Below are 69,365 nucleotides of genomic sequence, written 5' to 3'. Positions count from 1 at the left end.
CCGAAAAGTCTAATTCACTTTTTAATTTAATGTACAAAGATTAATTTATCATTTTTTTGAATAAATGAGACAAAATACAATCTAACTTCTAATACTTTTATCATAGAATTTATAACAGAAAACTCAATTTACTCTTTATTTAATGTACGATTTTACTCCTCTTAGTAATTTTTTATCGTTAACCATGGCCACTTTCTAGTTCATGCCAAGAGTAAGAGTAGAACAAAAAGCAATGAAAACATACTCTAACGTGGACTTTAAAATCCCCAATCAGAGGTTGACAATCCATTGTACAAAGGAAGTTTAGTAATAAATTACAACGAAAATTTCTCCATCTTAAAAAGAGTTAATAACAAGCTTTTGCTACTAAGGCCAGAAAGAACTTACTTTTGTGTCATTTAATCAAAAATCCAATGTGGGAAAATTGTTGCCAAAGAGCATATCAATCAATCACCAAATAAATCATCTTCACTATCATCATATGAGGCAGACTTAGTTCCAGGTTTACCACTTGAGGCACCACCAACAACATCATCTCCTGTAGGAGCACTATCACAAGTGTATGCCCACGAAGAAGAACCCACTTTTTCGGATAAAGATTCTCCGTAAAGATCGTCATAAATCCCACCTTTTGGTGTATTTTTTACCTTATTCAACAATTCTTGCAGTTTATCAGTCACACCTTTCTGAGAAACACCATCTTCTTTTACAGACGATACATCCTTACCTTTAGGAATTACTGTTGTTTGTACAAGAGATCCGTATTTTCCAACAAGACTTCCTTCTTTTACACCTATGGGTCCCGTTTCGGTTTCTACATCTGCACCATCTGAAATTCCAACAACTTCGACCAGCTCTCCCCCAGCCTGATCCCTGAAGGTAACTTTTAGTTTCCTCATTCTTTTAGTGGCTCTCTCTGGCAGTGTGCTGTCTTCACTTTCAGCTAATGAGATGGATTTGGGCAGCAAGTCAGATTTGCTCAGACCGTAACGATTTATAAGTGTATTGTAAGCTACGACAGCTTCTTCATCAGAAGGATCAGGCCGTGGGGGTAGATTTATCTCGGTGGGGGGTGGAGGACGAGGAAATAGAGCTGCATTGTTCTTCCTTAAGATATAAGTTCTCGTTGATGCCGCAAAACGTAAAGATTGACCTACTTCAAGCTCAACAGGTGTATCTTTTGTCAGACGCTCGTTTGCAACAAAGGTTCCATGCGCTGATCCCAAATCAATGACATATATGCTGTTGAGATTATAAGAGCTGGTGAATAACACATTATTACAAGAGGTTCTAAAATAAGTTGGGAGCTTTAGATGGTAAAAATACCATGGAGGCCTTGTATTAGGAATCGGGTTGTATTTTGCCCCCTCTATTGGCCAATTAATCCGTATAATAAGAGCAAATTGGTCCTGTCAAAAATTTTAACCATTTTTACTACTAAAAACTGGTCCCTGTACATGAGCATGATGTTCATGCGGTTGTCTGGTTATTGCATTAACCACGCCAATCTTCAATAGTAGAAATGGATAAAAAATTTAATAAAAAGAACTTGTTTACTCTTTGATCTAACATATAGGGACTAATTTACCCATCTTTTAAGTAAAAGGAGCAAAATACAATCTGACTCCTAGTATAGAGACCTCCATGGTATTTTTACCAGCTTCAGACATAAATACTATATACGTACATATATAAATGCAAGAGTGAAGATAAATATTTCATGTAATGAGGAATAGACTATGTTGTCTACCAATTACTACAAATCCAAGAGAAATAACTTGAGCAGAACCAACTTTAGTTTTAAATCTTCTATTACCATAAATAAATAAAGCAATAGGAATAGAAATGACCTGCCATTCTTGTGAGGAACAATAGCAGCATGCTGACGTGAAACGGAGAGATGATTAAGCACGAAATCACAAGTATGATATTGCCTGCCAAAGATGAGTCTGCGTTTATCGATATTAATGGTTTCGAGCACTTGTCCTTCCTTGACAACTTGAAGATAGTAGACACCAGGGCGAGGCTCAATAGCCCAATCAGGAGGTTGCCAAGTGGATTGACTGGCCCCAACCTGAGTGGCTGGCTTGGATTGAACATCCTCCTCTTGCTGAGGCTGAGCAATTGCATTTTGAATATGTGAATGTTGCTCAACTTGACCAGCTTTGGGTGCGGTTTTGGGGGAAGAAGAATTCAGGGATACCGAGAAGGGTTCCAAGGATTGAGCTTTTTTGAATCTATCAAGACCACCTCTCCCATACATTTTCCTTTTTTCTTTCTTTATTAATATGATATTACTCAACAAAGTAAAATCAAAGCATGAATATTTAACAATTAGCTGCTAATATTATTATGTCACCACTCAGCAGCCAACAATTTTAGCAAGTAATCCTCCAGCTCAGGCGTAGACCGCAACAGCAACCCTTGAACAACAACAAAAGAAAAAAAACCAATATAAACATTTGAATAATGTAATAGCACCAAAAGAACACATCGGAACAAACAAAAATTTTGTAAAATTGATAGGAAACCATAAAACCAATCATATTAGATTCAATGTACTATATGTATGATTGTAGATTTAGTCCATATTCTCCAATTGAATTATTGCAAGTCCCTATTGTTTTGAATTTTGAAATTTCAATCTTGTCGTAAATGCCATAGTTAACCCATTAACTGGATTTTTAATACGTGGAAATAACAAGTTAACACGATATTAGAGATAGGATAATATGTTCACCGCCGCATATTTTGAAAATAGCATATTTTGAAAATAGCAAAACTTAATTTATGAAATTTTAAATTTTAAAAAAGACTATTAAATCTACAACTTTAAATTACAGAGATTAATACAGAATTTAAGGTTTGTAAAATTAGGTCTTTCCAGAAAATCGATAGGAAACCAAAAAAAACCAATAACATATGAGATTCACATGCCCAGAAAGTGTTGCACAAGAATTGATTCAATAATCTACTAAAGTTAAACAATAGTAGAGACTAATTGACTGACCTTGGTTAGTAATTAGGGTTCATAAGCCATAAGGCAGGAAACGCTGAGGGAGTGAAGGCAGGCAGGGAACAAAAAAACATTCCATCGCAATCAATTCAACACTGTATCTGTCACCATCCATCATGAAACCCCAAACCAAAAGGCCTAATCAACCGCAAACAACAACAAGAAGCTTCACACTCTTTCCGTCTTTCGATCCCTCTGTGCAGATTATGCTATGCCATTCACCGTCTTTCTTTCTATCAAGCTTTGGGTCACCAACACTGGAACTGAATGACCCAAAAACTTGGTATTATTTGCACTACTTGGTGTTAATGTGTTAAGAGATGCCACTACAATAATATGTCTTTTGCCACAGTAATGACGTTGGGCTCAGCCCATTTTGCATCCCCCAATTTGCCAACCTTGGCCTCATTTACAAACTATTGAGTTAATTATTAAGGCATAATCTTATCATTTACATTTTTATCGATTTGAATCATATTTTTTTAATAAAAATATTGACTAAAATTTTAGATATTTGAACATAGTGTTTGTATGATAATTTACAATTTTACATGTATTTCATGCTAATTTTTTTAAAAAATTTCATGAACTTTTTATATTTTAAAATTTTTTAAATTTACATAATAGCAAACATTCATTGATCTTCCATTGGAGGGTAACAAGCACAGGCAAGTCCTGATTTGTTATTACCGTATCAAGCATGATCTTGTAGACTTCAGAAAATAACTAGCAGCAGTTTCAATCCCTATTCACAAACTTGCTTCCTTGTAATCCCTCAAGTCTAAGAATCATCATAGCGGAGCATTTCCAGCGGGCTAAATTCCTCAAGTTGATAAATTAAAGCACAAGCCACCTTACCACAAACAGATTCAATGCTATTGAAAGAAGTGCAATGGTATGAACCAAAATTCCAAGCAATGATAAAATGAAGAAGCAGAAACCAAACAATTAGCCATACTTATCTCTAAGCTCACACTTTTTATGAGTGTTAATAGCTAGCTTCAACGATCATTAAACAAAGATCAAGTAACAGTGGAATTTAAAGACAGAGCAGATAAGGAAATGATCAAAGTAGAATTCTGAGACTCAAAACCATTGTATTTATTGGCACTCCATTGAAACAAATAAAAAGCTTAAGTCTCCTAAATGGCAACAGCATTCCTTTGGAACCAGAGTAAACCGCCATTTCAATCTCATTCCAAGGGACCTAGGACATATTAGGCTGAGCAATCTCTACGAGACGAGTGATAGACAGTGTACCATAAACGAAGTAAAAAGATCACATATCAGCAAATGATTGAAATATCTTTAAATTGCACATGGCTGCTTAAAATTAAACTCACTATGTTACAGATACATATTCTTCAATGGGAAACCTAGTAAATATCAACAATGACTCAAAATTGAACCAAAAAAAAAAGAGAAAAAGCTATCTCTTATGAACTCTTTGCAATCGCATCTCAATCAATCTAGCAGTAAATTCTCCATCGCTGATCTTTAACATCTTTGACAATGGCAATTTGAACCCATATTCCACTAAAGCTCTATGCCTCGGCTTAATTTTTTTCTCTAAACTAAACGAAAAATACTGAGGAAATCTTTTCAATTCCTCCAAGTCACCTTCCATTTCCTCCAAAAAAAACTCAGCTTTAGGCCTCATATTGTTCTCCACACTCAAAGTCAACAGCCCGGGTGATCTCACCACCATGTGGTTCACCTCCGGCTCGTCAAAACCCAGAGATTGAAGGAAGTTAATTTTGGGTTTCAACGTGTTTTCCACGTTGGAAACTAAGAGAAGGGTAGTATGGGAATTCAGGACGAGGCCGAGGGAAGTGAGGAAAAGAAGAGTTGGGCGGAGTTGGGTGGGGACGGAGGAGACTAAGAGGCGAGGGCAACGGGTGAGGGAGAGAGGGAGATGAGGGAAAGGGAGGGAGACTTCGTGGAGGAGGAAGTTAATGGGAGGGAGAGGGTCGGAGGTAAGGAGGAGGGGGCACATGTCGAGAATACGGCCGATGGAAGGGCGAGAGAGGCCGACGGAAGAGAGGGAGCGTTCGAGGGAAATGAGAGATGAAAGTGGGGTGGAACGGAGGGAAGGGTTTAAGTTGACAGCTTTGTGGGGATTGATGTTTAAGGATTGGAGGTACAGGAGCTTTTGGCGGAAAAGAAGACCGCCGTCTTTGGGTATGGGTGGGGTGGTGGTCGGATGTTTAAGCAGAGGTTGAGGATAATGGAGTTGGAATCTGCAAGCTTGCATTTTTACTTTTCCTGCTGTGAAGGATGTTGAAGGGATGGAGATTTTTGAATTTATTTATTATCGATCTTTATTCTATTAACAAAGATAATTTAGACCTCAACATATATATCTTTTATCAATTTTATTCTTACTCTATTTTTTAGCTAATTTTAACCATATTTTATTACCGAGTTAAAATGTTAACATTTTAATTAATATTTTCATTAAAATAATAATTTATCTTTTTTAAAAGATTAAGAATTAAATTTAACTATAATAAAAATAAAAATTAAATCGATAAAATATGTAAATATCAAATGCTTAGTTTATGTTAGAACAAAAATATACTAGAGCTCCATTGCACTATAGAAATACATACATGGATGTATGCTCCTCTTAAGATCCTCTAAATATCAGCATGTCAGCAGCAGCACAAGTTTTATTAAATATGTATGTTCTTTTTTGCATTTAAAGTATGATTACAGAGCAGTTTTGTCAAAGAAACAACAGTTGCTCTTCACAATTCCATCCAAAGTACAACAGAAAATACAGTTCGAAGTGTTCCTAAAAAGAGCAACAATGAATATGTTCATCCAGAAATGGGAAAGGAAAAAAAAGAGCCTCAACAGACCTCTATTTTCATAAAGTAAACCTTTGGTAGGTCTGCTTCAATGAAGGGTTACATTCACTGCTAGGTTCCAAAGCCAAGGAACCTGCCTGCCACCGGTTGTCACATTCGCTTTTGAGAAAAATTTGGGGTTGACTTGATCGAGATACTCATCCTGATTGCGGCTACTATGCAACTCTGGATAGATCTCAAACATGCAAACTTAACAAGCACTAAAGAAAATCAACATGTAAACTACAGTAAGGAGATATCGACATTCATCTGCGAATCCTGTCTATACTACAATCTAAAAAATTCCTTTAAGCGATCTTCTAGGTTTGAGAGGATGTTTTTGGCAATCCTTTTCCTATGCTTCGTGCTTTTCAACCATGCAATTCCAGTAAGCACTCGCACCGAACATCCCTTTGCTTTTAAATCCTCGATTTGGTATCTTAGGTGAAGCTGCAAAAAATTGAAAAGTTTAATACTCAAAGTAACCGATAATGCAAAGAAAATCCTTGGTTTCGATTGCATTCATACGTTAAAATAGTCCCCAAGTGGAACTCCATGGAGAGTCATTACTTCTTCGATAAGCCAACCCTTTTTATCGGGAAGTGGGGATTTCTGTTGAGTACTAGTCACTTCTCCTCTAAAACGGGACACACGCTTATCGAATCTGAAATATATTTGCCGCTCATATACATCAGCACTTTCTGAATCCCACGGACTGCAAGAATAATTAAGACAGCCAGCTCTCTCCATAGCTTTACGATCCATTTCACCGCCACCGAATATCTCTATGAAGGAACTAATCTGAATCACCAACAAAGTAATTTACCATCATCAGATGCAACACATCCATAAATGTACTACATTTAGATGTGAAGCATCCTAAAGATAAAGCTATAACGGGAAAACTTGAAGTACCTCAGACACAAGATGGGTATAAAAAGAAGGTTCTTAGCGGGATGCATACTGCAGCAAAACTAGTTCTATAGAGGGAGAGAAAGGGGAACTTACAGGAACAGAGAGAGTAGTTGAATAAATCTCAGACATGCTAACATCCTCCAGGCCTAAGAAGGATCCACTCTCTTCGGTTTGGAGGCATTTGGTTTTGGACTCTTCTTCAACTATTTGCACTTTCTGCTCTGGACTCAAGGACCTGGCTTTCCACAGTGCCATGATTGTCCTAGTGAACAAAAAATTTGCAAGTCAAAGAAATGACAACAAGGGTTTCACAACCCTTTTTTTTCTCATCGTAGATCTTTAATACATGGGACTGGGGATTTAAATAGGCTGCACATCAATGTTACAGTCGTTTAGCGGTTTCATGCTCTCCACCGCCTATATTTATTACCAGTATTCACCGCAGTTAACTTAATAGCATATGATACATCTGCAATCACAATAAACACATCATGGCCGAATATACATTGCAACTGCAGTTTAAATCCCCGTTTGGAACTAGTTTCACATTTGATTGCCTACGAACCACAGTTAATATAAGTACCTATGAGCTACACTGAAAGATACAAATGACTGGAAATTGAACTTCAGCCTGCCTTCACGATCTTGTGTCCTTGCACCATGTCTAGCATCCAGTCCTCTTCCTAGACGGAGAGTTATCACAATAATTGGACTGCCCATTGATGCCAAAGTAGGAGGAGAAACTTGAATGTCCTCAATGTCTTCCCAAAGGAAGTAGAATTTTGTCTTGTGCCCAAATATATTGGCATGAAACCCAAGTATTCTAGCTGACAGAAACAGGCGGCCCTGCATAGATGCAACTGCAGATTAACAAAAAGGGACAAATGCAATACATTAATTACTCAGAGCAAACACCACAAAATAAGGGAGCTTTACAAAAGATTACATAGCCCAACAAACAGAACCTGAAGAGGCATTTTCCGTTTCAGGTGACAGGTAAAGTCATTGATAAGAAATTCCTCAGGTGGAAGGCCAAAGAGTTTCTGAAAGGCTGAATTCGTTTGAGGAGACCTAAGATTTATCTGCAAATATATATCATTTGCTTGTAAGTGGATAACAAGAATGGACAATAACATTTCATTCATGGCCATGTGAAACTAAATAGAAGAATAGCCATCTATTTACCTTCTTCCCCACTTCTTTCTCCATCTTACTTAAGTATTCTTTAACTACATGTCCACCTCTTGTATTGTCCAAGAAAATTCTCAAGTGCAGTTTAGATTGACATGCTTGAGCCTGCTTACCTTGCAGAGGAATCCACACATCAGCTAGATCTGATATATTAGATTTTAAAAAGTTAATCTCAGCTTGTCCCAAGGATGTAGCTTCATCAAAAAGTCCATCAAAATCAAATACTTCTATATCCAGTACGGAAGGAGGCTCTTCCATTGCATCAAATTCAAATATTTCTGCAAAGATAAGAGCTCATTTAAGCAATTGATTGAAGTAAGATTTAAATAATTCTTGGACAAAATTTGAAAGGTTTTGATCTAAAGAAACTAAAAGAATCATTATTATATAGGATGCAAGTGCAAACAAGCAAACTGAATTCAAACATAGACAAAGGGCAATCTAGTTTTCACCATTCCACTGGGGACTAGATTTCTGGAACTTGATTGAGCTGGTTCTAGATTTCCCATTGCAAGTGAACACCACATATGGATCACAGTACCCACTTGAATCTACAGTTGCTAAATTACTTCCCTCAATCAAGGCAACTGTTAGTAACCATCCATTCCCTTGTGCTTTCACTCCATGATCACTTCCTATTGTTGTAGAGACAAAAGCAAAAGGAAATTAAAGACAGAAAAACAGGAAATGAAACATGGAAATCGTCCACTCTTCTTGCTTGTAGAGCAGAGTTCTAATTAGATGTGAATATTTACCCTTTTGAGCTCTGGCCTGCATGAAGCGTGAGATTATCTGCAGCAGCCTTTCACCTTGAAGAACCAGAACACCACACACAATGAATTCGCCAATTGAATCAGGCAAGTCAAGCCCAACAAACTCTAGTCCTTGAATTGTACTAGGAGCAGCTAGCCAGATATGAACTATTACAGACAAGGCCATAAAAACTGTGGAAACTACAGTAAAATTAGCAAAGTACTGGAACGCCAACTTCCAATCTGACTTGGGTTCAGCTTGCAATGATCCCAAAATCTGTTCTTTGTTTAAACCAATATCCTTTGAATCAACTGGTTTAACAGACTGAGTTAGTAAAGTAGTGAACTGCTCAAACCCTTCCTTTAGACCTTGTCGAGCTCCATTCTCTATCATACCTTTCATCATCGTGCTTTGTAAGAAGTTCATTCGCCATGAAATAACCAAATGTGCAGATTGTTCTCCAGATGGAAGCTCAGGCCCAGGAGTAATGCAGTACAGCAATTCAGTTTTGAAGGTGCTCCCATATGGAACATCGGGAGTGCTCACAACTACTAGAATGGCAAAACTCTTTGCATCAGCTCTTATATACATTTGCTCCTCGGTGACTTTCGTAGCCTTAATCATTTTGGTTGGTGCCTTGATGTAAGTATAAACTCTTTTCAAGCTGGAATCACCATCTTCAAATTTCCAAGGCCCTAGCTGTGGATCCTTTGATCCTTGCATCTCAGCTAATGACTTAGGAAAACTTGAATCAGATGAAAAAAGTAGAGAGTTTAGCTCCGCAGGCGAAACCACATATGGTTGATCCACAAGAACTCCTCCAGGTAAATTGCTTGGAATTTCACTTCCCTGATCTTTAGATTCCATTGTTTTCATTGCTTCCTCAAATGACACAGAGGATAATTGATCATCAGGCTTCTCATCAGCAACATCAGCTCTTGAATTTTCAGGCATCTCAGTCAAATCAATGCCAGCAGTAGAGCTAGCCACAGCAGTGTCAGAATTTTTGTTAAAGATTTGAGCAATACGACCTGCTAGGGATTTTTGTGATAATGATTTCTCTTTCTCTTCCTTGAATGATTTATCTTTCTCTTCCTTGGAAGACACGCTATCTTCTAGTCTCAAAGGAGAAGGGCAGTTTGATGATGATGATGCATTATCACCATTACAACTCATGTCCATGGAAGAACTCTTTTGTTGAAAATAGATATTTAAAAGCACTTCACCTGTACCCAAGGTTGAAAGAGAACAATAATTCTTGGTAATCAGTAAAGCATTAGCCCACACCAACTACTTAATTAACCTCTTTTCGAGACTCGAAAAGGGACATTGAGACCCTTAATAAACATAAAAATTCTAGCACAGAGGCAACTAAAGTTCTGTAAATGCTGAAAAATGAAGATAGGAAAAAGAAAAAACATACCCAAATCCTTGTTCTTGGACCTATTGTTCTTGGGGTGGAGGGGATACCAAACAGTGCCGAGAGATTTCTGGGGCGCATCAAAAACCTGGGAAATTGGAAGTTTAACATGCCCCACAAAATCATCATTGAAGAACTTATCCTCATCCAACACAGAGATTTGAAGCTCCCCCTTAAAATCCTCTACTTTGAAAATGAATTCCTCACCCCAACTGGGGTTCAATGTCTTCTTCACCACTTTGGTCCTATACCTCTTTTTTCCTACCTGAAGCTTCACGTATGGATCACTGAAGCCGTTTAAATGCATTGCCGGTATGTTTCTTGCTTCAATTACGCCCACCACAAGCTTCATTTTTCTTTTATTATAGGTTTTATTTCAGGGATCAATCGAAAGATGATCCAAATTTGCTATTACTCCCCCAATCCAATTCTGATCAACACTGTTTCCGTCATTGATACAAGCAAGAATACCCAAGAATGAACAATGCCGCCATTTTATTATTTCCTTCTAATCATTGTCAATTCCCCTTCTTCCATATCTGGGAGAAGGAAAGAAACAGAGGGATAAATCCCCAAAGCATTAATATTCAAATCTAACTCAAAACTGTTCAATTTTTTATTTAATTATTTATGAAGAATCAAGGCAATGCCCAGTAGCATCCCCTTAATTAATCATATAAGAAATAACAAATCCAGAAAGCTACATTGGTTGATGAAGAAGGAGAAGAAGACAAAACACAGATTCAATAACGATAAATAAATAATGGACGCACGCAAACAGAATAAATTATATTGATAAAGAATCTACAAAATGGATTAAATCTGGGAAATTTATATATTCTACAAAGATTCAAACAAAAAACGTCAAAAACAGGAAAAAGATGAGATCATCTACGAAAGCAAATCCAAAAAAGAAGGAAACTTTTACTTCATTAATTAATTAATTAATTAATTAATTTTATTTTGTTTAACAAAGAATTAAGAAAGGAGGGAGACTTTTGAACCTGTTACAAATTGCAATTTGCTATTGCTTTGCCCTTTGTGCGTTTAAGGTTTGACTTTTTTACTCCATAAATTACTCCTCATAAGTATTTCTTCCTTCAAATTCCAACATTGGTTTAATTTTTAGATAAAAATATCAATTTTGGCAAAAATGAGAACCCTTAATTTATTAACATTTGGATTAGGAATTACAATCCAACACAACCCATTTAATTTCATCAATCTTATTTCATTTCACTTCACTTTTTTTAATAATCAATTTTCGATTTTAGGATTCGAATCTATTTTTTAAATATTTATTTAGTATATATATTAAAAAGATAGGTATAACATTATAATGGGTAAAATGCAAAATCATCAAGTGATTTCAGGGCAAATTCAGAAAATTATTTTACGGAAAGTAATAAATCATAAATATTATTTTTGAAGGTTAAGATACAAATTTATCATTAAATTTATTTATAACTTTTAAAAATTTAAAAAGATTACAAGGTTTAGGGAGAGCAAGACCACCCTTGCCCCCGGTTTACTCCTTTAATCTACATAAAATTTTAACATTTGAAGCGAAGAAATGCCAAAATTTTAAAGTAAGTTGGACTACCATTCTTAATTCAGACTTGTCAGTTATAGAATTTAAATTGAGATGGTTTCAAGAAATTTACAAGTGCTGTAACATTGTAGATTTGTTCATGTGTCCCGAATGGCTCGTTTTTAAGGCTCGTACAAAAAGTAGGAAGATTTTGGTAAAAATATACGCTTGAAAAATTAGTTTGTGCAAAAAAAAGGGTTCGTTTAGAAAACAATCGGGTCTTGATAAAATTTTTTGTCTCGAGCTCGGCCCAACTCAAATTTGCAAAAAAGAAATTGTTGTTTTTTTTGCTGCTATTTTCTCACAGTTTTGCTTATTATTTTATTGTTATTATTTGGATATTATATAACTCTTGTATTATTGTTAATTTTACTACTATTTTAGAGGAATTTACTTGTTAAGTTGTATTTATCTTAGTGTTATTTAAGTATAATTTTTTTTTAAATTTATTTTCAATTGTTTGGAAAACATTTATTTTAATATTTTTAGTGTTTCTGATATATTCTATTTTTCAATTTTTTTATATATAAAAATATAATAAAAACTTAATATGAGCCGAACCGGACCCAAGTTTAGCATATATAATCCAAGTAAATTAGTATTAATTGATTATGTAATATAAGAATTAATTGATACCTTTATCCAGCTATTTATTTTATATTTTTTTTATTTTAAAAAAATTAGTATCATAGTCAAGTTCACAAGTTTCTATAGTATTAATCTAGGGCACTTTTAAGGGTATGAACTCGATTTGAAGATATTACTAAGCTAGTTTCGAGAAATACTGAGGAAGCATGTAATGATCTAACTTTTTTTTTGGTGTTATTATATTTTTAAATTGTTATTACATTCTATTAAATGATAATTTTCTCTATTTCTCATACATCTTAGTTTCTCAATAACAACATTATCGAGATTTTTAGAATTTTTATATACTATTTTTTAAATAAATAATTTTGAGTTTTTTTTATAATTTATATATAGAACCTGAATCAAATTACCAAGAAAATATAATAGTTGAGGATCCAAATTGTTATTATACCAACTAAAAAATGTCACTTAACAACCAAGTGATCAAAAAATAATTTAAAAAAAGTAGTGATCAAATTGTAACTTTTTTAATTAAGTGATCAAAACGAAAACTTACCTATAATGGTGTAGTTTATCAAAAAACTTAACAGCCTAGTAACTTAAATAAAAACTTTTGAATAGTTCAGTGACTTAAATGAAAATTTTTGAATAATTCAGTGACCATTTTGTATCTTTTTGAAGTTGAGTGACCAAAATGTAAACTTATTAATAGTTTAGTGACTTTAAGTGTAGTTTACCCTTTAAAAAACTTTCTATTAATAAATTGACCAATCTGTAAACACTGATCTTTCGAGGTAGATAGCTGACCTTTAGGCACTCACTATTGTGCTGATGAAACTATAGCATTAGCTAAAAGTAGTGTTCTTAGTTGCGTAACCTTCTTCTCTAGGAATATTTTACCATTCCTGTACATTTTTCTTATCTTTATAGGACCTACTCTTTTTTCTTTATGGGTAGGTAGGATTTCAAAAGGGTTGTAACATTAGTTGTTGATGCGTTGATGGAACAAGGATCAATCAATGGAGGCTACTAATCCGAATCCGAGTTCAATGAGCGGCGTCGCTGCTGCTTCCGCCGCCGAGCTTCTATGCTGTGCGAACGCGAGAGCACTGTTGGATTCCGTCGACGCATTTCTATTCGATTGCGATGGTTCCATTTCCACGCACTTTTCTACTCCCATTGTCTTTCATTGGATTTTGCAGTGAATAAAAGGTAACGATGCGATTGCAGGTGTTATTTGGAAAGGCGACAAGCTGATCGATGGAGTCCCACAGACGTTAGATATGCTTCGATCCAAGGTCTCTCTCTCACTCTTTCTTTGCTTTCCATTTGATTATTGAATCTATGGTTCATCCTTGTGAAATGATCGATAATATTATTATCTGATTAATAGGGGAAGAAACTGGTATTCGTGACCAACAACTCTACCAAGTCCAGAATCCAATATGCTAACAAGTTTCAGTCTCTTGGACTTTCTGTCAATCAGGTTCTTCAAATGTTACTAATTTTACAAAGAAAAGAAAAGAAACAACTCTTTTTTTTTTCCTGATTGTTCTATTGTATTTGTAGGATGAGATATTTTCGTCTTCTTTTGCTGCTGCTATGTACTTGAAGGTCAACCAGTTTCCTCCTCACAAGAAGGTTACTATTCTTGTTTTCTCTTTTTTCCCTCCTTAAACATTTTAAGGGATTTAAGTAGCGGCTATGCGTTTTCACTGGCATTATGTTTATTGTTGTTGCAAACCTAATGAATGTTACTGCAGCTAGTTGCTATAAATATCGGCTATGGAAACTAGTTGAAACTGATAAATAGTGATTCTTAACACAGTGTTGTGGTTGCTATTTGAATCTCTTTATAATTTCTTAGTGCTATTCTCTCTTGACTGTATGCTTGGCTGCTAAATCCTGCTTACCCTGTTCTTGGTACCTTCTATCCAAATGGAATATTCATGTTACTGCAGCCAGTTACTTTAAATATCGGCTATGGAAAGAGTTGAAATTGAAAAATTATGACTCTTAACACAGTGTTGTGGTTGCTATTTGAGTCTCTCTATCTTAGTGTTATTCTCTCTTGACTGTATGTTTGGCTGCTAAATCCTGCTTACCCTGTTCTTGTTACCCTCTATCCAAATGGAATATGCAATTTTTGCCTCATTTATATTTTCCTTTTCTTGCAGCATAACTTTTCTTCTAGTATATTTGTTGGCCAGAATATGCAGTTGTCCTTGAACAATACCATTTCTTTTCTAATAGAATAAAAATTCACAGTTAAATACCTAAAGTTCAATTTCATCTCAAACTGTACGGTTAAGTGTCAGACTATCAGTATATGTATATCTCCAGCTAACTATCCCCCTTCCCTGTTTCTTGCTCTGTCTTTTTTTTTACCTTTGATTGTTGAAAATGAAATTGTCAAGGTTAGGTTCCTAGTCATTGAGGCTAAGAGTCCTGCACTCTACCAACAAACCACACAAGAGTTCTGCACTGCGCTTCCCCAGCCTCTCTCCCTCTCTTCCCATTTTGTCACACAGATTTTTTGTGTTTCCAATTTTCTTTTTCTTTAAGTTCAAAAATAAAAAATTTTGTTTAGAAATAAAGATGAATATATTTTTCCAAGTGTCATAATCGAGTGTTAGTTTATGCCTCATCAATTGTTAGATTACTGATGTTAATCAAAAGGACCAAAGTACATGATGAATGAACTTTAAGTATCTAATTACCATTTTTTATTCTTTAAGTATCAGTGGTATATTTAGGGGGCAAATGAATATTTAACCTCTATTTATTTTATCTTTTGCACACTACTTATAATTTGTTTGTATTTCAGGTTTATGTCATAGGCGGGGAAGGCATAGGACAGGAGTTGCAACTTGCTGGATTTACAGCTCTTGGTGGCCCAGTACTTTTTTAGTCTTTTCAATTTTGTTTTCCAGTTCATGACCTTGGATTAGGAATACATCCTCTTCTCCATCTTTCTAACAACTGACATGCTGTTTGTGTGCTGGACTGCTATTCTTGCCTTTGCTTGTTGCCTTGCTAGAGTGTCTTTGTTTGTTTTTCATTGTAATCTTTTCCTTGATTCTACCGTGCTTGTTTTTCTTGCATCATAATCTCTTGCTTTAATGAATTTTAAGTGCTTAGAGGAAATATTGTTGCAGGAAGATGCAGAAAAAAGGGCTCAGTGGAAATCAAATTGTCTCTTTGAGCATGATAAAGATGTAATGTAACATCTTGCCTACAATTTCTCTGAGTGTGTCACTTGGTTCTTTTTCCATGATTTTCGTAACTTCTACCTTCAGGTTGGAGCAGTTGTTGTTGGATTAGATCCAGATATTAACTATTACAAACTTCAGTAAGTTAAAAATTCCATCTTCACTTGTTGATGATGTTATGAATATTTGAGATTAGGACGTCTTCTATGCTTGCTTCTCGAGTATGTTTGTGCAAGTGCACTGAGAATGTAGTGTTTGAACGACGTAGTAAGTGGATGGCTACTTGCTTTGGCTTTGGTTTTGGGGGAAAAATAGCACGTCTTCTAAACTTATGGTTGTCTCTGAAATTTGTCCCCTAAAATAACTTAGAACCAGTTTCTATTCCCCATAGATTTCGTTGCTGAGCAATTTATATTTTGTTTTGAATCACAAACACTAATAACAGTCTTATTAGATATTTCACTACCTTGATCAGTAGCACATGTTCCCAAGTTTCGTGTTATATTTACCTCTAAAAAGTATTTTGACTGTATATGCATCTACGTTATTGATCTCAGCACATTGTTAAACTTAAAATATGATTTCTTTGCTCCTAAAATATATCTGAGGGGTCATTTTTAGTTAAATACTAGTTAGCTTAGGGGCACCAAGGAAATTTTAGGTTACAATGTTTGGCTAGATGAGTAGAAAATGCTAATAATTGCCTTCTATTAAACGTATAAAGCCTAGTCTAAACAAACTATTTTCAGATCTGATGAGTTAACTTGTAAGACATGGCAGCGCTTTTTGGAGTCTTTGATCTTTCTTTAAAATATTTGCAACTGGCAGGTATGCGACCCTTTGCATCCGTGAGAACCCAGGTTGTCTTTTTATTGCTACGAACCGTGATTCAGTTGGACACATGACTGATCTGCAAGAGTGGCCTGGTAAAGAAATTAGATTACTGCTCAGTTTGGTTGAGAGTTCCACTTCATTCATTTCTTAGTTTATATTTGCAGGTGCGGGATGCATGGTTGCTGCCGTTTGTGGGTCAACGGAACAAGAGCCCATTGTAGTTGGAAAACCTTCAACCTTCATGATGGACTTTTTATTGCAGAAGTAAGTTATTTTAATGCACTAGTTCTGTATATATACCAACCAGCAATGAAAAATTGTCTAATTTGCATTTATATGGACTTAAATGTCTGGAGTTTACTTCTGAAGTGATTAGCATCAGGTAGTATTATATAGTGCATGTGAAGATTGAGAATGTCTGTTGCTCAATTATGAATGAATCTGACTGGTAGTGGTGGTAGGCTCTTAAAATTCATTTCGCTTGCACCTCACTAAAATGAAAATGGCACGTTCACAGTTTGGGAACAAACGTGGTAGAAAACCCTGCTATGTTGAGTGCTTCTGAGCGAGCTGAACCGAGATCAAGTTTTGAGAAGCTAGAGCTTGACTTGAAATTTTAGGCTCGAAACTCAGCTTGAACTTGATGAAGTTTCACTTTTAAAGCTTAACTAGATTCGGGATAAAAATCGAATTGCTTGAGCTCGCTAAATTAGGGTGTTAGTCTCGATTAAAAGCTTGTTTATATAGTAAGACATGGATTTAATTTCCATGCTCACTTCAAACTCAACTATGACACTCGAGCTTGTGTCTAAGTTCAAATTGAGATTTTCTATTACTAATTGGGAGAAACTTTTGAACTGACCTATATACTCTTCATTGTTTATTATATTACTGATTTTTGTAACTTTAAATTTATTTTTATTATTTATAAAAATTTATCACAATTATAAATAAAAGATTCGCTACTCGAGTCAAGCATTAGAATACTTGAATTTGGCTCGTTTGATAGCTCAAGTTGCTTGAGCTTGATTGAACAATGACCAAACCTGATACTGATTCTTTGGTGCATAATACTGATGAACACTTACCTTACTTATTCTGATCATCTCTTTTTTTCCCTGATGTGTTGTGCTTTGCAGATTTAATTTAACTACATCTAGAATGTGCATGGTGGGTGATAGACTAGATACTGACATTTTATTTGGACAAAATGCTGGTTGCAAAACCCTGCTTGTTCTATCAGGTTTATTGCTATCTCTTGTTCTTAAGACCATTAAACTAAGAATCTTCTTAGGTTTTTTTTATATTTTCTAATGTTTGCAATGCCTAAAATTTCAGGAGTAACAACACAGTCCACTCTTGATGACCCCTCAAACAGTATCAAACCAGATTATTACACCGACAAGGTATCTGATATTCTCAGTTTATTGGGAGAATGATCTGATTGTTTCATTTTCACCATTTTACTCCTTATTCTTGCCTGTTTGGCAGTTGTGTTTGCAAATTTATACTCAAAAGAATTATTTCCGCGATTTACTGTACCTGGAAACTGTTGAAATATTCTCGCATTATCAGGATACTGGCCAGATTGTTTCATGGCCTATCCATGTTCTGAAAACAAATGAATAAATTAAAGCTCAAAGCATATATCTATATATATAGATATATAGTTTTTAATCTTTTTGTTCTTTGAACAAAATGGACGCAAAGCACTATCTTGATTATCATATTTGTTTGCATGATATAAAAGGAGCATATATGAAGTTGCAATTTACATTTGGGATCATCTTCCCTCTCCTCAGGTAAAGTTAAATAGTTAAATTTACTCCCGTGAAATTGGGCTCGATAATTTTAAATACGATATAATTATAGCACTAAAAAATGACATGAGCACGATATAAGTATACAAATGTGTCAAAATTGGGTTAAAGTACAAATTTACCATCATACTATAAGTGATAATTGAAATTTGTTACTATGTTTTTTATTGATGTTTGTCATTATATTTTGAAAATATCAGTAAATTTGCCATTAAACTTTTATGTGATTGAATTTTACTATTAAATTTACCACTCAATATTAATTTTGATGATTTGAAAATATAATTTAAAAAGAAAAATCCTTTCAAATTTTTTATTTTATTAGTTACCAATAACTTAACTTATAAATATTAAAATCTAATTTCTATTTAATGAAATAAAAACTTGAAAAATAAAAATACATATATCATAAAAGAAAAAAAACTAAGTTTATTTTTATAAAACAACCATTTTTATTTATTTTTAATATTATATTAATTAGCTTGTTGTGAATATTAAAGTAGAACATAAAAAATATATTTTTATTAAATTTGTCTTCAAATTAATTTAAATTAAAATTGAATAACATAATTCAATAAAAATCTAACTTTAGTGGCAAAGTAAAACAACAAAGTTCAATATAAAGTTAAAGTGATAAATTTATCTTTTGTTCATAAAATAAGATAACAAATTTACATATTAACCCGTCAAAATTTAATATACGACAGGGTTTTTATGCTCTAGTGTGTATAAAGCAAGCAGGAAAATTTCATTGAAAAACAGGGCAGCCTTCAACTTGTATTCCAGGAGCAGTAGGGCAACTAGCAAGGGGGCAATGATCATCTAACTGAGCACCCCACCATTTAGGTCCATTAACATTCCACATTTGCAATGTGAAGTAACAAAGAATAGCCATAAAAGCTACACCGGCATCTAACCCAGCTGACAATATATAGTTATGACGAGCCCACCAACCTTTATATCTCCTATACACAAAAACATTGAACAACACCCCAACACTACCCCAACACCAGTAGTTCACAACCCTGGCTGCTGGCAATGCCCCCGCACCTCCGATAATCAACGGCATATGAACGAGCTTAATCCACTTTTTCTCAGGGAACATACGGGACAGTATCCACACGGGCAACGGTGCAACAATCCCGATAAGAAAGAAGTAGTTCATCTTAGAATACAACCCCAGCTGACCAAACATTCGAACTGGTCCAACTACACCCCAAATGATGGAAGCATTGTAGAATATGTCATCACCAGGACATGTCCAAGGACTTCCTTTTGTCAATTTAGACGGGTCACATATATGTTCCACTGTTGTTAAGAGCCACCAAGCTGTCCCAAAATAGACACTAGTAGCCACCACCGTTCCTACCAACTTCGACATTCCGGGTATTTTCAGACAACTATATCGATATAAAAGTATCGAATCCGTTAAGAAAATTTACCTGGACAACAAACATCGACTTTGGAGGAACTTTCATATAATGGCCTAGTTTGAAGTCTTGTAGAAACATAACCGCCTGCGCCGCGCTTATATAACCGTATGTCTTGAAAACAACATTTGCCAACGGTTTTCCCGGATAAATGTAACCGATAATCAGCTCGGCAATGATATTTAGTCCCAGTTGCTGCACATGTATATAAAGTGAATATAACAAAGTAACATATGAACAAGCTGCGTATCGAAAATATACCTGGTTTGTGGTAGCCATAATCACACCTACTGGGAGAGTAAAGAACAAGGCCAAGCCAATTGCCAAAAGGACTCCCCAGTAAGGGAGTTGAAACTGCTTGCCAAAGCCTTGAGAAATAAGCACCGCTAGTCCGATTACGATGCTCGACAGCATATAAAACCACCATTGCGGTACTGCTTCATAGTTTTTCTTCATTATTCTATAATGAACATCACTAAACTTATCCCGAAATGTCGATTTCGTTTGTTGCCATATCATGCTACAAATACGAATCAAACAACAGCCGTTATTTGTTACCCAATATGTGTCCGCTATCTTGTCGGGTAAACTACACTCAAGCTCACTATAGTATAGTATGTTTACGTTTTGATCACTCAACTTTAATTTAAATAAAGAATTTTGATTAGTTTAGTCACCATTTTATAACTTTTTAAAGTTGAATAACCAAAACATGAGTTCAGCCATTGCGTTTAGTTTACCCTAAACTAAAAGGTAAGTACCTTACCTTCCATGGAAAAACACAACATGTGACACAGTAGCAACCAATGTAGCAAAGCTAAGACCATAAGAATATGCAAAGAACACACTCAGGTTAATTTTGCTATAGCCATCATATCCTCGTTGATTGAATTCGTAGGTCGTGAAATTCAAAATTCTCGAAACATCGTATTTCTCGCCGTCGTCGGTGAACACATGCGACGAGATGATCGGAAATCTCCTCGCTTCGTAGGAGTTAGTCCAGTAAGCTATAGGGGTTAATATATAAACTACAATGACAAACCCCAACATCATGTTGATTATAGCAAATGCAGGGGTGGCTAATGGCGATTGTAAAAAGCTAGCCACAGTTGACCAATCCAGTGCAAACGATCCTACCCCGAGACCGTCTCGACCGGCTCCAATGATTTGGGCCGTCACCGAATCCTTCCATATCCAACAAATGAAGGATAAAGCCGTAATCGACGGAAAAAGATAGTTTGGAACGATATAATACGCCAAACTCGATATGAACACCATGAGGAAGAATTGCAACCTTGTCAGGCCACCTTTTGGCCTAACCTCATCATCGTGCAACGCCCTACAATTACAATTTAGGTAAACTATCACCCAACTATGTTTTTTTTTTCTTTTTCGCCACATAATTATGAAAAGTTGCAAAATCACCATTCAACTATTAATAAACTTTTTTTTGGTTACTCAACTATGAAAAGTTACAAAATGACCATTTAACTATTCAATTTTTTCATTTTTGGTAACCCAATTATCTTGGATTTTTTAGTATTTTTACATTTTTACGTTTAGCTAACTGTTGACTAAAAAAGAAAAAATTAAATAGATAGGTGACCATTTTATAACTTTTCATAGTTGAGTGACCACTATTATAGTTTACCCTACAATTTAATGAGTTGGAAATTATAAAAATATGGGCTAAATTATTAGTCACTTTAATTTGCGAAAGTTATGAATTTAATTTTTGTACTTTAATTTGGTCGTTTTTAGCTTATGCATTTTTTTTTAATTTTAAAATTCTAGGCCTGATACAAAAAAAATTATCATATTTGTAATGTCATATCATCTTATTATTTTCATATATTATTTTCACTAAAATTTCAGTTAATTAATTAACAATCATTTACGTCAATATTGAAATGTCAAAATTCGAAAAGTATAGAGAGTTAAAATAGCCCAGTTGAAGAATTTGAGCTAAATCCACAACCGTACATATAGTACATGACCATAATTGATTTTAACTAAATAGATTTAATTGTTACTGTTTGGGTTAGGACTAGAATCTCAAATTTTAAAAAGTATAAGGATTAAAGCCACAACTTTCGCAAAAATAGAAAGACTAATAGCCACAACTTTCGCAAAAATAGAAGGACTAATAGCAGAATTTAACCTAACAATATGTATAGAAAAATGGGTAAAATTAAAAAGAGACAGCACCTAAAGAGGGAGACCTGCACTAGGTTATTAGGCCACCACATATACGGTGAATCAACAAGAAACTTTCTGTAAATCCCAGCCCATCCATATCCAAGCATCTGAATATTCCAAAAAGAAACAATCAAAATTCATAATATAAATATAAGGTATTTTATGGTAAAACTACAGAGGAAGTTATTGTACTAATAGTCAGATTGCATTTTATTTCCTTTATTTAAAAAATAAGCAAATTAACCCTTGTACATTAGATAAAAAGAAAATTAGTCATTTTTGTTAAAAATTTTATCCATTTCTATAGTTAAAAATTGATGTGATTGACGGAATAATCAGACATTTATACGTGGTGTGCCACAAGTTTTTAATAGTAAAAATTGATGAAATTTTTAGCAGAAAGGACTAATTTACTATTCGATCTAACATACATGGATTAACTTGCCTAATTTTTAGTAAAAGAGAGAAAAATGCAATCCAAATATTAATATAAAATCCTGCATTATACTTTATACAATCCTCCATAGTTCTTTTACCGATATTTTTCCAATATATAATTCCCGGAAAAAAAAACTGACCTGGGTAGTATGAGCTAACAACAAAGCAGCGAAAGGGTGTATCTGACCATGATAAAATGCTTTAACTATGGTGATAATGTTGACTGCATAAACATTGGTAGAACCAGAATTTGCAAATATGGTAATAAGAACATGTTCCTTAATGTTAAAAGGGCCTGGATTCAATGAGAAGGACCATTTGGTTGAAGGAAACAACACAAGTGTTCTGTTAGGTAGATATGTTGCCATCAGGTTTCCAAGTGGAAGAACAAGGATTTGTGCTGTGAGTGAAGAAATGTGGAGTGAATTTTGACGGTAATGGAAGAACTGGTTCAAGAAAGACAAGGCAGCACACGAGGCTATCCCTAAAACCCATGTTCTAAATGTCAAGCATGGTAATGTCGGATCATCGACAATTGGAACAGTGAGTCGGACTTGTTCTACTGGAGAATCATTTACTTCATCATCTGCAAAACAGGTTAAACCTGTTACAAATGACATATGTTCCATTTCATGCAAAGAAACTGAAGAAGAAAATGAAGTTTACCAGAGGTTTCGTGGATGTCGATGTTCTTGGTCTGGTAAGACAAAGTAACCAGTTTAGAGTCTTGATGTTCCATGCCTCTGACAGACTGAATTAGCAACAGAAATGGGTACCTAACCTAAGGTTAATATTGTATATATGTATTATTGTGATGGTAACATTTCCATAATGGGCGGAGGAAACAGATTTACAAGTGCTACTCATATGTCGTATGGCTATAATTATAAATGAAGACAATTATGCATGCATGCCAAATGCAAAAGGATGGTCGCTGCCGCCTGCCTTGTACTCTCTTTGTTTTACTATCCCATCTCATAGTACATGTTATATTAATGTTTAGGGCAAATTACACCCGGTTTAAGTTTATGCTTTAGTCATTCAATTTTAAAACGTTTTAAAATAGTCACAAAAATTTTCATTTAAATCATTAAACTATTTAAAAGTTTTTAATTAAGTCAATTTGAGGGCTAATATTAAATATAAGAGAAGAAAATTATTTAGATTTTAGTTTATAAATTCGTAATGATCAAAATTATTTAATGAAAAAAATAAAACGAATGAGAATTTTCAATTTATGTGAACAATAAGAATCCGTTGGTTCACTTTCACAACTTCGACAATAATTTAATCCGAATTTATTTAAGAAAAGAAGTGGGCATCATATATTTAATAAAATGGTAGAGAGATGGGGATGTTATTCACATAATGCTTACTTATTATGGTTCATATTGCATTTGTAATGAATTCATTACCAACTTCCCTCTTATATAATAAATAAGATTTTCCTTTGGGGACCTCCAACCAATTCCACTATTCTCCCCCTCTAACTTATCTTAACATTTTTTTTTTAAGAAATATCAAACCTTACATCATTACTACCAATTTAAATTCATATATGCCATAAATCTATAATTTTAGAATTTTTTTTATTTTTTTTAGAAATCTAGTTTTTTCATTTTTCAGATCTCAAAATTCAAGTTCAACGATTAACATTGTTAAAATTATTTTGCTAAATTTAGATTCATTACGTTGCCACAAAGTGAATTTTTTTTTTATTATTTTAAAATGTCACACCAATAAATTTAATAAATTTTTTTTAACAATGTTGATAATTGCAACTGAAATTTAAAATTTGAAAAATAAATAAATTAAATTCTTGAAAATAAAAATACACGAATTAAATTTCAAATATATGAAGAACACAATGGCGTTGCCATATTTTAACTTTAATTTTATCGTTATAATTTATAAAATAAATATTTATATTAATATTTCTATTTATTATTAATTTCTTATTTTTCTTTTTCTTGTTAATTTTTTTTTAGGAAATTTCAATTTTAAAATAACGATATGATTGATAAAATTAACATAAAATTGCATAAAATATCAAAAATGGAAAACCCTTTCTTAATTTATCACTAAATCCAAGATTTAAAAAATATCTAAACCTATTAAAAAAAAATCTAAGCTACAATCCAGTATATATTGTTTTGCATCAATCAAAATCTTTGGTTTTTGTGATTCAAATCATATGCTTGGTCGCATCAATCAAACCTAAAAGGGTAAATTTCATTAGAAGTCATCCAACTATTAATATTTTTTTAGTTATTTAATTATGAAAAATTATAAAATAGCACTCAATTATTAGTATTTTTTTGTCACCCAACTATAAAAAATTACAAAATAATCAACAGACTATTTTATTTTATCACCAGTTAGCTAACAGTACTGATAACTTTTAATAGTTGGCATAATAGCAACTTTAATCCTCAACATTTATAAATTATTTCAATTTATTCTTGAATAAAAAAAATTAACCCTTAACATTTACACATAATTTTTTTTTTGCTTTTCTTTTTGATATTGAAGATTACTTTTAAAATAATGAGAAAAAATGAAAATTGTTATATTGGACTTTTTGGTGTTTCTATTTTTTTTTGTACATTTTCAATCAAATTTACCTGATAAATTTATTTTTTTAGCTTTTTACTTGAAAGGGTCACAGAGAAAAACAAAACTGTAAAAAAATTTTCAAATTATCCAATCTATAAATGTTGAGGGTTAGATTTTTCAGAATCAATACTAAATTGATACAATGTATAAATGTTGAGAGTTAAAATTATTACCAAGCTAATTTTAAAAGTTGCTACCATTACCCGACCAGTGACAAAAAAACAAAATTTAAAAATTTAGATGATGATTTTATAATTTTTTATAGTTAAGTGACCAAATTTAAATTATGTAGAGTTATCAATGAAGTTATATATGTAAATATATAATATTTATGAATTGAGTGTTGAGGATTGGTAGATATATTTAGGATGAGAAGAAAAAAAGTAATATTTTTGTACTTTTCTTCATAAATATATGGAAAACCCTACCTACCACTACCATTGCCTCTCCTAAATCAATGGATCACCTTCACTTCTAATATCTATAGCTCAATCCAAATTTAAATTACATTATAGGGACTAGCATTGAATTTTAAATTTAAAGTTTCACATTAAATTAATTTAAAATTTGTAGAGGATAAATATTCAAGTTATACATTAAGTTTGATATAATATGTAATTTAATACATAAACTTTAATTTTGTGTAATTATACACGTTAAACTTTAATTGTATATAGTTAAAGAATAAATACATCAATTTATTTTTTATAGTGGATAAATATAAGTATTTGTGTATGTAATATGTAAACATAAAATGATGTTTTATCAATAATGATGTTAGTTGTTTTATAAAAATTGAATCAAATCAAAATGGTTTGTGTAAAGTTGCACAAAATCAAAGTTTACATATAATATTATGTCACGGGCTGTGGATCAAAGCTCATGACTATTGAGCACAAAATGCTCCATAGAGGTCAACTTATTGAATGGAGCTCATTTGACCCACATGAACTAACCCAATTTGTGGAGCTTATGGAGAAACCCATCTACTTGAAACATTGGTAGCTCGGTGAAACATTTCAGTCAAACTAGAGTTACCAGGGCAAATAGGGTAAATCAATTGTAGATAGGCTCTAATCTTAACAATCGATGTAACTCAATTTGTACTGTTAATTTTGGGAGAGCTCAACTATAAATAGAGGCTTCTCCTTCATTTGTAATCATCCCATTATATCCAATTGTTATTGAGTTAAGAATATATTGAGAGCATTTACTCAAACACTTGGTGTGCATTGCTTTCTTGTGGCTTTTCAACACTGTTGCTCTTTTCATTTCGAGTTACTTCCACTATATTTTTTAGTGCCTTAGAAAATTTCCAAGAGAACTCTCAAATTCGAGGATTAAGTTGACTTAGGCAAATTTGAAGCGAAGAAATCGCCTAAGGCCGTATGAATTGCAAGACTAAAGATCCAACCCCATGACACATTCAACCAAAGTTCATGTATGGTTTTAAAATTTATCTCGTTTTTAAAAGAGATAAATATCAAAATTATACATGAACTTAATCCAATGTGCAATATCATACACAAACTTTTATTTTGTTAGATTTTACTATCAAGGTTATCGAATTAGCACAATTTTATGTTGATATATTACATACACAAACAATTATATTAATCTGATATGAAAGTAAATGTATGTAGTTATTTTCTTCAAATGTGTACAATTGAATCAAAATTAAAGTTTCATGTATATATATATAGATTAACCATAATTCAAATTTCATATTATAATCGCGCATCAAACAAAAGTTTATATCTCAAATTACACATTGGACCAAAATTCATATATAAATTTAATATTTATCTAATTTTTTAAAAAATTAAATAAAAAATCATTTTCACTCTTAATTTTCATATCTGCTTTTCTTTCATTAATTTGCATGGTTTTACTCTTAATAAAATGCCCAATTTAGGGGATCAACAACCCTCAATGTCACCATAAATATCAATTTATATTTCAAAAGGTGAGAGAGTAAATTAATCAAAATTTTCTCATTTATGCTTAATTAATTTCTTACCATATCATTAATTTATGTGTTGGTGGCTGCCAATCATATTTTGTTTATTTTTGGTCCTACATATGAAATTATTTTTTTATGTATTAAAATTTCCAAAAATCATTAAATAATACATATTTTTTCTTAATTTTTTAAAAAAAAGTTTTCAATAATTTATATTCATCATTACATGCCATGATTGAGCTTATTAATTGAAAAAGAAACATTTATATGAAGTTTGCTAAGTTTTTATTTAAAAAAATTGACGGTATGATGATACAATTTTATTTTATAGCATGAAAAAATTATATATTTAAATTAAATTTCAGTATTTTTTTTATATATCTTGATATTAATTTACTTGAATAATAATATCATTAAAAAAATATTCAACCATCTTCTCAAAATTCTTTAGCATTTTATATTTATTAGGGTAAACTACACTTAAGTTTATTAAACTATTAATAAATTTATGTTTTGATTATTCGATTTCAAAACGTTACAAAATGATCATTGAATTATTCGAAAAATTTTATTTAAGTCACTAAGCTGTTAAAATTATTGTTGTATAGGCTTCTTTGTTTGTACCGCCTGTACCAACAAAAAGCTATCATTCCTCTTATTTTCTACAATTTAGTTTTTTTTTCTTAAAACAACTTTGAATGTCATAGATCTATGAAACTAAGACTGAAACAATTTTCTGCTTCGATTTTTGGCATTGGCTTTAGATTGACTTGAACTTAAGGTATGTTTTTCTACCTATTAATGGGTACTAATTCATCATACCAATTGACAAACCATTACTTAGAACTCGCTAGTCGGACTTTCAATAAAGGGTAAACTATCTTGAATTTTTGGGTGTTTCTATTTTTACGTTAGCTAGGTAGTGACCAAAAAAATAAAATTGAATAGTTGGGGGACTATTTTGTAACTTTTTATAGTTGAGTAACAAAATATATATATAGTTGGATGAATTCTATTATAGTTTACCCTTAAAAAAAAGTTAACAACCTAATCACTTAAATAAAATTTTTTGAATAATTTAGTGGCTATTTTATAACTTTTTTAAATTATATGACCAAAACGTAAACATATTGATAGTTTGATGACCCTATAGTTTATTAATAGGTTTTTTTATCCAATGAAGGCCGGTCCATTTGGAATTTGTAAACACTCATAAAAAAACACCCTTTCTCTCACTATATATCTCAAGCTTCCATTTTCTTATGTTCTCTCTCTTTATAAAAGGCCAAACTCAACTGAGTGGTGGTGGGTGCGGCTGTAACTGTTTAAGAAGCTACCCAAACATCTCTCTGTCTTCTTCTACAGTCCTTTGCTTTCTCCTTTAACCCAAATCTCTCGTTCCCTTAACCTTCCCAATTCCACGGTCATCTCATAATTTCATTTCATTGGTACTCTCTTTCTCTCTCTCTCTCTCTCTCTCTCTCTCTTACCTGTTTTTAGCTTTAATGGCGTTTTTACTTATCTTTGCTTAATACTAGTAGTTTCTCTCCTATTATATTGGTTTTCAGTGATTGGGTTTTTCTTTTTAGCTTTGGATCTGTCTTGGGTTTTTACTTAAAACTCTTACTCTTTTCTATCATTGATGGAGATCTGGTTTCACTCAAATGTTTCACTGTTTTGGGATATCTCTTTTGGGGGGAAAGTTTGTATTTTTTTTTTGAATAAAAATTTGCATATGTAAATGAAAGAACCTTGCATGCTGTTTTATGATTGATTCTTTTGTATTTACTGGGATTTCTCCATCTAACACGCAAAAAAAAAGTGTTCTAATGGCTAATTTTCTCTCTTTAGGTGAGAAATTTGTTTCATTTTTTAAGACATTTCTAGTATTTGTAATTCAAATATGCTTCTAGGATTCTTTTCCCATTGTAGTTCAGCTAGTTGTAGGTAAACGTACATGGAGGGCCTTGTATTGCATTTTGCTTCCTTTACCCAAAAAAAATTGGACAAATTAGTCTCAAACTAGTCATTTGTGGTAAAAGTTTTATCTATTTTTAGTGCTAAAAACTAGCGTGGCGGAATGAAATTTTAAATGAAGTATCAATTTGCTCTTTATTTTAATGTACAAGGACCAATATGCCCATTTTTTTTAGTAAAAATGCAATCTCACTCCTAGTACAAGCGCCTCCATGGTACTTTTACCACTAGTTATATTATCTGACCTCAGACCTCAGTTAATCATGATGAGTTTATGATAATTTTGTCTGCTTTGTATGATTAGCTTTTGGTTGGAGTTAGAGGAAGCAGCTATGTTGAACTTCAAATGGAGATATGGTGCTGTTTGTAATGATTTTTGGACTGTGTATTTGTGAGATTTGAACCTCGCTGCTAATGGCCTCAAAGGTTTCCAAGACAAGCAAATCCGAGCTGGCTACTCTTGAATCGGTAGGGACTACATCGAAACAAGTTGTGGGAGAGGCTTCCGAAAAGAAAAGGTCACCGATTTTAGATCAAAATGGTTCTGTTGAATCTTTAACTAATAAGTTGGAATCAAGTTCATTGGTGTCATGTCTTAAAAAAGCATCGAGTGGAGTAGATTCATCCATTTACGAGGCTAGAGATTCACCTGAAATCTCTGTTGATCAAGAAAAGAAAACATCGGAATATGGAAGTGTTAAAAGCAGCTCGGTATCTGCCAAAGTTAGCGACAGGACTAGTAGTCTTGCCAAGATTAGTGACCGTCTTGATTATGTTGAGAGTGGCAAGAGCAGCATATGTAGAGGCAGTACAAGCAGTGATGTGAGCGATGAAAGCTCGTGTAGCAGCTTTAGTAGTAGTATCAATAAGCCTCATAAAGCGAACGATTTGAGATGGGAAGCTATCCAAGCTGTTAGGGCAAAAGATGGGATTCTCGGTTTAAGCCATTTTAGACTACTAAAGAGGTTAGGTTGTGGCGACATTGGGAGTGTCTATCTATCAGAGTTGAGTGGAACTAAGTGTTATTTCGCAATGAAAGTTATGGACAAAGCATCTTTAGCAAGTCGTAAAAAGCTGCTTCGAGCTCAAACAGAAAGAGAGATACTGCAATCTCTCGATCATCCGTTCCTTCCTACTCTTTACACGCATTTTGAAACGGAGAAGTTCTCGTGTTTGGTAATGGAGTTCTGTCCTGGTGGAGACTTGCACACCCTTAGGCAGAAGCAACCAGGGAAACATTTTCCGGAACAAGCAGTAAAGTATAACAAATAAACTGAAAATGCCGCAGTTTCTGATGTTCTTGAAACATGTATGCTGATATTTGAAACTCTTGTATGCTATTTTGCAGGTTTTATGTAGCAGAGGTCTTGCTAGCACTAGAATATCTTCACATGCTCGGGATTATCTATCGTGACCTTAAACCTGAAAATGTTCTTGTAAGAGAAGATGGTCATATAATGCTTTCTGATTTCGATCTTTCCCTTCGTTGTACTGTTAGTCCGACTCTTGTCAAAACGTCTTCTCTCGAATCAGAGCCGTTAAGGAAGAACCCTGTTTATTGTGTTCAGCCTGCTTGCATCGAACCTTCGTGCATTCAACCAGCTTGTGTTGTTCCAACAACATGCTTTTCTCCCCGTCTCTTTTCTAGCAAGTCCAGGAAAGACCGCAAGCTGAAAAACGAAGTTGGTAACCAAGTGAGTCCTTTACCTGAACTAATAGCAGAGCCAACCGATGCACGTTCAATGTCATTCGTCGGGACACATGAGTACTTGGCTCCAGAGATCATCAAAGGTGAAGGCCATGGAAGTGCTGTTGATTGGTGGACTTTTGGAATCTTCCTCTATGAATTCTTGTTTGGTAGAACTCCTTTCAAGGGATCCGGGAACCGAGCAACATTGTTCAATGTCGTAGGACAACCTCTTCGGTTTCCAGAATCACCCATTGTGAGTTTCGCAGCAAGGGACCTCATACGAGGTCTACTCGTAAAGGAACCACAACATAGATTGGCTTATAAGCGAGGTGCAACCGAGATTAAACAACATCCTTTCTTCGAAGGTGTGAATTGGGCATTGATTCGTTGTGCTACTCCACCCGAGATTCCAAAGCCAGTCGAGCTTGAACGAGTACCAGCTTCACCGGCATCAACAAGTGAAAAGGTTGCTGTCAATGCAGCTGCTTATAATCAGAAAGGTTCAGACAATTATCTCGAGTTTGATTTCTTTTAGCGGTTGCCAGTATTAAATCGCAGAACCGAATTTGTTTCTTTTTAACAGGAAGAATTATTATGAACATCTCAATGGTTGTCAGTAATCCGAGGCTGAAGGTTTCTTGTTGATGGAAACATTACATGGAGAAAATTGTATGTCTGTTGTTGCTACCTATTTAACAAATTTGAATCTGCATTTCGTAATTATTTCATGAATTAATATATGATTTCAAACAGAGAGCAATGTGGCACAACAGACCAGAACATTCATGTATGAACTCCAAAACGATATCTGGTAATAAGATTGTAACAATCATGAGAGAAATAATGGGACATACAGTGGAACTTGTTTAGTACCGTGTTTCATAATGCTAAAAATGAAATTCTTAGAACTTGGTGGGTCTGAAACACATGCACGCAAAAGAATCATTACGGCGATCATCATCAGCTTCCGGCAGCACCTTGAACTGGTCTTCATTGGCAGCTGGAGATTGTGAGGGCAATGGTGAGGGCAACTGCAATTCGAGCATTTGGGCAGTCGCGTCTTTTCCTTCACATATGACCGTGACCTTGCAAGTACTTGGTGCAGTCTCAAATATTTGATGAGCTATCCGAACACCTCTCCTTGACTTCACTTTCCTAAAACACCCCATCAAAACAAGACAACGATAAAGACAGAGAAACAGAACATAGAAAAGGGTTCTAAGAATATATAGATGTGTGTGTGTGTGCGCGCGCGCGTGTGATTACCTTGAAGTTGAGAAGTTGGAGTTGGAGGTGTTGCGGAAGCGACGATAATATTAATAACAATATTATCAGAAATATTTAGATAATTATTATGCCAACAATTATACTAAGAAAATTCCCAGTTAAATTGGAGGGGTCACAATGGTCCCGCTTAAAACCCAACAACTAGACAGAACTCACTTAGATATTTATAGCAATAATAACTAAATAAATATAACCAACATAAAGCTATTAAATAAAAGCAAACAAATAAGAAATAAAATACCAGAGTTTTAACGAGGTTCGGCCAATTTAGCTTACGTCCTCGGACACTACCAAATTAATATTTCCTCTAGAAATATTACAAAGGAGAAGATTTTGGGATGATACAACCAAAGGGGGAGGGGTTCTATATATAACAAACCAAACCCCCTCCCTTTCTATCTTTTCCTAATGTGGGATATTGCCAATATTCAACAAATCTCCACCTTGGCGATATTCCACATCTTCGAACATCTTCTCATAACACTAACTTCAATAGTGTCTTCAAATTTGCAACCAATCGCCTTCTTCCCTTTTGGTAGTTGTGCCAGCTTCCACGTCTTGTTTTTCTCTAGAGATTGCATTTCCTCTTCCATTGCACCTAACCATCTATTATTCTCTAAACTCTGAATGGCTTTGGTGTAAGTGGATGGAATATTATCAACAACTGGAAGTGCATAAGCTACCATGTCAGTGAAACGAGCTGGTTTCTGAATTTCTCGTCTCTGCCTTCTGACTGCAATTGGCTCTGATTGCTGTTGAGGTTCTTGGGTAGAAACCTCTTCCTCATCTGACTCTGCATCTGCCAATGAAGAATCACTAGTGGTACCTTCTGCTGGAATTACCACACTCTGCTCAAACTCCACCTGCTGCGGAGTACACTCCACCTGCTGCGAAGTACTACTCACTCCTTCTGGATTTACCTTATTCAACATGGCAGATTCATGAAAGGTAACATCCCTACTGATTATCGTCTTCTTTGCCTCTAGACACCACAAACGATATCCCTTAACACCAGCATTGAAGCCCATGAATAGAGCCTTCTTTGCTCTTGGATCTAACTTTGATTCTTTCACATGATAATATGCAATAGAACCAAAAATGCGCAAGGTGTCATAATCAGTAGCAGGTTTTCCATACCATTTCTCCAAAGGAGTCTTGCCATTTATAGCAGATGATGGCAAATGATTGATGAGATGTTGAGCGTACGTCACAGCCTCAGTCCAAAACTTTCTATCTAATCCAGCATTAGATAACATACATCGAACTTTCTCCACAAGCGTTCGATTCATACGCTCTGCCACCCCATTCTGTTGCGGTGTTCCACCTACGGTGAAGTGCCTTACTATGCCACAATCTTGGCATATCTTCAGGAAAGGATCGCTTTTATATTCTCCACCGTTGTCTGATCGGAGAACCTTAATCTTCCTTCCTGTCTGATTTTCAACTTTAGTTTTCCACTTAAGGAAAACTTCAAGCACCTCATCTTTGTTCTTCATAGGAAACACCCAAACTCGTCTGGAAAAATCATCAATAAAGGTGACAAAATAACGTCTTCCTCCAAGTGATGGAGTCTTGGACGGTCCCCATACATCAGAATGCACATAATCCAGAATACCTTTAGTATTGTGAATCCCAGTGCCAAATTTCACCCTTCGTTGTTTTCCCAGAACACAATGCTCGCAAAATTCAAGTTTGCAAGTCTTTGTACCTTTCAATAATCCTTGCTTGGCTAGAGTTTGCAAGGATTTTTCACCAGCATGGCCCAAACGCATATGCCACAGCTGTGTTGCCTCAGCGTCCTTCTTGGTACTCGTAATTGCTGCTGCTGTTGTCCCGACCACTGTACTACCTTGGTAGTAATACAGATTGTTCTTTCTTATGCCTTTCAACATCACCAATGCTCCTGAAGTTGCTTTAAGAACTCCATCTCGTATTGTCACAACTAGGCCTTTAGATTCTAACGACCCCAAAGAGATGAGATTCTTCTTCAACTTTGGGACATATCGTACATCCCGCAAAATTCTAGTAGATCCATCATGACTCCTCAGTTTAATTGAACCTATCCCGGCTATTTTACATGTGTTATCATTACCCATGTAAACAACCCCTTCATCTAGTTTTTGAAATTCAAAGAACCATTCCCGAATGGGACACATATGATAGGAACAACCAGAATCCATGATCCACTCATCTGCATATAATGTTGAAGATGTCATACTAAGAGAAAGTCTGACTCTGCTTCACTATTGCATTCTGCAACATTTGCATCTTGCGGAGTCTTCCCTTTTTTCTTCAATTTTGGACAATCTTTCTTCCAATGTCCTTTTTCTTTGCAAAAAGAACATTCATCTTTGGCAACAGCTCGACCTTTGGACTTTCTTCTCTTCCCCTTAGACTGACTTTGCTGACGACCTCTTGTTACCAATGCTTCCACTGCTGCTTCACCTGAACCTTTCAACTTATCCTTTCGGCGTAGTTCATAGCTATACAATGCAGCAGTTACTTCATTGAAAGTTACTTCCGATTTTCCATGAAGTAGAGTAGTTTCAAGGTACTCAAACTCCTCAGGAAGCGATCCCAACAACATTAACGCCAAGTCTTCGTCTTCAAAAGTCACATCCAAATTCAACAAATCAGCCACCAGCTGATTAAAATTGGTAATGTGCTCGTTCATCGTGGTACCAGGAACATAACTGAAACGAAACAGTCTTTTCTTCATATGTAACTTATTTTGACTGTTCTTCTTCAGAAATTTCTCCTCCAATGCTTTCCACAATTTACTTGCAGAAGTCTCTTTACTGAATGTATACTTCTGCTCTCTGGAAAGACATGATCGAATTGTACCACATGCCAATCGGTTGATGGTCTTCCATTCTTTATCATCAACCCCTTCTGGTTTTTCTTCCTCAATGGCAATATCTAGACCCTGTTGAAAGAGGGCATCTAGAAGCTCACTTTGCCACATGCCGAAATGACCTGTTCCATCAAAAATTTCCACTACAAATCTCGTATTTGCAGTTCCAATCCTCGGCAAAATGTACGAAGTGGAAGTTGTTGATATGGATGGTTTTTCTTCTGTCATTTTTGCCATAGCTTCTACTTAATAGCCACCAAATGCAGAATACCCACAAGCTTTAGGAAATGTTTCTGATGTGTAAGATCAGACTAAGCTGCAAACACAGAGCATACTACAAAACCTTGGCTCGGATACCAATTGTTGCGGAAGCGACGATAATATTAATAACAATATTATCAGAAATATTTAGATAATTATTATGCCAACAATTATACTAAGAAAATTCCCAGTTAAATTGGAGGGGTCACAATGGTCCCGCTTAAAACCCAACAACTAGACAGAACTCACTTAGATATTTATAGCAATAATAACTAAATAAATATAACCAACATAAAGCTATTAAATAAAAGCAAACAAATAAGAAATAAAATACCAGAGTTTTAACGAGGTTCGGCCAATTTAGCTTACGTCCTCGGACACTACCAAATTAATATTTCCTCTAGAAATATTACAAAGGAGAAGATTTTGGGATGATACAACCAAAGGGGGAGGGGTTCTATATATAACAAACCAAACCCCCTCCCTTTCTATCTTTTCCTAATGTGGGATATTGCCAATATTCAACAGGAGGTTCCAACCACTAGCTTTGTAATGTTTAGAATAGGTATTAGATCTAATATGGCTTTTGCAACCATATCACTTTCAACAAGCATCGTATCTACCTTAACCTGTTATAAATAAAACCAATTGGTCTATAATCTGTTAGGTTTTGATTAAATTCTGCTATTACTCCCTGTACTTTACAGAAATCATAGATTTAGTCTTATACTTTAATTTGATCAAATTTTGTCCCTATATTTTTCAAAATTTAAAATTCACTAAATGATAATTGTTAAATTCACTAACTTAAATTCCGCTATTTCCAAAATCTGACACCCTAAATAAATTATCATATGTATAATGTCTTGTCAGTTTATTATTTCTACATATTACTTATTACAAATTCAATTAATGGATTGATAATAGTCATTTGCATTAAGATTAAAATTTCAAAATTCGAAAAGTCTAAGAACTTTTAAATGATCCGATTGGAGAATATGGATCAAATCTACGATTGTATGCATAGAACATACTAGTAATTGAATTTAACTGCTTATGTTTGAGTTAGCATGGGTGAATCAAAAAATTCTTTTAAGGGGAACAAAATTTAATATAAATTTTTGAGAGGTCAAAATGTAATTTTATCATTTATTAATTTATAATTTCAGCATTTTTAAGGGACTAAAAAGAATTTTTTCCATTTTTGGGACAAAGTCAATTTTTACCATATATTAATTTATATTTTTATTATTTTAGAGAGGACTAAGCAGATAAATTTTCATTGGAGGGGCCAAGTTCCCTGCCGGCCTCTTAAATTCACCCTATAGGTTTGGACTAAAACTTGAAAATTCAAAAAGTAAAGGATTAAGAATTGGCACAGGGACTAAAATCGACCATTTCAAAAAGGACAGGGACTAATAGAAAATTTTAACCGTCAAATTTTCCTTCGAAAAAACCAATGCAACTAAATAGTAAATAACGTTTACGGTACCTTAGAAGCGGAGCAGATATCAATATATTTTTGGAGCAGTTGGCGTCTCTTCCCTCTTTCTTCCGCCATATAACTCTCCACTTGTGATGCCGATACTTGACTCTTCGGCAGCTTTCCTACTATCGTCAAAAACCAAAGTAATGCATTAATTGACGATCCGACTCGACCCTTCGAACCGAGTCGGATTGAAAAAAAAATTATGGTGAATGAATTTAAATTTAATTACATGGAGAAGGAATGTAGTGAATCTCGGGAAACACGTGGATGAGATAAACAGTAGTGGAAGAACCATTGATAAAATGAGAGATCGTCCATGACAGTGCATCGATACTTGATTGACTCTTCCCTACCGCTACGTATACATTATCTTCATCCTCATCTCTTGCCGCTACGTCAAAAGAAAATAAACTGTTGATCTCTTCTTCTTTGATCGACGATAAGGGTTCCCCGTCGTGAATTTCAAATAATTCACTCCCTTCTTCTTCTTCTATTTCTCTTATACTGCTGGAGAAGGTGTAATTGTGAGCTGGTTCCGTTGGCGGTATCCACATTTTCTTGGGAAAAATTGATGAGCTTGATGGTTACCTATAGAAATTAAGCTTCATTGATGCATTATGAAATTAAGAAAGGAAATGAATTAAATTATAGGTTTATATATAGCTTTCAAAGTCCAACTCTTTGCCTTTTAATTTGACTTTTCTGAAACGTTAGTGAAAGCGATTGCATTTTTGAGTAAATTACATATAAGGTTATTAAATTATTTAGTAAGTTGATGATTTAGTCACTTAATTTCAAAAAGTTACAAAATGATCACTGAGCTATTCGAAAATTTTTATTTAAGTTACTGGACTGTTAAAAATTATTGTTGTTTGTCCTCCTCTATCTGCACTACTTGTACCATTCAAAAACTCTTATTCCTCATCTCTTTTACATTTCATTTTTTTTAAAACAACACTGAACGTTACAAATCTACAAACCAAAATCTAAATAGCTTTCTTCTTTGATCTTTAACATTGGTCGTCAGATCAATTTGGATCTATGGTATGTGCTTCTACTTGTTGGCAGCTACTAATCCACTATACTAATCATTGAATCATCGCTTGAAGCTTGCTAGTCATACTTTTTTTTTAAAATAAACTTAACAACCAATGACTTAAATAAAAAATTTCGAATAGTCTAGTGATTATTTTGTAACTTTTTAAAGTTGAAAGATCAAAACGTAAACTTATTAATTATTTAGTAACTTTAAATGTCTAGAAAATTGAATTAATGTGAAATTTATGAAATTTGAGCTTCAAGTTTGGCTTTCTTTTTAATTTAGATTTTATTTTAAATCTTATGGATTATGTCTAAATATATTTTAATTATTATAAATATTAAAAGGTAAATTATTTATGTTTACAACTATGATTTTATTGGAGAAATGATTGTACAAAGCAGATATATTATCTATTTTTAATAGTTTAATATCACATCAATAATTTCATCTTGAATTTTAGGATTTTCGTATAATTTTTTCCCGATTCTACTAATAACCTAAAAAAATTGAGATTAACACTAATATAAATTTAACAAGTTAAATTTTTTTTCAATTATCACTACTTATAATAATTTTCTTTAATATATAAAAAAAGTTATAAATTTGAAAATTACATTATTAAAAGAGTCATCCACAAATTTTAAAAAGAATAATCAAGGGAAAGATAATTTAATATTAAAATAAATAATTTTTAATTAATTTTTCAACAATTATTGGAGGGTATAATAGAAAAGGATATTCGATTAGTTGTTACTATTTTATACATTCATACACTTACGGTTTCTTTGAATGAAACTATGCAACTATAATACGGAAACCTTAAGTCAAATAGCATGTCATATTGGCTTTCTTCACAAATTTCATCATTCAACTATAATTAATTTTGCCGATTAAGTCTTAGCTTAATTAGTATGAGTATTGTTGTAGGTTCGAGTGTGCTGAAACGTATTGTCCTCTTATTTATTAAATAGAGAAGAGTTATGGGTAATTTTAGATATTATGTCAAAAAGAATATATGTGATCAAAACCTATAATGAGATTATTTAAAAAAAACTAAAAGAACACGTCACACACAAAACTACCAAAATATTTGATATATCTCAAACTGGAACAAAATTATAATGCAAAATATAAGTCTTGAACCGGAACATTTTGTCCCCTTTATTAATAAAATAGGTAGATTAGTCCTTGTATGTTAGATTAAAGAGTAAATTAATTCATTACTGTTAAAATTTGGTCTATATACATCAACATGAGATAACACATCATGTGTAACTGTTTGATTATTTTGTCAGCTACACAAAATTTTAATGATAGAAATAGATGAAATTCTTAACAGAAAGAACCGATTTGCTATTTAATCAAACGTACAGGGGCTAATTTGCTAATTTGCCTTAAAAAAACACAGATTAAAAAAGAAAAAGGATATTCGCATATGCTGCTGATTGATTCAGTTTGTATTTTAGTCAACAGGGCGGGGTTGATTAATTATCCAGAAATTGACGTACCTGCTACATTTTTTATTCTATCTCATATTTTAATTATTTTAACTATTAAATCCAAAGCAAAGCTTTTAGCAATGTCATTTTCATCAATTGAGTCTTAACTCGATTGACTCAATTGACATTAGTATTGTTGTTAGTGTAAGAAAACGTGAGTTCGAATGCATTGAAGCACATTATTATCTTATTTTAAGGATTGGGGAAGAATTATGGATAAATCTAGACATAATAAAAACCTATAATGAAATTAATATTTAAACGAAAACACAAATCTATCTTAACTCACCAAATCCTGTATTCATATATATAAAATTTCGATAACATCATATTTATGTATTTCTATTTTGTTATAAAAATATTTAAAATATATTTTTATATATAAAAAATTTAGATTATATGAATTTAAAAATATTTGTAGGTTTATACCGCGTTTGTATGATTATTTTTTTTTTATATCTAGTTGATACCATATTACTAAAGGATATAGTTAGAGGTGTTTATGGGTCTGAATTAAGCATGATATTAATATATTTTATACTTATTTAAACTCGGTCAAACTCGAAATATGAGCCTAAAATTTTGTTCAAGCCTACCCATATTTATAAAACACTAACCTAAACTCGTTTTAGGTCTGCTCATATTTCTTTAAAAATATTTATATTATTTAATTTCATATTTAATAATTTTATATATTTTTCTTGATATTTTTTATATAGTAATCTTAATATTATTTTAATGTTTATATTAGAGTAGTGTTCTATATTTAGTATAAGTTTATTTTTTTTAATGTGTTATAAGTTAGATAATATATATAAAAATTAACTTAGAAGTGGATTAGGCTTAGGCTATGAATATTCAAGTCTGAAATCGGGTCATATTTTAAATGGGCTTAATTTTTTTATCCAAACACATTTTTTAGATTTAATATTTTTGACCAAACCCTCTCAAATTTCGGATGAGCCTTCAGGCTTAGGTAAATAACCCGACTCATGAACAATTCTACATATAATTTTATTTGCTTAAAAAAGATTCTCATGGTGTTTATAAAATTGGACCTAAGTCGATTAAATCAATAACATGACAAAATACTAGTTTGAAAAAGGCTTAACACATGATTTGGTACTTGCGTTTCACACCTTTTTTTTTTTAAATTTGGCACCGTGTTTATTTATTTTAATATTTAGTTTAGATTTTAGAGTTGATTTAATGAAAATTCATAATTAACTAGTAGTATTAGCAATTAACTTTCTTTAAATCAATCCTAAAACATGAAATGAGTCTCGTCCAGTAGACTATATTTGACAAATTAATAGCAAAATTAAAACTAAATTTAATCTATTAACAAAAATCATGAAAATTTTAAACCTAATAATGTTAGTAATTAAGTTTCATCAAATTAACTTTAAAATCCTAATTAAACACTAAAAAAATACAAAACTTCTATTACCAAAATTGAACCAAAAAATAACATTACCTTTAGCTTTGGGCACCAAAATATAAACTTTTGTCAAATACAAAAATAAAATTACACAAAAAATAATACAAATATCACATTAGATAAAAATATTAAACTCAAATACCAAATGATATATTAAGCCTTAACAAAAAAAGTTGAATCAATTAACCCGTAAACCAATAACAAATCACTTAAACTAGATTAAAACACTAATTAAACTAATTTTTCTTATAATTTAATTCATCAAACCGAATAAATCGACAATCCGACTTTTGAAAAAGAAAGTGGGGGCATAAAGTAAGTACAATATTGAGCTTTTTTATTGAATGAAATATAACATTAAGCTTTGGTTAATGAAAGTTTGACTACTATGTATACAATTTATGGAGCGATTCAACCTATAAGAAATAGGAGGTCCCGACATGGATTCGTCTTTATTCTGCTGATTGAATGCTCTCAACACCTATACCTATCTACCTCCATAAAACCTGTTACAATCTTTATTTTCTATTCAACTTTGGGGGTTTAACAAAACTCCGGCGAATTCTGTAACATAATAGCATGTATATCAGTTTCATAACGATGATCGTAGCACTTTGGGATCCGATTCTGGCCTGCAAAATGCAAGATTCATCATCACCACCATAGCTAACAGTTATACATAACAAATTATTGCAGGCCATATGATAGTCTAGAGATCTTCTCAAGGAATCTACGAGCTCCTACGATGAGAACTCTGACTCCGTCAACACTTTTTATAAACATAGAGGGATCATTGTTTTTAACCAATGATGCCACGGCCTATATTGTTCCGAACATGAGGCCCTCCAAGTATATTGCAAAACCAGGAAAGAATAGAATACCTTCATGTTGGACACATAACTCATATCCGACATTCAGACCTAGAGTCCAAGTTATTACGTATAACAGCATATACAGTACCACGAATTTTATGGAGGGCTTACATGAGCTCAACAACAAGGGCAGATGCTCCACCACCTCCATTGCAGATGCCACCAACCCCGAACTTCCCTTTCTTATGTCTAAGCACCTGCAATACGTAAAATACGAAATGCTCGTAAGCCAAAGAACAAGTTGCACCATAAAATTTCTTTGATGTATTATCCTATTACTCGAATTTAGGTTCAACCATGCAAGTGTCAGATACAGGTATATGTTCAATACAAGTATGAACAGTTTTTTCCTGGAAATATGTCGAAACAGATATTGGACATTGATACTTCAAGAAAAATTGAAAAGTCGAAGTAACATAGATAATTAAATCCTATGAATTACCCCCAACAATGTGACTAATATGCGAGCTCCACTACATCCTAGTGGATGTCCTAAAGATACAGCTCCTCCATGAACATTAAGCTTTTCCTGCATTTAAGAAAAATATGAACTAAGACATTGAAAAATCATATAATGCTAATAGTGAAGCTTAAAAAGCACTATGAACAAGCCAATAGAAACCCCGGAAAAAGAAAGAGTCAATAATGGATTTCGTGTATTGAAGACTTACAGGATTAAGGTGAAGCAGTTTTTGATTGACGAGAGCCACAACCTGCGAAAAAGATTAAAACACGTACTTGTTATGCACCACTGCAAAAAAAAGAGATTAAAACACGGACTTGTTACAAACCAAAAGTATTAGCCTATTTTCTTACCGAAAAAGCTTCATTTATTTCGTAGAAATCAATTTGAGAAGAATCCAAACCAGCAGCTGAAATGGCTTTTGGTATGGCTAGGGCCGGAGCTGTAGTGAACCATTCAGGTGCCTACCGAGACAAGCTCCATAAGCATTAGTTATCTAAAAGTAAGCTAATACAAAAGCAAATGCAAACAGCTATTATTTCCAGTACCTGAGCAGCATCGGCATATCCTCGGATCTTAGCAACCACTTGCAAACCAAGCTCAACTGCCTTCTTCCCACTTACTAGAACCAATGCAGCTGCACCATCACTGCCCAACATAACAAAACAGCCCATAACTAGAACCAAAATGTAAAAGTTATATGCAGCAGCCATTTTATCATCGGAAGACGAATGTTTTTTGTAAAAAGAGATCTTGCTCAAATTAATACAAAGAACACGGGAGGGAATGCAACAGCAATCACATTCCTAAAGCATTGCAACTATAAGAACATATTAAAAAATGGAAGGGAAGATATTGAGAGGAGATACCTAATGCTAGAAGCATTGCCAGCCGTAACAGTTCCTCCATTGGCCTTAAAGCTTGGTCTAAGCTTCCTAAATTTAGCAGCATCAAACTAGGACACGTAGACATAAAAAAGAGAAAGGTATACTTAGGACAACAATTGTTAAAACTGCAGCAAAGATCATATGTTCCGTGAAATGTAAAATCCGAAGCACAATATTATTTATACCATTCTTAAACCTTCATCCTTATCTACAACTACGGACGGTTTCCCTCTTCCCCTAGAAACTTCAACCTGCATGTAGAAGTTTGAGAATTTATGTTGACAGAATAATGTAAGATATCAATTTTAATTAAGTTTAGAGTGAGAATAGAAACTGCACTGGAACTATTTCCCAAGCCAAGTGGCCGCTTTTTTGAGCAGCAATTCCACACTCAAAGCTTCGAATAGCATAAGCATCCTGCAAAAGAAAGGAGGTAGAGTGTATGAAGAGCATTAACACACGTAAAACTCTGAATAACAACAATCAGCTCTAATTTGGATCACAAGGAAACAGAACCTGTTCTTCTCGTGTAATCTTGTACTGGTCAGCACATAACTCTCCACAGACTCCCATACCAAAATCATTATATACATCCCATAACCCATCTTTGAGCATGCCATCAATAACCGTATCATGTCCCATTCGAGATCCGTTTCTGCACATAAAAATCCAAGATTGAACTTTCAATAGCTTGTGACAACATAGGATAAAAATACCATGGAAGCCCCTGTAGTAGGAGTCGGATTGCATTTTGCCCTTCTACTAAAAAAATGGGCATATTAGTCCTTGTATGTTAGATTTAGGAGCAAACTAGTCGTTCTATTAAAAATATCATCCATTTTTGCAGTTAAAATTGATTAATGTACGTCAGCATGAGGTACACATGGCATACTACGTGTCACTATCTAGTTATTCTATCAGCCATGTCAGTTTTTAACAGTATAAATGGATAAAATTTTTAACAGAAAGGATCAATTTGTTTTTTGATTTAATACACATGGCCTAATTTTCCTGTTCTTTGAGCAAAATGGGCAAAAATGCAATCTGACTCCTAATACAGGGACCTCCATAATACTTTTACCGACAACATAGAGATTACCAAATAAAACAAAATACTGTAGTAAATTAATCTAGTTCATTATGAACTGCAATAAGCAGCAAATTGTTCAATGCAAAGGCAGCAAAACATATCAAAAACACCATCAATCTACTCCTATAAGTGGAAGCTTCATGAAAACAACTCTCCAAGCTAAAATTGACTAATGAAGTAGCTAATGACCCTAGCAGGTACAGGCTCTCCATTTTCAATTCAATGTGTATCAAAGAATACTCTTTAAACCGGAAAGAAAATCATTGTTAAATTCATTAAATGTCATCAAAGAAGAACAGCATGAATGAAATAATTTAATACTGAACAAAAACATGGATACACACCTTGCCTGTGCCAAATACTTGGGTGCATTTGACATGCTTTCCATACCACCAGCAACCACAACATCATTGATACCTAACTCGATAGTTTGCGATGCAAGCATCACCGCTGCAATAGCAACGAATAAACGATAAGATATCAAAGAATCAAACATACTTCAGTCCAGAAATTGGATTTAGTTTACTTTTACCTTTCATTCCAGATGAACAAACTTTATTAACAGTGGTACAAATGACAGAATTGGGGATACCAGCACCTAATGCAGCCTGCCTAGCAGGAGCTTGACCTAAATTTGCACTAAGAACATTCCCAAAGAACACCTCTTGCACAAGTGATGGATCAAGGTTTGCCCTTTGAAGGGCAGCTGCATATTTGTGTTAACACAAAAAGGTATAAATTGGGACCCAATATATTTACAAGGAGTTACAAAAAAATGGGGTTTAGGAGTGGTAAAAGTATCATAAAAGTCATGGTACTAAGAGTTAAGAGTTGAATTGCATTTTGCCCTCTCTACTTAGAGTCAAGTTAACCCTTATACTTTAGATAAAAAATCAAATTGATCCTTCTCTTAAAAATTTCATCCATTTCTGTGAGTTTGCTCTTTTATCTAAGATAAAAGGAGTAACTTGTCTAAGTAAAAGTGTCAAAATGCTGACTCGGGACCTCCATGATATTTTTACCGTTTAGGAGTTTACCTTTAATGGCTAAAGATCCAAGATGGGTAGCAGAGGAAGAGGAAAGGGAACCAAGGAAACCACCCATTGGTGTACGTGCAACGCCAACAATACAAACATCTGTAATAAACAGAGCTATATATAGTTAAAAGAAGCAAATCCCATTCAATAAAAAACAAATAAAAGAGTAGCTCAAGCTCTAATGGCGTTAATTAAATCAAAATAACCTTTTGGTTTGATCATAGAATCTGGAGGAGCCATTCGCTAAAAAGAAGCTGAAAACACACAATCAAACACCTCTTTGAAGTCTGTAAACGTTAATTTAAATAAAAAACGTAAATAATTCTGGTTGAATTAAATTTCGAGAAAGAAACAAATGAAAAACAGAGTGAAGAGGTACAGATTAATACCCAAGATTAAAACAAGATAAGAAGAAATGGGATTGGGTTGAATCACGAGGGGAAGTATTAAAATATGATTTGATTGTATGTTGGGGAAGGATTGGAATGAAGAAAAGAAGAATTTTTTTTACTAAAGATGAGAGCTTTTCATCGTTAAATGGATAAAACCAAGCAAATGATCGAAGTCGCAAAGGTAACAAACATTGGAATGCGTAAATGCACACGTCTTTAGTGCAAATGGATAAATTCCGGTCCAAATAATATTGAGATAAAAAAATTTAGGAAATTAGATTTATAAAATATTAAAAGAGTGTAGCTCAATACATAACACGATCATGCTTATCAATAAATTGTCAAGGTGAGGGTGCGAATTAGTTAGCATTCACATTGTTATTTATTTATGGAAGAGGATATCTTTATTAAAGGTTGAAGAAGAAATATGAAGAGTTTTATATTTTATATTAAAAAATAAATAATTAGAAGGTAAAACACTACTCAGAATGAAATTTAATTTAAATGTCTATTTATCGTCATTTCTTTGAACTTTTTTAGTAATGAACAAAATCGACAAGCAATGTAGGAGGGTTTGATTAATGTCATGTAAAAATATAATAAAATATTTTTAAAAAACACAGTAATTTTTTAAAAAATGCTTATGGAATAAAAAAAATACTCTCAATGTGTCAAATACTAACCCTTATTTTAAATGATAGCATATTATATAAGATTTAATAGATATATATTTTATGCGAAGTTTTTACTTTTTTTAATATATGATTTGATATTTAAGTTTAATTATAATGTTTAATTTGGCACTTAAGATTTTTTTCAGTTTTGATTTTAATGTTTAATTTGACATTCAAACCAAACATGGCTGAAAGAATGTTGGACACGATTGATCTTGTTAAATATATATATAATTGAATTAAAAAAAATATTCAGATACTAAATTACACAATCAAACTAAATTGAAAAAAAATTAGATAAGTTAACATTTAAACTGAACTTTTTTTTTATTATTATAAAAGATGAAGACAATAACCGATACTGAAATTTGCTGCCAAGACTTATGAAAGGCTTCATTCATCTGCAATTACCTTTGAAAAATCATTTTTACTAAAAGAATCTAAAATCATCATTTAATATGCACCATAATTTTACAGGTCACCATCCATAATATAACTACTAATACAACCCCCTGAAGTACACATACACTTGTCTTTTTCCTAATGGATAGCAAAACAGTTGAACTTAGGAGGGAGCCTTGCATGAGGACCTTATTTCTCCTGGTTTTGGTAGGATGATTAAGCTGTAGTTCTTTGTGTTTCTTTCTTCTTTTTCAATATATAAATTCTTAACATTTATATCCCATACCTATATACATTACTTAAAAAGCAGGGTCTACTTTAGTAAATAGCTATTTCCCTTGAATCCTGCCTTAATGTGAGATTAGATCAAGTTGTGTATTATAATCCTGCAGAAGGGTTATACATTATGCAGTACATACATCGACTATGTACTAAAATTCGACCCTCTTATCTCGAATTCATGGAAACCAATTGCTTAAAACACATATACTACAACAACATTCAGTTCAGGATGCATATATTTAAGGTCCAGTATTGGCTGCCATTGCCATCCTGAAAAGTACAAATCAAAGATTCAAACCAACCTATTTTATGCCTGGACCTAATGTACACTAGAAACAGCCAAGGGAAACTACACTTTTCCACACATTCAACTACCACCTATTTTAAGTTGCCTTAAGGGAAACAGCTAAGGAAAACTACACTTTTCCACACATTCAACTACCACCTATTTTAAGTTGCCTTAAGGGAAACAGCTAAGGAAAACTACGCTTTTCCACACATTCAACTACATATTCCCGAGCTCACCTTAATTTGCGGCCTTGCGGGAATCACCTGAACTTGAGCTCCCAAACACTTATCTCATCAGCGGATATAGCTCAACTACCTTGAAGGTCCATCGCGTGTCTCAATTAACCTGACCTTTAGCTCTATTTCCCCGGACTCAACTGTGCAAAGCCTTAACCAGACACTTTGAACTACTTCACCATTTATCAAACTAATAGAACTCTCTCTAACAAGACAATTATCAGTGTCGGGTACAACCTTCCTCAATGTCATCTCACCAGAAGAAACTCGAAGAGCATGGCTTAATCTAGCAGCTGAGACAAGTGGTTGAAGGTTCAGATAAGCATGTCCCATCTTGTCATCAGCCTTGAAACGATCTTTGTCGAATACTTCCTGCAGAAAGAAAAGCGTTTTTCATCAATTCTTCATAAAACCTAACTTTTATCAACAATTTTATTAGCATCTTCTAAAGTTTTTCATCAACCATAATAACTATAAGAATAAACTACACCCAAGGTCACTAAATTATTAGTAAGTTTACATTTTGGTCACAAAACTTAAAAAATTTAGAAAATAGTCACTGAACTATTCGAAAATTTTCATTTAAGTCACTAGGATTTTAAATAGCTGCTGTATGGCATATATAAAAACTTTCGAATAGTTTAGTGACTTAAAAGAAAACTTTTGAATAATTGAGACCATTTTATAACTTTTGGAAATTGAGTGACCAAAACGTAAATTTACTAATAGTTTAGTGACCTTGGGTGTAGTTTACCCTAATTATAACTGCTCTCTTTTCAAAGAAGAAGACAATAAGCTACAAGTCATGAGTTAGGGCAGAAAATCAGTTCTACTTTACAGATGAATCCTAAAACAATTGGATATTGTTGCCTGCTTCACATCGAAACTGACAAAACAGTTGAAAACTATATAGAGGAAACTGAAGGTATCAAATTTCTGAAATCTGTATCTTCCGGCATAATAACATTTCAACTCGCAAACATTCAGCAAATACAGATATAACTCCAACAAACGCAGGCAAATAGATAAATTTAGGTGTAGATGAACCAAAACCATATGCTTCAAAACAAAAGGAAAGGTAAATGCATGTTATGCAACTATAAGGATTCTAATGATCTAATCAACTAGCTTGAATTGGATAAGGGATAAATATCAAATTTATACATGAACTTAGGTCAAACGTGTAATTTGATATATGAACTTTGATTTGTGTAATTATACACATGAAACTTGAATTATGGTTCATATGTATACATGAAACTTTGATTTTGATTCAATTGTATACATTTAAAAAAAATCAATACATACATTTATCTTCCTATCGGAGTAATATAATTGTTTCTGTTTGCAATATTTCAGCATAAAATGGAGTTAATTTGATAATGTTGTTAGTGATTTGCGAAAATTGAATCAAATCAAAATTTCATGTATAATAAAAATGCACAAAACCAAAGTTCATGTAAGAAATTGTACATTGGATCAAAATTCATGTATAGTTTTGATATTTATCCCAATAGGATAACTATGAATCAGAAATTTCAAAAGCCTGACAGGTCAGAACGAAGAAAAAATTCAATAGAAATATGGCTCCTATACTAAAGAAAAAAAGTACTAATTCCTAACTTTCTATAACAGGTTAAAATAATTGATAAGATGCAAAATCAAACATGTTGATCAAGATACTTTTAGAGTTCAAATATCATAAACTTACCAAATTTAGAACTCCAACAGGTTCAGTGAGGGAGAAAGTGAGCTCTTCATTCCATACTGGATTGAGGCAACTGTTGATAACCTTAGTCTTTGCTACCTAGAAATGGAAGACATTAAGTTGGTTCAAAATATTCAATTGCGAGAATGAAAAAATAAATAGGAAACTTTTACTAGCAAATCAAAACCAAATAGAGAAAAAAAAAAAAAAGATAAAGGGAATACAAAGGCTCACTGCCAACAGTTGCTAAGCCTACAACAAATAGTCAGCACTAAAAACAATAGAGAATCCAACAATCTTATGACTGACTGATAAACATCCAAAAATTTTCGGTATTGTAGTTCATGTGGTAACAGGAATTAAGTTAGTTAAATTCCCGAAAACGAGCAACACAAAACCATGAAAGAAAAGAGCAAACCAAATGGTGTTCTGTGCTCTCTACATTTTGCTTTTAACATCAATAGGACATAAAAGTGGTAAAAATACAATGGAGGCCTTGTACTAGGATTTGAATTGTATTTTGCCCCCTCAAGTCAAAAAAGGGGCAAATTAATCCTTGTATGTTAGATCAAAGAACAAACTGGCTGTTCTATTAATCATCCAACTACTACCCTTAAAAACCTGATCCCTCTTTGTCAGCATGAGGTACATACGACACATCACGTGTCACTGCCTAGTTATTTCATCAGGCACGCTAGTTTTTAAGCTTACAAATAGATGAAGTTTTTGCTATTTGATCTAACATATAGGGACTAAGTTGCCAATTTTTTTTAATAGAGAGGACAAAATTCTAACTGACAACTGATACAGGAAGCTCCATGCTACTTTTACCAACATAATGTACATAGAAGGAGACAAAACAGTAACTTTTGATACAAAATAGTGAGAGGAACTAAAGAAACATAGAATTGCCAATGCAAAACATGAGTTATTCAAATTCTTTGAAATGGCAGAATATCATCAATTTTTATAAGACACAAAATACTGAAACAAAGGGGAAACAACAAAAGTAAATGATAAATACCCAAAGTTCCACAAACCTGATCACCGAGCTTGGCTATAACATAAGGATCGCTGCTCTTAAAATCCCGGATAACCAACCTTTTACCTTGCACAACCACCACTTTTAGCAGTCCCAACAGCTCCCCCATTGTTTCAATTCTATATTAACCAAATCACTGCAAAGAACCCAAATTCCAATAATTTAAAAAAAAAAGAAGTGAAAAACCCAGAAACAAGGAATCCATAATTTGTAGAGAAAATAAAAATAGGATATAATAAACAAAAAAAAAAGATCATCAAAGATAAAGGCAATAGCCAAACAGATCCATAAACAAAGAGAATGATTTTACCAGTATAGCTGCAGCTTGACTTCAACTTGAAATCGAAGAAATCAGTGATCAGATTAGAGGGTGAGAGAGGGGGAGGAGAGAGTGTTTTTGAGCAGCGTGGGATTGGAAATACCAAAAAGCTAAAAGAAAAAGTTGAACCCCACTTTCAACACGCATATACAATTTTAGGATTACAAGCATTAAATATAGGAAATTCTATGCTTAAACGTGGAAAATGCTGGATTAGATTAGTACAACATTGAATGATTTGTTTATGTTTCAAAGTTATTTTTGTTTTACAAAATATTCAAAAGAATTTGAGTTGAAAATATTTAAATTCAAAACTTAGACTTGAAATCGACAAGACAAAAACATCTATGACTGTTTTTTTTTTTTGAGTTCAATAAAATTTAGGAGAAAGGAATATATTTACATTATTATAAATATTTAACCAATTAAAGCATGACGATTTATTCGAGTTTCTAATTTATAAAAAATTATTTTAATCATTCATTTAATTTTTTATTTTTAAATTTATATTTTTATCAAATTATCCAAAATAAATAGAAAAATTTTATTTTAAAATTAAAAAAAATATTTTTAAAACAAAGAAACAAAGTTAATATTTATTAACTTTTCAATTAATTTGACAAAAAAATATAAGTTTAAAAATTAAAAGAAGCAAAAAATTAAATAAATACTACAATAATTTTTTTTTTGGTAAAATTAGAGTGCCAAAAGAAATATTATACCTTTTCCTTAACGAATGGATGTGTTAATATGTTCAAGTCTTATTTTTTTATATATATTTAAAGAAATGAAACTAAATCTGAACACAATAATAAAAATTGTTAGCATCGTGTTTAGACTTAGCCAAAAACCTGCCGCTGCAGCTGGGTCTTCCACTTTGACTCTTGGCTCTTTTTCCAATTCCTTTCGGGTCATAATGCACTGCTTCTACTTAATGCCACTAATTAAATTGTTTGATGCGCTCGGCTGTGTATGGTATTGGTTTAATTTTTATTTTAGTCCCTCTATCATGTTAAAACTTAGGATTCAATATTTCAAATTTTATTGGGTCAATTTCATCCTCTAGTTGATAGTAGACTCAAATCGACAAAAACCTTTAGTTGTTGCTTAGCATTTTTTTTTTTTTGAGGATTGTTGTTGCTATTATTTTTTACTTTTAATTCACAGGACCAAATGAAAATATAATTAATCATAATCAATATTAAATTATTTTTAGATTTTTGGGTGTTTCATTTTTAATTGCTGACCGAAAAAAGACAACTGAATAATGTAACTTTTCATAATTGAGTGACCAAAAAAATTACCAATATTACTAACTCTCAAAATCCATAGGCTAAAACCAGAATTATACCGACTAACATGTGTTAGCTTAGCTCCGACCAGATGCACTGCCCCAATTTCAGCAAGTTAAAGAGGCCTGATAGTGGTCACTGCTATCATATAGTGATGACAAAATAAACCCAAAAAAGAAAAACATTATAAAATAAATGGAATCAAAATCAGTCCAAAACCATCCATTGACACTACAAAACTATTGGGACGCGTTTATGACCGAGCATTCACACAAATACTTCCAATTGCAGAGTATTTGATTCACACAATAATTCAAACAGCATGTGTTCCCACCGCAGCCAATGGTAGGCTAAGCAGTGTGCAGACAACGATGGTGAAACAATGATCAATTTGATATGGATGTTTTAAAGTCAAATAAAGTTGTAAAACAATCCCCCAAAATACAATTAAACTATACAAATGTACCCTATCAATTTCATGCAAACCATCTCTAATCATCTACCACCCTACACCATCCATGCACTAAAGTTCCCCCCCCCTACAGTTATTTTACAGTACATTCTCTACAAGGTTCTAGTCTACGGTTACGGCTACGGCTAGGGCAAGGACAATTACTCGGACATTTATTACTGTGTTTACATAAAAGTCAGATGGCCATCGTCTTGTTAGGTTCTATCTTACCACTTCAACAGAGACAGCACCACTTGTTTCCCGCTCAAGTTCATCTTCAACCCCTTACTTCAGTTTCTTGGAACCGGATTTTCCGACCTTATGCTTCCACTTGCTCTGCATTTGATAAAAGAAAAGAAAATCATTTCAAATTAATATAAAAGACGAACATGAAAGTTACTGAGGACATTGCTAGAAGTAAAATTACAAGGGGCTCATCATCAGAAATCCCGGAATCTGCAACATCCAAAGTTGAGGAAGACCCTTTCGATGTTTTTTTCAAGATTGGAGATTTACTCTCAACATGATCACTTTCTTCAGCCTCTTCGGGTTCTGATCCAGTTGCTTTACTAGCAGGTTCTCTAGAGTCTTCACTTAATTCATCAGCTGCTTTCTCTTCCTCGTCCACCTTTCGAGCATTTTCTGAAGTGCTATCTATATGCCCGGAAAGATTCCCGTCAGCATCAGATTTAACTTCATCTGACTCCTTGGCATTATTTGGGCTTCCCTTTGTATCTTCTGAACATCCTCCTTGGGAAACTGAAGCCGTTTTCTTCCCAGATTCTTCCCTATCTCTTAGGTTCTCGTCTACCATTTTGGTGTCTGATCCTTCAGATTCATCTGGGAAGAAGGAAAGAAACATTTAAAGACATGAAATGAGAGGGGAAAGAGAAATAATGACCCAAGATCCCATATCATATTTGTTCCACAAGTTTCAAAGTAATATGTCCGACATATTACCAAAATTTTGTGGCTTTCAATGATGTTCAAAGTGCAATATTTGATCTAAATGACATTAGTTCTGGTTGCATCACAGCTCCAGGAGATGACACCAAAACTAATAAAGCAAGCTAACTTTATAGCACAATGCACATTCAACAGAAATTAAAACAGCCTAAAGAAAATTTATGAAAATCAATACACAATACCTGAGTTCATTTTAGGAATTTTTTTTGCGGCAGTGGACTTGGATTCTGACACACCAGCATTCTCTTCATCATCTTTCAACATGCTGTTTTGAGCATGCTTCAAGTTTTTCTTTGGAGTTCTTTTCCCCTTAAGTCTGCAAATCAAATATCAATTAAACTCACAAACCAACTGAAGGCAAATAGCTTCATGTCAGATAGCGATTACTCACGTCTTTACTGAACTGATATTCTGACGTGAAGCACCAGAGCTCTTACTTTTCTGCCCAGGAGACCTGTCAATTGTACAACAATCAAGTTATGAAGCAACATGAGAAGTTAGTTACTAGATGTAAAAACAAGTCATCCTCACAACAATTGCCATCTTTTCTCTTTTTCTTTTCTCCCCACACCCTTTTTTTTTTTTTTTGGAGGATATGAGACGCACAGAACTACACAACAAGTTGAGATTCACAACAGAATTATCTAAAAACTGCATTAGTTGATAGCACGTACACTTCCTTCAGGGGGCTGTTGCTGACTTTCAATGAATTTGACTTCTGCAAAAAGTGCAAGCGAAGTGATAAAGAGCAAGCTCAAACAAATATTTAACTGATTTCAGCCTAGAGAAATGCAAGATGTGAAGCCTTAACCTTTCCAGACTTGCGGCCTGTGCCAATGAGCTCCCAACGCTCTCTATCCAGACGAAGCACTTCCACATCTCCATCGTCATATAATACCTAATAAGAATATATGAGTAACAGTTGGTTCCATGTGGCACAAACGTTACATATACATCCAAGCAGGAAAAAAAAGTGCAGCTTACCACATGCTTCTTCTTTATGGCGTCATAAGACTTGATTGTACCTTCATAAAACCTGTCATTTCCAGCAGTAAGATAAAATCAGTGGAGAACCTTCATAATTGGATCTTTTCTTGAGAAATATATTTTCTTCAAACAATGTTAAACCCTTGATAGGTTCATAATAACATTGCTATACAAGCACAGAACCATAAAGACTGATGTTATGCAAAATGAAATTGCACCTGTTCAAATAGAATAATACTAACATGTATAACAATGTGGAGAATGAAAAAAAAACTTTATAGTAGAAACAAATTAATACCCACAGGGAAACTGTTAAATTGACCAGAAAAGCACTATGGTTTAAATACAATACTAAACCTAAAATTAAAGCCTTAAAGACTGCCGTAAGACTAGATTAGCACGACTAGATTAGCACAGAGCCATAAGGACTGCTGTAAGACCAGAATCTTGAATAAATTTTCGTCCTCATTAAAACAATAAAAAGTGGATGAATATGCAAATCAGACAAGGAGAAAGTCGAAATGGTCATTTCAGATCTACAAAAAGCACAAACTCATTTGCAGAATTTCAAATGTAACCAAATGAAGCCTTGTGTGAATTCTCAAACACGTGAATGCAACCTAAATAACATGTGAAATACAACTGAGATACAGACTGACAATCAATCTATTTCACAGAATGATTCACGGTAAACTTTTGGACTCTGTTGCAAAGAACAGCAAAGTTATGGGACTCACTGCTTATCCAAGGGCCACCACACTTTTATTCTGTAACCAATCAAATCTGCAACATCAATTTTATCTTCCTTGGTTGAGCTCTGCGCAAAGGAAACAAAGAAGATTAAATAATGAACAAAGAGCTCAAAACTTTGAGACAACAAGAGGATTAGAACAGAGAAATAGAAGCCATTTCATAATGTGTTAGAACACTTATAGGGCAACAATGGTAAGGAAAAACTAGAAAAGCACGAGATAGAATATAGATGGTATGCATCCCCGCTAAATCTCAACTACAGAGAGAATGAGAGAGAAGCAAGGCAGGTCCTCGGTGCACTTTCAAATATTGTAACATGAGAAATTCTAGCAAAAGCATTAAAAATAGCAAACAAGCAACACCAAGACAGAAAAGGGGGAGGAAAAAAAGGGCGGGATTCCAGAGGCAGGGAGGGGTTCTCAAAGGAAACCACCACATAAATGCCACCAGGATTTATCTTTCTAACCCTTCTAAGTTGTGAATACTAATGGATTAGTCATTTTTCATGTTTCATACAACAGCACCAACTTGAAACCTTCATAGTGTTAATTAAAAAGATGTGAAGTGAAAACAAGGACCTTCGTTAATCCTGCAATGCTCCTCTTCTGCTTTTTGCTAGATCCACCTGCAGACTTAGGGGTGTCTAACTTCTGCATGGAAATATAAAACAGATATTCACAACAGTGAACCATGAGAGCATTAAATGCATAAATCCCCGACGGCAATTTAACCAAGTCAAAGAAAACGCACCTCCAGATTTTCATCATCAGCTTCATCTTCATCTGCCTCATCACTATCACAGCCTTTGCCTTTACCTTTCAATGGGATGCTTCTTCTCTTCCGACTGCATGGCACCAAGTGGTCCAATTCATTATTCTCATTCCGTTTTTTATTTGTGGGCTTTTTGTCTTTAGAATCATAGAATTTATCAATGTCCATTTTCATAGGTAGAAATGAGGAATCTCTAACTTCATGCCAGTCATGTCCTGAAGGGACCTTAGAAACACTTCGTGAAAGCTTGAAAGCGCTATGTGCAGGTAACGACCTCTTGCGTTTTGGCACTGGGACAGAAGCTGCAACACTTAATTTTCTCTTATTACCTTTCTGATGTTCCTGCTCCGCTTTTTCTTTCTTGGTAGGGAAATGTTTATGACCATTGGTTGACTCAAACTTACTGGACCTCTCTAGACTGTCCAAATTTATTTCCCTCACCATTTTCAAAATATCAACATCATTTTCAGCATCTTTTGCTTCTATAGGGAGAGACCTGTTCTTTTTAGCCTTCCCAGCCTTGGGTTCTTTAGATTTTAACTGCTTAATCATTTTTCTGAGAGGCACTTCATTTCTATCGGTTTCACTGTCTTTGAGAGCCTCCTCCTTGACAATCTCTGTATGAACCTAATGTGTGATAAAAGAGGAGCAGGAAAAGTTAGTGAACAATGTAACATTAAATACCAGAGTATTTCAACATGCTAGTTTGAGTCTACCCGGATGTTTCAATTTTTCATAGATATTTATAGCCGATTTTCAAGCTCTCTAAAAAAATATATTATATACATAAATTATAATTTACATACATCTATAAGTTTATATGCACAATTGCAAATATAAATTTTCAAATTTGTAGATATTTAATATCCAAAATTTTAACATCAAATAGATGAATGAAAGGGAGCCCTTCCAGATACACCATATAGTACCCCATAGATGAATGAAAGAGAGCATATAGTACCATTCTATCACATTCCAACTTTAGGGATTCGAAGTGGGACAAGATACTCTCATCAGCTAACCATGTTTGCCTTCCTCCAGCCTATCAAAAATAAGAAATAGCATAATCAAAAACATTGCACTAAAAATATAGCCCAAATAAGATGCAAATGAAGAAATAAATGAATGAATGTCAATAGCACAATGTGATTGCATGGTTGAAGCATAACAACTGTTTGCACAAATTATTGACAAGTGGGTTAACTACATATAAAACTGTGTTATGCACATTACTTAAAAAATAGCTCACATCCGGTGTCTGAAGTAATAGTTGTACAGAGTTTTTTCCTATCAGTGCCTGATTGCAGTTAGAAAGCTTCAGGTAATTTAAAATCTTACCTGGGAATCTTCACCTTCTTTTCTTTCATATGGTTTGTATAGGATTGGAGGCAGAGAGACTGACTGTATAAGACCTGCATCCTCCTTATAACCTAGGAGCTTCATGATGGAAAGCCCAAGGTCACAGATAGCATGCGAATTCTGAAAAAAAAAAAAAGAATAAATAAATTATCAGACCAATTAGCTTCTTTGTTCTTAAGGAGGGCTTTTTAACTTATCTCATCATCAGAAGGCCCCAAACTGATAACCTATCAACTAGTTATACAATATAATAGGGAGAAAAAATGGATAATAGCAATTACTAGAATAAAAAACAAACTTCTCACTGAACCTTTGATTTTGTTGCATCAACAATGTCTTCAGAGTGCTTGATACTCTTAAAGATAGAGAATATCATAGAAATATTCTCCTTCTCCTTGTTGGCATCAGCTTCTGACTTGGCATCTTCATCTTTATTCACCAACATAGAAATAGTCAAGTACAATTGCCTGAAAGATACAGAACAAGTTCAATGACTAAAAAGTTCTCAATTAAATACAAATTACCAAGAAATTATTTCTACCTATAGCAAGAACCTAATCATTAAGACTAGTGAACCCCGTCAGTACAAAATCTATGATATCAGACTACAGCAATAAAAAGTAATAACATACGGAAGGCTGCTGAAAAACACTAGCGACTGGCAAGAAGTAAAATTTAGTATTGAGGATTCACAGAAACAGGCAATATAAAGTCATCTAATCCATTAGAATATAGATAAAAAGTTGATTATCTTTTTTATTTCTAAACTTCGTAGTTTAATTCAAGTGTCCGTAACTACAGCAGTTAAATTTGAGGTTTTCTATGACTTAATGTTCAGGTTGGGCATCATAACCTGCTGCCAATCTGCTTAACATAGGATCTCTTAGCAGAGTAAAGATCTAAAGTTGTTAGGGATCCCTGGGTTCATAGTTAGATGCTATAGTCAAAGAGGCTTCTCTTCAACTTAAGGTCCACAAGGCCTCCAAAATTAACCAATGTGAGACAACACTCTATACCAACTCAATTTATATCTAAACCATATATCTGAGACAGATTGAGGGAGATGCATATACCGGAATATTAATTCAAATGCTTTGACATCTTTGCATTCATCTGTGTTCGGACATGAATGATGAGCAAGAGCATGAACCAAATAGGCCAGGATGTATTCAGGATATGATGTTGAGGAATTTGTATCAGATTGTATAGCAACCTGCCGAACTTTTGCCTGCTGATACATTTGGAAGATGTCGGCTAAATTCTGTTTATCCTGCTAATTCAAACACAAAAGAAAATAACAGCAAATTCACAAATCTTGCCATAACAGAACAACAAAATGAGTTCAGCAAAAAACTACACAAAAATTCAAGTTCAGCATGAAAACCTCCTCAAACTGAAGTGGTTTGGATCCAGGTATGTTAAATAAGAAAGCACAAGCATATTTGGCATCCAAGAGCCTGTCCTTTATATATTGATGAACTTTGTTGAGGAATTGTTTCCTAGCCTGAGGGAAAGAGATCTAGAAACCCAGAAAAGAACATAAGAGAAAAGGAAGAGTGAACAAGAAAACAAGATCAATGTTGCATATTGTACAAATGCTTCACCTCAGCGGTCCTCAAGGTTAAATAGAAGACATCAACAGGAATCTTATGATCCCAGTAACGGGACAGACGAACAACTGCCTTGGCTGCAGCAAGCCTTAAATGAGCCTTATCAGCTAAACTGTAAGATAAGAAAAACTTGTGTGTGAAATTTGGGCCTTGACAGGCAACAGGTTTCAATAAATTGAGGGAAACCAACAGAGATATTCAACAGCCACACACAAAATATTAGTAAGTAAAGAAAACAGTGAGTGAACCAGAGAGAAATTTCCAGATGTCAACTATAGTACCTTGATTTTATATCTTCAGATATTTCACCAAAAGAAAGTATGTTTCTAAGGAGTCCTAGAAGGTCGTCGATAGCAGGCCGAAGATGAGCATCTTTAACAGGCAAATAGCTTTTGACCAATGTCTTTATCCCAAATACCTGTGGTACAAAAAAAATATTAGAGGCTGAGAGATCAATCATAGAAAAGTTACAAAAAAAAAAAAGCTTGAAAATAAAAACCGGAAACCTGAACTCATGTTCCAAGAGACACAGATAATAAAAATGAAATTGTTCTTACAAAAAGAAAAAAACAACAATCCACAACCTTCAACATACAAAGTTCGCTTTTGTCATCCCAACATTCATTTGCACTGCCATCTGCTTCCTGAAGTAACAAAGAAGGTTATGCATGAAAATTTAATCAATATGTCAGAGATAGAAAATAATTGAAGGATACAATGTATTCACAAGACTTACATTATTGCATCTCAAAATTTTAGTTTTAATAAATTCTTCTATTTCACCCTCTCTAGTTTCAAAAACAGGCATTGCAGTCTGAGCTATACACCCCAAAGACTGGAGTACCGCCGGTAGATGCGTCTTTTCTTCTAGCATGTCCACAAGGCTCTGCAAATAGAGCAAAGAAACAGTAAGTTACGCAAATAAATTAAGACAATGCTATTTATACTTTTTTTATTATTCTGAAAACACATTTCGAATACATAACTAACGAGCATGACATTTTGTGTAACCTTATATAAAACAGAGAGAGACTTGAGCCCATCATCCTTTGTTATCGCTGCCAGTGCATGCACTGCATACTTGGCTTGTCTCCGGCTGCCTTCTAAACAAAGCCTCTCCAATATAAGATCGATTGAACTGCAAACAACCATTACAAAGATGGTAAGAATAAGGGAAACGAACTAACTCTAACAAGTCAAGCATTCCAAAGTTGCACCTTGATGACACTGCAAGTTGTTCCCGTATGGTACTACCAGCCTTAGCCAAAACATGCAAAATGCCTTCTTTTATAATTTCATTGTCATCTTCCAGAAAAGTAATCAGTTCTTCTTCAGCTCCACCCAGAAGCGATGGACTAAATCGCGCAAGAATCTGGAAAGCAGCTAAGAGACATTATAAAACAAAACTTGAATGTGTTTCTAAGAGAAAGAAAAGGGGGGGGGGGGAACATAAACAACTTTATAGGACCTATGTTGAAGGCATCAAACTTGCAAATTCTTACTAACATTGTGAATTGAAGCATAGGAAAGAGAGACGCACACAAAAGCAAAGGCCACACGAAATGGCACAACAGCACTCATTCACACCCAGAAAAACAAGTTTGATAGAGATACAAATTATTACCACGAGTATATTCATGCAAGATTGGATGTGTAACGTGTTTCCAGCAGACTTCTGTATGGTAACCTCCAGAAGGATTTCTTTCACATGCTCCTTGTTAAAAAGTAGATAAGAACACTTCAGTGAGAGTGTACTCAGAAAATCATAGAGTTGGTGCCCCTCAGCAAGTATTTTAAGTAATTCATCCTGCAAATACAGACATATATCACAGATATATCATACAATGGAAAAACTTTAAAAAGATAAAAACTTAGATTCCATGGGTCAAACTACTCATCATAATACATTTTTCCCCCAAAATCAAAGAGAAGTTCACCTATGAGCAACATCCCCTACAATTTGCATCTGCCAATATCTTTAACTTTAACTCAAAAAAAAAAGAGTCAACATCTTATAACCTACCCGACCACTAGAAGCTTGATGGAAGCTGGTATTGGGATCCAGTAGATTCGATAAAATCTTCCAAATATTAGCATCTTTCAACTGATCAAGAATCTGAAAACTCTCTTCTGCCTTCACAGGATCAGAAAAAGTGCGAGACATGTTTTGGAAGCTATATAAAACTTTCTTTTGTATTTCAGGAGCATCACTATCCTGCATGGGAGAAAGTACGGATTTTTCAACTTAACAGTTAATAGAAGTATAAATTCTGAGCTTTAGGATACTATATCATCATTCAAAGCTTCAAACCTGATGCATCTGCCTTAGAGAGAGATACCTCTGCATCTCTAGCTGTAACCTGTAATCCAACAGGAAATCCCCCAAAAATCAGTATAGAAACCATTAAATACACACATGAAGGGAAGTTAATCAAAAGCCATCTAGGAAAGCATTTACAATATACCTCTGCTTCTGCTCCAGCATCCGCTCAAGTGCCTTGACCTCAATTTTGTCAAACCCAGAAAAGACTCTTATCCAACATTTAACTTTATCTCTGATTGAGAATTCAGTAGGAAAGAGGGATCTACATAAAATAGATTCAATCGTATCCAACCTGCAAGGAAGATCAAGATCTACATATTACAAATGCTACAATTATGCACAACACACACCCAACAAAAAGTCGTAGCAGAAAGCTCTTTAAATTTTTTGCTTTGCATTTTACTGATTTGAAAACAGTTTGCACTAACGTACTAATTAACAGATTACTAATTCATCCTAATAATTACTTGCATACAAGCTCAGGGAAAAATAAATAAATAATCATGAGAATAAAATTTAAACAAACAGGATTTTCATTTTCTTTTGCATGGATCAAATTGAAGAAATTATTTAGCAAAAATTAATGAAAGGTTGAAAATAAAGCATAACTCCAAATCTAAGCTTATAATATCCCTTCTTACATCTACCGAACTTCCTTAATAAGAGATCCAAATGCATTAACTAAATAACCCCTAAACTTCGTATAATGAGGAAAAACAAAGATAAATAATGCGATATATTTTAAACAAGTGCAAAATTAGTCCATGCTTGCAAGTATCCCAAATGACTTGCCTAAAATCTTTGTCATAAAAACATCTAAAAATCTTCCCAGGTATCCAATCAAATTCATTCTGATTGATCGAGCCATCAGAGCAGCCAGCACAATAAACTCTAAATATCTCAGCCACTCTTTCCATGGTATATTTTTTAACAAGCAGCTGTACATTCCAAACAAAAGAAAAAGTTAAATGCAGTATATAATAATCACTGGATACAGAAGGGGTAGCAAAGTAGTCCAAGAAGTACAGGAAAATTAACATACAGATTTGTCCCGAATACGCTCTGCAACTAGTTTTACAGCCCGAACGGGAATGGAAACAAGTGAATGACAAGCAACATCACAAATTACATCCACAACTTGCTTTCGAACATTTTCATCATAGTCTAAAAGCCGATCACAGAGGGCAGCTAGAAAATTTAGAACAATGCCAAAATTAGCGAAATAACATAAGTAACTATATATTTTGAGAAAAGAAAAATCAAAAGAAACTCACAGATTATTTGAGGAGCCTCAGGTCTAGAGGGATCTGACAACAGACAGCTCTTAACATGTTCGAGGACAGACATTCTAACATCGACAACTCTATCAGTCAACCTCTTCAAAAATTCTGAAAATATTGGCTCAAATGCTTCACATATGTTAGCACCAGGCAGAGCAAAAAGGGACCCAACCAATCTCACAGCTCTCAAACGAGTGTCTAATTGATCAGCCTGCATATATTGGAATTATAATTCATAAACCTCAGAAACTGTCAATCAACTCCAACCATCTTTGAACTCATTTTCCGAACTTAAGACTAAACTATCAAATCCATAATAGGAGCGAAAGAAAAAGCCCCCATTTTCGCAAAGGCTGAACCTAAACTCTCCAGAACCACAAACATTTCATCCTCGAAAAGATTATAAGAATTATTTTAGAATATACAAAAATTCTCAAAAATAACAAACAAATATGTTTTCACATGGACGACAAAATCTTAAAGCAGTTAAGTAATTAGTAGAAATGAAAAAGAAATTTTGTGTTCATACCAACAGCTCTCCTGTGAGGTATGGAACAACTCCTGACAGTATCTGAGGAGCACAATGATAAATGCCATAGATAACTTCATGATAGTCAATTTCACTTTTTATTAATTGATTATCTCCAGACATCACTGAAATAAGAATCTGTTTTATGCCAGCTTCAAGTTTTCTGAACACTGCTCTATGACATTCATAGCAAGTCTCCTGGCAGCTTGAGTAACACCCTGAAATTATAGATTCCAGAAATCAATTTCCTTCAGAATTATAATTCCTGGGATAAATATAAGCAGCCATACAATTTGTAAGCAATAAGCCAATAGCAAATATGAAATTCTTACACTTTTATTACGACCTAATGCAGACAATATAACAAGTAAAAGATCATCTCGAACATCTTCACTCTCTTCTAACACCACAATCATGATTGTTTGCATAGATGATAAAACACTTTCTGGATGATCATCCCTGCAACATGTAGTTAACATCAGTCCTCCAGTCCAAGATAATTCAAAGCATACAGGAAAAGGATTTAAACAACCTGCAGATTCTTAGTATAAAAGCAACTTAAGGGAAGATGGAACTTTCAAGTACCAACCCAACCACAAGACAGACACGCACATACAAATAGATATGCTCAAGATACATACACTGAACAAAAAGAGGTTGCAGGCATATCTTAGCCACTGCACTAAAGTGAAATACTAAGACCAATATCATATTGTACCATAAAGCCATTTCAAAATTCTACATTCAACAAAAACAAAAGCACTCATGTTACATGCAACGCATACTTTTTGGTAAACAACCAATGAGTAAACGGTTCTTGACATTAAATAAATAATGGAATAAAACATTAAATAAATAATGGAATAAAACATACCTTACAACAGAAAAAAATGTACTGAACATTTCATTAACCAAATCATCACATTCAAGATCCAACATCACAACACATGATCTATATTTCGCAAGAGTCTCCAAAATTACAACTATCCTTCTAAATGATGGACCATCGGTATCGCTCAAACCATTGAAAGTGCCAACAATCAAGTTAAAAATATCCTGAAAGCATGGCACATATCAATCACCAGAAGTTCAGTTGAAAATGTATTAGTGCATAAGAAAAAGAAGACCAAAAACAGTAAACCTTCAGAAAGAAAATCACCTTTAGAACATCATCATTATAAGGCGCTTCAGGCGCAGTTATCCGAGTTATCTCACAAATACAGGTTGCAACTAGAAGTTTCACATCCTTATCTTGATGCTTCAGCAGTTCAGGCTTGACAATTGCATTAAGCAGAGGCTGCATTGATTCCATTATTGATGATGTTGGAGACTGATCAAGCTCAGAAAGACATGTAGCAGCTTGCTGCAGATTAGAGGAGAAAATATTCACGATATATACCAAATAACATGAAGCAGTACATATTACCACAGACCCATCTGTCTTGGCACATAGGCCCAATGCCAGAATTGTGAATTTCCGAAATGGAAGAAGTGGGGGAAAGTCAGCAACAAGATAAAGAATGATATGTGAAATATCAAAAGAAATAGGCAAGAATGAAAAAAATATGGGGGGGAGCTTTACAACCATTGAGAAATATCAACCAATGCTACAGTCATAAACATGCATAAGAAGATACCTCTTCAGGTCAAAAAAAAAAACAAGTTTATTAGAGAATCCAAGCAACATGTGACACGAAAATAAAACCAATGCATATTCGACAAAACCACTTTGCCCTATGTTCGGAGAAGACATGAATTCTTCACTGAGGAATTTGTTTTATCAATGTAAATTTAATCATTTGTAAACAAAAGGAACGACATATTTGATTGTTTAGTCAAGTGCAAAGTAGAACAATGGATTTTCGAGTACGCAAAAGTAATCCAATGTGCGAAAAAATGGAACGAGGGAGCGTAAAACAACATTTTACATGGATTGACATTGATAAAGATTAGTTAGCTTCTTTAGAGCATTTTAAGGATAGAACCCACAACTTAACAGAAGGAAGAAAATTTTATTAATGCAGCCAACCCGAACTAATTTCGAATCTAGATTGAATTCTTTTCAAGGCTAATAATGTTTACCCCAATACCCCTTAAAGCCCTTCTCAAACCACAATGACAATTCCAAACTATAACTAGGTATGCATTTTTTGTCATGTTATGCAATGGTGGGTGGTGTAATTCATGAAGTGCAGCTGAAAACAAAGATTTCTGGCATATTAATTTTATTGAAGTACAAAGGTTATCAATCATTCAAACTTGAGGGGAAAAAATCAAACAAGGTCCAGCTCTCAAGGCATAGCACATTGCAGCTAACTCAGATCCTGATGCACTACCTAGAAGAACCATAACATGTTTGAAGACACAACCACTTGAGACAAGAACAATAGAACATCTTAAAACAGCGACCAGTATCTTGAATTTACTCAAAAAATGGCTGACCCAAATATCATATCACATAGCAAATTAAGGGCATAAAATACAAGTGGGAACTGCAGGAAATAAGTAGAAAAACATGTAACTAAGGAAAAACCTCGTGAATTATAGAAATAACCCTAATTCAACCAAATTTCTCCAAACTCAAATCCAATTAAGAACAAACTTCAAGTAATAAATCTAATTCAAGTAAACAGTCTATTGCAGCCTTAAAACCTAAAAACTAAAGAAAAGAAAAAAGGTTAAGCTTGAATTAACCCTAGGGAAACTATGAAAGCTCGGTAGAATTAAGTAATTAAGTTGAATAATGAATGCGTACCTCTAAGAGCTTAAGAAGAGCGTCCTTGGTAGTTGGAGGAGAGTCCAGCGTGGATCCCAGCTCCTTGAGCTGTTCTTCCAGCTTATCCGCCATTATTATCCGTAATTTCTACTCACAGGGCAAAGCAGCAGCTTCGTCTCCTTCTCTATAGCTCCCAGTCTCAGCTCAATGAGTCGCACAGTGGATACAAAGATAGATGAGAATATGAACAAAAGAACGAAAAGGGGTTTGGGTTTTTCAGGCTATGGCTCGCGCTCGCTCGCTACGCCTCTGAGTTTCGGGATTCGAGGCTTTTTTCGAATCTAACACACAGACCGCCCCAAATGAGCTCTAAATGCAACTTAAATTCCCCTCCAAATGCCTGATTTCTTTTCTTTTTTTTTTAATAAGATAATTGCTGATGTCATATTTTTCGTTTCTTCCTTGTCCTTTAATTTATTATAACATTTTTATTTATTTTTAATCCTTAAAATTCAGTTAATTAATTAATGATTATGATTAAAATTTTAAATTTTAAAAAATATAGAGACTTCATCTAATTCAAAATTTCACTCTAACACCATTAAATTATTAATAATTTTATATTTTGATCCTTTAACTTTAAAAATTATAAAATAGTCACTTAATTAATTAAAAATGTTCATTTAAGTCACTACGTTGTTATATAGCTTTCTTTGTTCACATTACCTACACCAAATAAAAGTTCACATGTTGTTTTTTTTTTATGAAACAACTTTCGACATCACAAATTTACAAATTAAAATCCCAACAACTTTCTTTTCTGATCTCTGATATTGACCGTAAAATCATTGAAAGTATATTCTTATACTCATCGATAGGTACTGATCCACCATACCAATCTTCAAATCGTTGCTTGTAACTAGCTAACTAAAATTTAAAAAAAAAAGCCTTAACAACTCAGTAACGTAAATAAACATTCCAAATAATTCAGTAACTTAAATAGAAACTTTTCAAATTATTCAGTGATTTAAATAAAAACATTCAAACAATCTAATGACCAAAACGTAAATTTATTAATAATTTACTAAACTTAAATCTAATTTATCCTTATCATAATGACACAACATTATTTATGTGCATTACGTATTTTTCATTTTCGTTAAATAAATTGCCAAGAAGCATAATTAAAACTAGAAACTAAATTAGGCATGCATGCATTTTCAAAGAAGTTAATCATGAGTGATTAAGACAAATCTTAATGGCTTAAATATATTTATCGTCATCGAGGATTCATAATTACTCACCACAATTATTAGGGTTAATCTGTCATCTTATAACATTACATTTTGTTTTTGTTGATATTTATAATTATATTTTAAAACTATGAAAAAATTCATCATTCAATTATCATGATTAAATTTTACCACCAATTTAACTTTTAAATTAAATTTAAAATTCAATATTTAATTAAAAATTATTTCAAATTAAGAAAAGTTCAAATTTATCATAAATCCCTATACTATTCATAATTTTAAAATTCAATCATTGTACTTTTATTTTTAAAAATTTAATCCCTCTACTTTATAAAAGTCTAATTGTTAACACTATTAAAATTATTTTGCTAAATTCAAGTCTATTACACCGTTATTTTTAAATTACATTGCTACTAAATGAGTTTCTTTAATTTCACAATGTCATATCAACGGATTTAATAACAATAAAAAAAATGTTAACAATTAAACCTAAATTTTAAAATCTAAAAAATAAAAAAATAAATTCTTAAAAATAAAAGGATTAAATTCTAAATTTGTGAAAAATACAGTGACTTATAGCATATTTAAAGAAAAAACATGTCATCTAACCCACTATTGACAAGGCAAGATGAGATGCAAATCAACTTCGGTTTTCAACTGATAGCCTTACGGGACAATGAACACAACAACAGGTAAAATATCAATGACTAAGGAAAACAAAAACAAAAATGGACAAAAGAAACAGATTCCATGTCCAAATTACAAACAATGTTCACGTGACTACCTCATAATCAGGTTCTGAGGCCCTTCATTCATAAGAGTTTCTCAATATTTTCTGCATTTCATGCTCTCAAGGTCCCTGCAAAGTCACAGCCAGTAAAATCCCAAATCCTAATTTTATTAATCTTCATTACCTTTCAAGCTTTCACCGTTGTCCATGTTATCGACTTTGATACAGTTGATATGGTTCACCGGATTACCGAATCCATTCTTGTACAGCACATCCAAATCATGAAAATACGCACATCTCTTGCTGTTTTCGTGATGCTTCTTACCACTCCCCATGGATTTTCTGAAGTATTTATTGATATTTTCCCATTTCTCTTTACACTTCTTTGCGCTTCGGGAGTAACCCATATTATACATCCCGGCCGATATCTCATCCCATATGGAGCACTTAGAGCCTGTGACGTGGAACTTGTGTTCCAAAGTGCTTCGAAGCATTATCAGCGCTTGTACTTCTGCATCTGGCCATCTCCTATTATTTGGATCACAGCTGACACCACCTTCATGGTTTTCAGCCCCGTTAGCTTGCATCGTTCCTTCTTGCCATCTATTCGTTGGACCAAATGGATTAACCGTGTCCTTTTGAATATGATCTTCACTTGCATCTTTAACCCCATTTTCCTCCATGCATGACATTGTCGATATGGGTATTTCAATTTCATGGCCTAAAGCGTTTTGGATAAAGGAAATGAGAGCTATGCTACGAGACATCTCTTGTGCTCTTGCTTCCTCATCTCTTTTTACCCTTTCCATCTCTTGCCGTTTCCATGCTTCTTCTCTAATCAGTCTCTCCTTTTCCCTCTTCTCAATCATCTCCATTAATTGCTTATGCATCTGCTCCTGCTTATCCATCACTTTCATCACCAATTTTTCCAAGAAAAGTTGGATCTTTTTCCTGCTTTTTCGCTTCCTCTTCTTTAAAGGTTCGTTCCCAGTTGCTGATAGATCATCATCACTATCCGAAGATGAGCTACTGAAACAAGGAAAATATCACAATACATTCGATTGGATTACTGGTTACAGACACAAATTTGCTGAAATAAGCTTCAGACCATATGGCACGTTGATACAATAAACTCGATCAACTTTTCACGGTATAAGTATAATGAAAGCCCCTATACTAGAAGTCAAATTTCGTTTTGCCGCCTCTACTAAAAAAATAGGCAAATTAGTCATTGTACATTAGATCAAAGAGCACATTGATCGTTTTTATTAAAAAGTTTATCTATTTGTACTATTAAAAACTGACATAGTGGACAGAATAACCCGACAATGACTAGTGGCATGCCACATGTACCTCATGTTGACAGATATGAACCAATTTTTAATAGTAAAAATGAATGAATTTTTTAACAGAGAGATCAGTTTGCTCTTTGATCTAATGTACATAGAGTAATTTGTCCATTTTTTGAGTAGAGGAGACAAAATTCAATCCAACTTTTAGTACAAGGGCCTCCATGGTATTGTTAGCACTTTTCACCTTTTATAAAGTATTATTACGTCTTCACACACAATTTCGAAATGAACTATGAAAAGCAGGAATTGACGAAAATAGCAAGTGATGACAAATCAATTAATCAGCCTGTATAGTTAGCCATACTACTTTCCAAGACAAGAGGACTCACTCCCATTTTATTTTCACCCGAATTCGGCAAAACCCCAATAAACTCCTACCTCCATTAGAAAACTAGGAAGTTGAACACAACGGGACTCATTGTACATAAAACATAAATTTGATGATGCTTTGTATTGTACATCCCTTTTTCCCATGTGATCTACTAAAAAATAAATGCCATAAACACTGACATGGCCATCTGACCTACTAAAATGGAAGAAAGGAAAGGAAGAGATGAAAAAAGTTTTGCTAATAAATTCACTTAGGGCACATCACCTTTAGGTTTAACAAATAATAATGTTCTTTAAAATGCAATAAGTTAAAGTTGGCAACTTTTTTCATCATTCCCACTGAAATAGGCAAAGATATTATACATTGGAAAATCCAAAGAAATATCAACATTTCAACAAATTAGCTTACACTAGTTATTGTCCAAGGTATTATTTACAGACTAAATGCTCAAACTAGGTCCTAAATCTTTAAGGGATGCTCACGTAAGAGCCAAACCTTTTAAAATAATCGGTAAAAGTACCCTGGAGGCCCCTATACTAGAAGTTGGATTGTCTTTTGCCTCTTCTACTTAAAAATGGGGCAAACTAG

At 33.7% G+C, this 69,365-nt stretch overlaps 10 protein-coding genes and 1 pseudogene across 16 annotated transcripts in view; 2 read left to right on the top strand and 9 right to left on the bottom strand.

The window, feature by feature from the left end:
- Positions 1-233: 233 nt before the first annotated feature.
- Positions 234-3,327, bottom strand: LOC107960138 (protein phosphatase 1 regulatory inhibitor subunit PPP1R8 homolog). Of its 2 annotated transcripts, none has more exons than XM_016896414.2 (3): positions 3,011-3,327; positions 1,851-2,423; positions 234-1,260 (listed from the first exon to the last, which is right to left on the bottom strand). In XM_016896414.2, exons 2-3 carry the CDS (start codon positions 2,261-2,263, stop codon positions 447-449), a joined length of 1,227 nt encoding a protein of 408 aa, XP_016751903.1. In that variant the 5' UTR covers positions 2,264-2,423; positions 3,011-3,327; the 3' UTR covers positions 234-446. The 2 variants fall into 2 exon arrangements, with proteins under 2 accessions (XP_016751903.1, XP_016751904.1); XM_016896415.2 differs by having other exon boundaries at positions 234-1,242; positions 3,011-3,325.
- Positions 3,328-4,302: 975 nt separating this feature from the next.
- Positions 4,303-5,351, bottom strand: LOC107960139 (transcription termination factor MTEF1, chloroplastic). The gene has a single exon (XM_016896416.2). It carries the CDS (start codon positions 5,268-5,270, stop codon positions 4,446-4,448), a length of 825 nt encoding a protein of 274 aa, XP_016751905.2. The 5' UTR covers positions 5,271-5,351; the 3' UTR covers positions 4,303-4,445.
- A 319-nt stretch (positions 5,352-5,670) lies between these two features.
- On the bottom strand, positions 5,671-11,271 carry LOC107960140 (C2 and GRAM domain-containing protein At1g03370). The gene is made up of 10 exons (XM_041116473.1): positions 11,152-11,271; positions 10,151-10,686; positions 8,730-9,953; positions 8,427-8,609; positions 7,969-8,252; positions 7,749-7,865; positions 7,367-7,629; positions 6,877-7,045; positions 6,397-6,669; positions 5,671-6,318 (listed from the first exon to the last, which is right to left on the bottom strand). Exons 2-10 carry the CDS (start codon positions 10,497-10,499, stop codon positions 6,157-6,159), a joined length of 3,024 nt encoding a protein of 1,007 aa, XP_040972407.1. The 5' UTR covers positions 10,500-10,686; positions 11,152-11,271; the 3' UTR covers positions 5,671-6,156.
- Positions 11,272-13,103: 1,832 nt separating this feature from the next.
- LOC107960141 (phosphoglycolate phosphatase 2) lies at positions 13,104-18,052 on the top strand. Its single transcript, XM_016896417.2, has 11 exons — positions 13,104-13,478; positions 13,560-13,627; positions 13,723-13,815; positions 13,899-13,970; positions 15,157-15,228; positions 15,488-15,547; positions 15,629-15,681; positions 16,370-16,467; positions 16,540-16,639; positions 17,515-17,618; positions 17,714-18,052. The coding sequence occupies exons 1-11, from the start codon at positions 13,349-13,351 to the stop codon at positions 17,812-17,814; spliced, it is 951 nt and encodes a 316-aa protein (XP_016751906.1). The 5' UTR covers positions 13,104-13,348; the 3' UTR covers positions 17,815-18,052.
- A 756-nt stretch (positions 18,053-18,808) lies between these two features.
- On the bottom strand, positions 18,809-23,186 carry LOC107960142 (oligopeptide transporter 1). The gene is made up of 7 exons (XM_016896418.2): positions 22,929-23,186; positions 22,403-22,848; positions 21,834-21,931; positions 20,392-20,964; positions 19,887-20,145; positions 19,638-19,820; positions 18,809-19,567 (listed from the first exon to the last, which is right to left on the bottom strand). Exons 1-7 carry the CDS (start codon positions 22,999-23,001, stop codon positions 18,944-18,946), a joined length of 2,256 nt encoding a protein of 751 aa, XP_016751907.2. The 5' UTR covers positions 23,002-23,186; the 3' UTR covers positions 18,809-18,943.
- A 4,862-nt stretch (positions 23,187-28,048) lies between these two features.
- On the top strand, positions 28,049-31,377 carry LOC107960143 (serine/threonine-protein kinase D6PKL2). The gene is made up of 5 exons (XM_041116470.1): positions 28,049-28,289; positions 29,123-30,077; positions 30,167-31,008; positions 31,092-31,177; positions 31,262-31,377. The coding sequence occupies exons 2-4, from the start codon at positions 29,233-29,235 to the stop codon at positions 31,151-31,153; spliced, it is 1,749 nt and encodes a 582-aa protein (XP_040972404.1). The 5' UTR covers positions 28,049-28,289; positions 29,123-29,232; the 3' UTR covers positions 31,154-31,177; positions 31,262-31,377.
- On the bottom strand, positions 31,299-37,016 carry LOC107960145 (U-box domain-containing protein 35). Of its 2 annotated transcripts, none has more exons than XM_041116472.1 (3): positions 36,629-37,016; positions 36,403-36,521; positions 31,299-31,663 (listed from the first exon to the last, which is right to left on the bottom strand). In XM_041116472.1, the coding sequence occupies exons 1-3, from the start codon at positions 36,951-36,953 to the stop codon at positions 31,616-31,618; spliced, it is 492 nt and encodes a 163-aa protein (XP_040972406.1). In that variant the 5' UTR covers positions 36,954-37,016; the 3' UTR covers positions 31,299-31,615. The 2 variants fall into 2 exon arrangements, with proteins under 2 accessions (XP_040972406.1, XP_040972405.1); XM_041116471.1 differs by lacking the exon at positions 31,299-31,663 and adding an exon at positions 35,400-35,539.
- Positions 37,017-40,697: 3,681 nt separating this feature from the next.
- On the bottom strand, positions 40,698-45,474 carry LOC107960146 (acetyl-CoA acetyltransferase, cytosolic 1). 4 transcript variants are annotated; one of them, XM_016896421.2, is made up of 15 exons: positions 45,120-45,474; positions 44,937-45,017; positions 44,731-44,829; positions 44,226-44,399; positions 44,038-44,143; positions 43,120-43,258; positions 42,943-43,020; positions 42,789-42,854; positions 42,586-42,671; positions 42,265-42,364; positions 42,070-42,180; positions 41,925-41,966; positions 41,696-41,782; positions 41,365-41,450; positions 40,698-41,013 (listed from the first exon to the last, which is right to left on the bottom strand). In XM_016896421.2, exons 2-15 carry the CDS (start codon positions 44,968-44,970, stop codon positions 40,974-40,976), a joined length of 1,248 nt encoding a protein of 415 aa, XP_016751910.1. In that variant the 5' UTR covers positions 44,971-45,017; positions 45,120-45,474; the 3' UTR covers positions 40,698-40,973. The 4 variants fall into 4 exon arrangements, with proteins under 4 accessions (XP_016751910.1, XP_016751911.1, XP_016751912.1 ...); XM_016896422.2 differs by having other exon boundaries at positions 44,937-44,984; positions 45,120-45,340; XM_016896423.2 differs by lacking the exon at positions 44,226-44,399 and having other exon boundaries at positions 45,120-45,473.
- A 1,181-nt stretch (positions 45,475-46,655) lies between these two features.
- Positions 46,656-50,485, bottom strand: LOC107960147 (protein C2-DOMAIN ABA-RELATED 11). Its single transcript, XM_016896425.2, has 4 exons — positions 50,066-50,485; positions 49,754-49,891; positions 48,717-48,812; positions 46,656-47,377 (listed from the first exon to the last, which is right to left on the bottom strand). Exons 2-4 carry the CDS (start codon positions 49,862-49,864, stop codon positions 47,081-47,083), a joined length of 504 nt encoding a protein of 167 aa, XP_016751914.1. The 5' UTR covers positions 49,865-49,891; positions 50,066-50,485; the 3' UTR covers positions 46,656-47,080.
- A 1,256-nt stretch (positions 50,486-51,741) lies between these two features.
- On the bottom strand, positions 51,742-65,475 carry LOC107960149 (sister chromatid cohesion protein PDS5 homolog A-like; annotated as a pseudogene).
- A 1,412-nt stretch (positions 65,476-66,887) lies between these two features.
- Positions 66,888-69,365, bottom strand: part of LOC107960150 (trihelix transcription factor GTL1) — a 3,739-nt gene continuing 1,261 nt past the window's right edge. Inside the window, exon 2 of one of the 2 annotated variants that reach the window (XM_016896428.2) lies at positions 66,888-68,123. In XM_016896428.2, coding sequence (XP_016751917.2) covers positions 67,265-68,123 — 859 coding nt within the window. In that variant the 3' untranslated portion in view covers positions 66,888-67,264. The remainder of the gene's footprint in view (positions 68,124-69,365) is intronic. The other variant, XM_016896429.2, reaches the window with a different exon arrangement.

Source organism: Gossypium hirsutum, chromosome A06 (genome assembly GCF_007990345.1).
Source record: "Gossypium hirsutum isolate 1008001.06 chromosome A06, Gossypium_hirsutum_v2.1, whole genome shotgun sequence".
Lineage (NCBI taxonomy): Eukaryota > Viridiplantae > Streptophyta > Magnoliopsida > Malvales > Malvaceae > Gossypium > Gossypium hirsutum.
The sequence above is the reverse complement of the archived record's forward strand: the minus strand, read 5'-3'. Positions and strand labels throughout refer to the sequence as shown.

Coding starts and splice junctions, on each gene's coding strand:
- LOC107960138 (XM_016896414.2), bottom strand. CDS start 2,263: ATGTATGGGAGAGGTGGTCTTGATAGATTCAAAAAAGCTCAATCCTTG. Junction 1,261..1,850: donor GTTCCTCACAAGAATGGCAG/GTCATTTCTATT, acceptor GTTATTCACCAG/CTCTTATAATCTCAACAGCA.
- LOC107960139 (XM_016896416.2), bottom strand. CDS start 5,270: ATGCAAGCTTGCAGATTCCAACTCCATTATCCTCAACCTCTGCTTAAA.
- LOC107960140 (XM_041116473.1), bottom strand. CDS start 10,499: ATGAAGCTTGTGGTGGGCGTAATTGAAGCAAGAAACATACCGGCAATG. Junction 7,630..7,748: donor AACGGAAAATGCCTCTTCAG/GTTCTGTTTGTT, acceptor GCATCTATGCAG/GGCCGCCTGTTTCTGTCAGC. Junction 6,670..6,876: donor CAACTACTCTCTCTGTTCCT/GTAAGTTCCCCT, acceptor TTGGTGATTCAG/ATTAGTTCCTTCATAGAGAT.
- LOC107960141 (XM_016896417.2), top strand. CDS start 13,349: ATGGAGGCTACTAATCCGAATCCGAGTTCAATGAGCGGCGTCGCTGCT. Junction 13,971..15,156: donor AGTTTCCTCCTCACAAGAAG/GTTACTATTCTT, acceptor TTTGTATTTCAG/GTTTATGTCATAGGCGGGGA. Junction 16,468..16,539: donor TGATCTGCAAGAGTGGCCTG/GTAAAGAAATTA, acceptor TTATATTTGCAG/GTGCGGGATGCATGGTTGCT.
- LOC107960142 (XM_016896418.2), bottom strand. CDS start 23,001: ATGGAACATCAAGACTCTAAACTGGTTACTTTGTCTTACCAGACCAAG. Junction 19,821..19,886: donor TTATGGCTACCACAAACCAG/GTATATTTTCGA, acceptor ATACATGTGCAG/CAACTGGGACTAAATATCAT. Junction 19,568..19,637: donor AGTCGATGTTTGTTGTCCAG/GTAAATTTTCTT, acceptor GGAATGTCGAAG/TTGGTAGGAACGGTGGTGGC.
- LOC107960143 (XM_041116470.1), top strand. CDS start 29,233: ATGGCCTCAAAGGTTTCCAAGACAAGCAAATCCGAGCTGGCTACTCTT. Junction 30,078..30,166: donor TTTCCGGAACAAGCAGTAAA/GTATAACAAATA, acceptor GCTATTTTGCAG/GTTTTATGTAGCAGAGGTCT. Junction 31,009..31,091: donor AGCTGCTTATAATCAGAAAG/GTTCAGACAATT, acceptor TCTTTTTAACAG/GAAGAATTATTATGAACATC.
- LOC107960145 (XM_041116471.1), bottom strand. CDS start 36,953: ATGTGGATACCGCCAACGGAACCAGCTCACAATTACACCTTCTCCAGC. Junction 36,522..36,628: donor TCACTACATTCCTTCTCCAT/GTAATTAAATTT, acceptor TTTTGACGATAG/TAGGAAAGCTGCCGAAGAGT. Junction 35,540..36,402: donor ATATCTGCTCCGCTTCTAAG/GTACCGTAAACG, acceptor TATTTATAACAG/GTTAAGGTAGATACGATGCT.
- LOC107960146 (XM_016896421.2), bottom strand. CDS start 44,970: ATGGCTCCTCCAGATTCTATGATCAAACCAAAAG. Junction 44,400..44,730: donor TGGATCTTTAGCCATTAAAG/GTAAACTCCTAA, acceptor ACAAATATGCAG/CTGCCCTTCAAAGGGCAAAC. Junction 42,672..42,788: donor AGGATGAAGGTTTAAGAATG/GTATAAATAATA, acceptor TACGTGTCCTAG/TTTGATGCTGCTAAATTTAG.
- LOC107960147 (XM_016896425.2), bottom strand. CDS start 49,864: ATGGGGGAGCTGTTGGGACTGCTAAAAGTGGTGGTTGTGCAAGGTAAA. Junction 48,813..49,753: donor TAGCCAAGCTCGGTGATCAG/GTTTGTGGAACT, acceptor TTCCATTTCTAG/GTAGCAAAGACTAAGGTTAT. Junction 47,378..48,716: donor CTGTTGGAGTTCTAAATTTG/GTAAGTTTATGA, acceptor TTCTTTCTGCAG/GAAGTATTCGACAAAGATCG.